This window comes from Podarcis cretensis (genome assembly GCF_951804945.1).
Source record: "Podarcis cretensis genome assembly, chromosome: 8".
Classification (NCBI taxonomy): domain Eukaryota; kingdom Metazoa; phylum Chordata; class Lepidosauria; order Squamata; family Lacertidae; genus Podarcis; species Podarcis cretensis.
In genome coordinates this window covers 26,306,448-26,378,536 of record NC_137177.1, presented here as the reverse complement: position 1 = coordinate 26,378,536, position 72,089 = coordinate 26,306,448, and the positions used below count along the sequence as shown (strand labels likewise).

The 72,089-nt window shown below is 44.1% G+C and overlaps 1 protein-coding gene across 1 annotated transcript; it reads right to left on the bottom strand.

Moving 5' to 3' along the window:
- Positions 1-15,955: 15,955 nt before the first annotated feature.
- Positions 15,956-54,760, bottom strand: OPRD1 (opioid receptor delta 1). Its single transcript, XM_079986218.1, has 3 exons — positions 54,193-54,760; positions 20,804-21,153; positions 15,956-19,045 (listed from the first exon to the last, which is right to left on the bottom strand). Exons 1-3 carry the CDS (start codon positions 54,417-54,419, stop codon positions 18,513-18,515), a joined length of 1,110 nt encoding a protein of 369 aa, XP_079842344.1. The 5' UTR covers positions 54,420-54,760; the 3' UTR covers positions 15,956-18,512.
- Positions 54,761-72,089: the final 17,329 nt, after the last annotated feature.

Genomic DNA, 72,089 nt, shown 5'->3' with positions numbered 1-72,089 from the left:
TGTGTAAAGAGGGTTCTGTATGTGAGATTAACTAATCCTATAAAATGTTCCCCTTAGTCAAAACTATAAAATGTTCCCCTTAGTCAAAACTTTAGAAACTAGTGCTGTGGGGACACTAAATCACATTTTTGTTTTATTTAATTTTTTTAATCAATGTATTTCGTTTTGAACATTGGGAGGATATAATCTTATTTTCCTTTGTGAGCTTGTCCATCATGTCGCTTGACAGTAATATATATTGACTGAAACCCCAGTTCTGTCTAATCTCATCACCTTTTGTATCCTTTGCATTCTTTAGAGAAAGGGGAGAGGGAACAGAAAGCTTTGATAAACTGAAATAGCAGAAGTAATAAATACTTAAATTCCAAAGACTTATTAAACTGAGAGTGAAAGTTCCTGGCTGATGCAGACTCTTCTGTTGTATTTTTTCAGAGCTTTCATTTGCATTTAAATTACTTTTTTTTTCTCCCAGCCTTAAATTGTCAGGGTATTAAACTAAAATTATATCACAGTGTTATGCTTTCCTGCTTTGCGTTTGCAAACGGATTCCTTGCAACCTTTATTCTTCAACCCACTGACAAGCACACATTCTCAAAGAACCTTGAAAAGAACTCCAAAGCTGTTTTCTCATTGTGGTGTAACCTGCACCCTCTCTTTTTTTTTTTGCCTGGGAGGCTCCCGTGCTTTTAACAAGCTAACATTGTTCATGCTGGCTGAGGCTGATGGGAGTTGTAGTCCAATAACACCTGGAGAGCACCGGGTTGGGGAAGGCTGTTTTATCTTGTGTTTCAAATGTTTTGTTTTTCTGCTTCGTGGGAAAACCAAACCTAGAGAACGTAATCCCGGACTGATCTCTGAGTGCAAGTAACCGAATAAAACTGACTGAACATATTTATTTCACACACATTTGCAATAATTTTAAAATGGTCCAAATTCTGTAACTGGTAGCTAATAAAAATGTACATTAATGGCTAAATGGTATTACGTGGCTTTACAATGTTTTAGTATGAGCATGGTGTGTAATCTCATGTAAATCTGTCCTAAATTCTAGCTATGCTGGCTAAATATGTTTTGTAGCTTCTGGATATATTACAGTAATAGGATACAAAGGTTTATTGCTCAGAGCCTTTGAAATCCAGAAGAAGGACCATGGTTGCAAAGGCTGCTGTGTTCTATAAGCTTTTCTAAAAGGTTTTCTGCAGTGGCATCTGTTTGAAAGGCATTTTCTTGTGAGTGGACGCAGATATTCCATTCATACAATATACCGTATTTTTCGCCCTATAGGACGCACTTTTTCCCCTCCAAAAATGAAGGGGAAATGTGTGTGCGTCCTATGGGGCGAATGCAGGCTTTCGCTGAAGCCTGGAGAGTGAGAGGGGTCGGTGAGTACCGACCCCTCTCACTCTTCAGGCTTCAGGAAGCTATCCACAAGCCTTGCAAGCCCGGCGGGAGGTCCCGTGGGCTCGCAAGGCTTGTGGGCAGCAGCCTGCAGCCCAAAAGCTCAGGGGACAGCAGGGAGGCGGAGCGCCGCCACCCCGCTATTCCCCGACCTGATCTAGAGACTGGCGGCGGGGGGGGGGGGAAGCAAGCTTGCTTCTCCCCATCGCCAGCCCTCAAGCTCGGGGGACAGCGGGGCAAGCCGCTGCCCCACGGAGGCTAGAGAGGCTGTCCCTGAAGGCAGAAGCGGGAGACGGAGCGCTCTGTCTCCCTCTTCTAGCTTGGGGATGGCTGCGCAAACCTGGGGGGGAAATAAAATTTTTTTCCTTGATTTCCCCCCAAAAAAACTAGGTGCGTCCTATGGGCCGGTGTGTCCTATAGGGCGAAAAATACGGTATACTGCTGCTGCAAGTTCAGCAATGCAGCAATATGCAGGCCCCCAAAAAACTCTTGATCTCCACTCCTATCATACAAATACACATTTGCTCTTATATACACAGGAAAGAAATACTTCACTCTTTTTAAAAATACATATATAATTTTTATTAACTTTTCTGTTTTACAATTTAAAATACTCATTTTACATCCTTAAAATATCAGTGATTTCCCTTCTTCTCTTTTCATAGTTCATTTTACATATCACAAATCCTTGAATATTGTACAAAACTATACTATTCAGTATTCCATTATTGCATCCATCAAAACTTATTTAAACTGTTGAATTTATCTTAATGCTGCCAGCATTTTCAGCTGTGCACAATTATTTCCCTTATATTCAATAAACGTTTTCCAATCTTCTTTAAACATATGCTCTTCTTGTTCTCTTATTCTTTATGTTAAGTCTGCAAGTTGTGCATACTCTGTCAACTTAAGTTGCCATTCTTCTTTGGTTGGGACCTTGCCCATTTTTGGGCTAACAAAACATGGGCCACAGTAGTAGGCATACATAAATAACCTCTTTTGACACCTGGGAATTTCAGTCTGAATTATCCCCAACAGAAAGGACTCTGATTTTTTTTTGGAAAGTGCTTACTTTAAAACATTTTTTTCAATTCATTATGGATCATTTCCCAATACAGTGGTGCCTCGCAAGACGAAATTAATCCGTTCCGTGAGGCTCTTCGTATAGCGGTTTTTTCGTCTTGCGAAGCAAGCCCATTGACAGCTTAGCGGATTAGCGCTATTAGCGGTTTAGCGGCTTTTAGCGATCAGCTGTTAAACGGCTTATCAGTGGATCAGCTGATAAGCGGCTTAGCGGCTTAGGAAAAGGGGGGGAAAGGGGGGGGGAACCCGCAGGAACTCGCAAGACATTTTCGTCTTGCGAAGCAAGCCCATAGGGAAATTTGTTTTGCGAAGCGCCTCCAAAACGGAAAACCCTTTCGTCTAGCGGGTTTTCCGTCTTGCGAGGCGTTCGTCTTGCGGGGCACCACTGTACTCTTTTACCCTTTTACAAGTCCACCACATGTGAAAGAACGTTCCCTCAACCTCTTTGCACCCCCAGCACTTTTTTGATTCAGTCTTATACCTCTTAGAAAGCCTACTTGGAGTTAAATACCATCTGTGAATCATTTTCAGGTAGTTCTCCTGAAATACTTCTCACTTTGTGTTATGCAGGAGTGGCTGACAACAACCTCCCCAGAGTGATATTGCTGCTGCTTACCAGGATTGTGTGGAGTCAGGCAGGACGGTGGTGGTCGAGACAGTGTGGGTACACCAGTGGATCATGTGGGAATGTTCAGGGATGCAGGAGAGGATATATTGTTTGATTATAGCCTTTCCAACTTGTGTTAACAGGTTTCACAATTTAGCAGAGTAACATTCCCCTTTTAAACTTACAGCAGATGCGTTTGCTCAGGCTCGCTAAAGCCTCAGTAATAACTATTCTGGTATTTTCCCCTTATTCCCTCATAAAAGAAAAGACACAACACAGTCTTCTATAAAAGTATAAAAAAGAGTTTACTCACATTCTGTTCACAGTCGGATCTCAGAAGGCAGACCTAGCTTAGAAAAGCAACATACACCTGGAAACTATCTCATAAGGAGACAGTCCCTTTGTCCTCTCTTGGCTGGAGGCCAAGAGAGCATCTTTGGCTAAGCAGATGTTGCTTCTTCAATGCATGTAGTCAAAGAGAGAGAGATGGCTGCCCTGCCCTGTGCTTTTGTCGTTACCTGCACAGGTGAGGCCACACCCACCTCTAGTCACATGCAGAGGAAGTCTGTCCCAGCCTAGAAGGAAACAGAAAGTTTACCTGCTGGCTGGACAAACATTCCTCCCCATGTGTAAACATGTTCACTCTAGGAATGTTGTACTTGACTGCTCTTGTGTTTCACATCCCACAGATACAAAGTCCCACCATAAGCCTAACCCAACCCTAACCCAGCAACTGTTATTCAGAGGTGGATCCGCTTTTAAAGCCATCCAAGTCATCGGTGTCTCCTGCAGAAGTGAGTGCCATAGTTTAACTAGGAACTGTGAAAAGAAATGTTTTTCTTTACCTGCCACAAATCTTCTAACATTCATCTCTGCCCATGAGTTCTAGCGTTACAAGAGAGGAAGGGGAAAAGCTTCTCTCTCCGCGCTCTCTGTGCCATGCATAATTCTATAAACTTTGACAAATGGAAAATGGCATCAAGCAATGTGTAGTGGTGATAGGGAAGAATCTTGAAGATGAGAAGACGAAGGTGAGAATATGAGCATGTCCTTGTACCTTGCAAGGTATGGCATCTGCAGTGTCTACCCTAAATTCTATAGGCAGCAGGTGCTCTAGGTGACTTAAAGCAGTAATGGCAAACCTGTGACCCTGCAGAAGATGCTGAACTGCAGCTGAGGCTGATGGGAGTTGTAGTCCACAGCATCCAGAAGGCAAAGGATTGGGGAAGGCTGGGATAGTGGTTCCCCCAGAAGATATGGGGCAGCTGCAAAGGAGGGAGCTAACCATTCTGGACTAGTTAAGGAAACCCATCCCCCGAAGGACTTCCCTTCCATCAATCTGAGATCAAGCCATCTAAATCCTTTTATCCATGCCGAACTATTGCAGGGAAGCTGTTGGCATTGCTGTGGGGAGCCACTACCTTCCTGCGCTGATGCTCTCTACATGTGCAGTGTGCAGGTCACATGTGAGCATTTGTTGCAGTTCAGCCTCACTGCATTTCACTCTCCTAATTCTTTTCCACCAGCTCAGATTACATTCACCCAAAACAGGGGCCCAGATTGAGTCCATGTTTCTTGCCCAATTGAAGACACATCTTAGCCAGCTAATACTGAGAGTTGTAATTAGAGCTGAGCCATTTTTTAAAAAGAAAACACCTACCTCTTCATCTTGGTGGTGTGTTCATTTGGATTAAGCCTTAGGTTGTAGACTGGTGTTTTGGGACTTCTTTGGCAACATCTGCTACTGTATAATTTGGCTTCATTTGCCTGGGAAGAACCCAGAAACAGAGAGTTGTCCTTTAGCCCTTGCCCCTTGGAATATTGGGAATGTCCAGAGTACAGCACGAGATCTGGACAAAATAGGTGTGGGGGCAGCTCTTCTACCTTACGGGGTTGAAAATCCATCAGTACTTTGGGTGCAAATTTCTCTCAACACATTTGGTTGCATCGTTCCCTAAGATACACATTTTGCTTTGCAAAACAATTCTTTCATCCACGCTCATTCAGAAATGCCTCTTTTAGTCCAGTCCCCATCTGCTCATTCGCAGCAACCAAGCTAGCCAAATTCATGACACCACATGATTTACCATATAGGTCACGGATCTGAGAGAGGGCAAGAAGGGAAGAGAGAGGGTGTGAGACGTCTCTTAGGTATGAGCTGTGCTGGATGCTAAGCCACCAGAGATCAAGCCTTGCCTTTCATTACTTTCCCATTACTGAGAACAATTACCTGGCAAAAAATCAAAATCAAAATTATGCTGAAGCAAATGCTTTGCTATGCCTGCAGGGTCCTGGACCACAGCTGGGGAAGAGGCAGGCTGGATGGTGGAGGAGGAGGATTATTATTAAAGCAAATGAATAAGCAGAGGGAATGTCATATCTTGCCCAGGGTTAGCTCTCTGGCCCATTTATAAGAGGCTGATGAGTAGTAGGGATGATGGCAGTCTTTGCAGTTGGCTTGTATTTATGGGATGCTCTTCTTTAGAAAGTAGGCACAGCCCCATCGCTGGTAACTTTTAAAAGAACTTAGGTAGAGCAACCCTATCTTATACTGGTGGGATAGGGGTGGTGGAAGAATTGGATTCAGTTCACATTTAGAAGAAGAAGAGTAGAAGAGTTTGGATTTGATATCCCGCTTTATCACTACCCGAAGGAGTCTCAAAACGGCTAACATTCTCCTTTCCCTTCCTCCCCCACAACAAACACTCTGTGAGGTGAGTGAGGCTGAGAGACTTCAAAGAAGTGTGACTGGCCCAAGGTCACGCAGCAGCTGCATGTGGAGGAGTGGAGACGCGAACCCGGTTCACCAGATTATGAGTCTATTGCTCTTAACCACTACACCACACTGGCAAGCATTTAATGGCAAGCCCACCTATTTTGCATTTTCTGAAACAATATGTCAACTGAAACATGGCCGCTTCAGGTTGAGTTTTTTTTCGGGTTACGGACCTCTGAAACCCGGAAGTACCAGAACAGGTTACTTCTGGGTTTCGGCTGTCGCACATCCACAGAAGTGCTAAATCACGCTTTGCGCATGTGCAGAAGCGCCGAATCGCAACCTGCGCGTGTGCAGACATGGGTTGCGAACGCTGCAGGTTGTGAACGTGCATCCCGCATGGATCACATCCGCAACCCAAGTGTCCACTGTACTTCCTAACAGTTTGCAAGGGTAGCTCCCTGGAGAAAATGTAGACAATATCAGAGGCTTTCAGAGCATGGATAACTGAAGCCAGATTATCCTGGGATTGTGAAGGAGGTTAGGAGGTGGCCTTTCTGCATCCACCCCCAGCATGCCTCATTTCTCCTGCTCGGCTGGCAAGACACCTATGCCAGCAAAGTTTTCTCAAAGCAGAACAGAGGACTTCCAAGGGCATGTGCATGGCATGTTGTCCTTCCAGCATTTGCACCATTTTCTGAATTTCCTGCACCAATAAAGAGAGGATTGCTTCTTTAAGATGTTTTGCCTTTAATTTGCTTTTTAACTGATTGACTCATTCTAAGGGGCTTCAATCTGGGTTTTAATTTTATTTGATACGGCTTTTATTATGCTCTACTGCTCATTGTAAGGGGTGTAATGTGGGCTTTAATTTGATGTTGCAAGTTTTTATGTTTATACAGTTTTATGTTTACTTTCAACAAGCCTTCTAAATGGATTTTCTTTTCTATCCCAGTTGGCATCTATAATGGATTTGAAATTGTTTTATTATATATATATGCAGTTGTTTTAAATATGCTTTTATTGGATTGTGAAATCACTTTGAGCGACTTCATGGGAAGCAATCCATAAATTAAATTGTTACTGTTATTAATTTACTCCTCCTTCTCCTCCTCCTAATAATAATGCTATGCAATTATTTTGCACACTGTCTTGTGAGGGCCAGCACTCTGAAATATAATGGTTCTGGTTAATACAGGTCTGGAAAAAGTAAGCTTACCGGGCAACCCTCATGATATCCACTCATTCGAGTGTACTATTGAATCCTATAGGTCTTACTCACAAGTAAGTGGGGTTAGAGTTGCAGGTTTGCATTGCATTGCAGCCAATGCTAGTCCTACTCAGAGTAGATCTATTGAAATGAATGAACATGCCTAAGGCTGCAAATCCCAACCACACTTACCTGAGAGTGAGTTGCATATCTGTGGACTCAAACTAGCTCCAGAAGCAATGCACCAAACAGCAGTATATTATAACAAAGTACAAGATATGTATGCATTTTGGATAATGTTGTGTGAACGTGGATTAAAAACCCAGCAGTGAAATTGCAGTGAGTGCACAGTAAACAGGAGTGTGAACACAGCCTGAGTCATTCACCTGGGAGAGTGTGAGGCAACTTGGGGGAGTGTGTGGATATCACATTGCTCCAAACGCCAGCTGTGATTGAAATGTAAAACTTGAAAAGGTTGCCTCTGCAAATATCAGGGTTTAGAAGGTACACAAACTCGAGCTGTCAACATGCAAATCGCCTACAGAATCTTCCTGGTGAGCAGCTGTTGTCACTGAGCCAATCATAATGCTAATTGGATTGGAGCGATTGAAGAGGGGTTAAAGAAAGTGAAAAGGAAACAATTTGTCTTTTCCTTGTTTGGTTAAGCTTTCAATATGTTTTTCCTTTCCCGCTTTCTTGAAAGGTCACTCCTGAATGCATTTCTTAAGTGAAATGAATAATATATTCGGCTTCTCAGATAAACATCCTCTTTCTAGGCCACTTTGCCTTTGGATATTCACACTAGGTATTAGAGGGGGGGTAGCCAATGTGTTACAAAGACTGCAGGGAATCTTTGGCCCTCCAGGTGTTGCTGAACTACAACTCCCATCACCCTGGCCATTGGCCATGCTTGCTTTGGTTGATGGGAGTTGTAGTTTCCCCACACATGCTGCGCATGTCCATTCCTAGGCAAATGTATACAGTGGTACCTCGGGTTACATACGCTTCAGGTTACAGACTCCGCTAACCCAGAAATAGTACCTCGGGTTAAGAACTTTGCTTCAGGGTGAGAACAGAAATCGTGCTTCAGCGGCGCGGCAGCAGCAGGAGGCCCCATTAGCTAAAGTGGTGCTTCAGGTTAAGAACAGTTTCAGGTTAAGAACAGATCTCCGGAACGAATTAAGTACTTAACCCGAGGTACCACTGTACAGCAAAAACAGCTGATGTGGCGCCTGTCAGATGATGCTGAATTTCACATCCTTCCCTCCCTGACCATTTGTCACACTGCCTGGGACTAATTGCCATTGCAGTCCAATACATTCAGAGAGCAACATGCATACCCACCCTCCACCATCAGCAAATGCGAAAACAGTCTAGATGTCAAGTGCCAGGATGTGTCTAGTTCCCTGGTGAAGCATTGCTCTGGAATGACATTAAGTCATGCCCCAGGGTCATGGTGGGAAATTACAATGGTGGATACCAGCCAGAACCATCCTGCTTCCATGGCTGGGCAAAGGAAAACTGGGGGGTCACCCAACGCTGAGAGCACTGCAAAGCCCAGGTGGCTCCAGTTGGCATTTGGGGTGGGACTCGCTGGGGGCCTAGGCTGGGATGGGAAAACTCTTTTTTAGCCACAAAGCCACCTTCCCTTCTGAATGACATTTCAAGAGCAACAAATGTGAATTTTACCTCTGTACAGTAGGCTAGATTCTACACATATCCACAGACTGCTCTCTGTCCTCCATCTGTCAGGCGGCAGTAAGCAAGTCCCACAGCGGGTTGCCAGGAATGTAGAAGACAAGGAAATGTTCTTACCATCTGCTTTTTACTCAATATTTACACAGAGAGGCCTGGAACACAGCCTCTTGGGATAATGGCGTTGTCCTGAGTTAATCTCCACAACCCCCCCATCTCTCCCACTTCCTCATTCGTCATGCTTATCACATCTACAGGTGCTGACAAGGGCCCTCTGCCTTTGAGCTCTTTGCTCTCCTACTTTCAAGGCTTGCCGGGTTCTGGGGGAGGGTGACCTGAAATGCTTTCTAAAGACACTGTGTCCATCAGTTGTGACTTCCCTGGTGCTCCCTCTTCCTCCTACTCCCCCATTATTGCCCAACTTTCCCCCTATCTGCCTCTGAGCTGTGACCTCCCTCAAACCCCTGTTGTAATTCTGAACTGTCTTCCTCTTCTCTAGAAGGGTCAGGCTGGGGAGGTTGTCTCCACCATCCCTCCTCTGCCCAGTCCCTGACACCATCCAAGCAAGCAAGGGACATTATCAGCATCCAAGCAGACATTCCTGTCAGACAGACACACCCAAGGAGAGTGTGAAGAAGGGCCTGTCAAGGGCGTGACCTATTGTAGTGGGTATGGCCTGTGGAGAATCCTGAGGAACTTGATAGAGAGGTTCCTCATCGCTGGTTTAGGCCATTGGGAATTGCCTGTTGATGTTGACCCCTGATGCCAGGCCTGCCATCGGCTTGGGTTACCCAAAACCTGGCTGCATCCCTACAGCCCTGACACATTGCGTAACTGATGATAGGCTTGGGAGTTGCCATGTGCAATAAACCGTCTCCCTGCTCTCATCTAGAAGCGTTTTGCAAATGATTAGTGCCTTCACAAATGCTGGATTTATTATTGCCTTGTTACTTCTCGTTTCTACTTGGTTACAATTAAGAGTTAGGGCCAAGGCTGCTTTACAGTTTTGTTTGATTAAAATCCCTGGCTTCCCATTCACATTATTAGAATAGAGGTAATAAAGTATGCCTTCGTTTTATGGGCACTTGTTCCTCCTTTGTGTAGGAATGGCAGAGAGACTCAAATCTAGCTCAGTCGTCAAAGTAAGGGCACATGTGGAAACGGTACGTCTCATTTGGGTCCTTGGCATTTCAGCCAAAGGAGAGGAACTGGTATCTCAGCCAGCAGAGGAACATAGGAAAAGTGCTTGTACTGAAGCCATATCCATGCTATACATTTAAAACACCATGATACCTCTTCCCCCAAAGAATTCTGGGAGCTGTAGTTTGCTAAGGGTGCTGAGGGTTGTTAGGAGACTCCTCTCCTAGGGTTACAATCCCCATAGTGGTTTAACAACCAATCCCAGGAAACTCTGGAAATTGTAGTTATGTGAGAGGAATAAGGGATCTCCTAACAATGCTCCCTTTGCAAGCTACCTGCTCCCAGAATTCTTTGTGGGCAGCCATTTTTAAAGTGGTATTATGGTATAATAATAATAATAATAATAATAATAATAATAATAATAATAATACGACACACAATAAAAGATCAAACATTAAAAACTTCCCTAAACAGGGCTGCTTTCGGATGTCTTCTAAAAGTCAGATAGTTGTTTATTTCCTTGACATCCGATGGGAGGGCATTCCACAGGGCGAGTGCCACCACCGAGAAGGCCCTCTGCCTGGTTCCCTGTAACCTCGCGTCTCACAGTGAGGGAACCGCCAGAAGGCCCTCAGCACTGGATGGTAGATGATTTTGCCTACCATAACCAACAACCTCTCCATCGACGCTGAGCTGGATGAGTGTATTGGCAAGGCAGCTACGGCAATGATTTGCCTCTCCAAAAGGGTATGGGGGAATGTGATGCTAATGTCTAATACAAAGATGAAGGTCTACTAGGCTTGCATGTTGAGCATGCTGCTTTATGGAAGTGAGTTGTGGGCAACTTACAACCACTAGGAGGGACACATAAGCACCTTCCACATGTGCTGCATCAGGAAGATTTCGGGCTATAGCCCTTTCAAAGGACCTTGTGTAATGCAGTGGAATCTACAAATACTCTGTTTACTATTCTAAAATAATTTGTGTTATATATGCATAATTGGGTGGAAGAAAAACAGAAAACAGGGTATGGTGAATGGAATGGAGTAGCCTGAAAAGCCCATGGCTAGCTGAGTGGCTGGAATCTTGAACATGAACAGTCTACACTCCCAACATTTTGGGGCAGGCCCTGCTTGTTCACGCTTAATTCTAGCTTCTCATGAAGGACAGAAATATAGGAATCTGTCTTATATCGAATCAGATTGTTGGTCCATTTAACTATGGGTAGCCTACACTGGCAGGCAGCAAATCTATACAGGTGCTGGGAATCAAAGTTGGGACCTTGTACACACAAAGCATGCTCTTATATACACAGGAAAGAAATACTTCACACTTACGGGTCTTCCTTTAAAATAGTGGAGGAGGGAACTTGGCATTCTGCATTTGTTTCTAAAAGTGCTGGGTGACAGAAGTGGTGAAAGAAAAGCTTTTATCTCTAAGAGCATCTGAAACAGCTTAGCGGCTGCATCTTTTGTGGGTTTTTATATGTACTGTTTTTTAAAAGCATCTTTTTGGAACAGAGATTCAACAACCCTGAGAAAAGAGCTTAGATATTAAAGAATGCATCAAGGAGGCTTGGTGTTTTGCTTTAGAGCTGGTGAAAATAAGAAAGTGGGCACAATCTGTTTGGAATACGCAATAAACCTTCCAGGGCAGAGAGACTTTGTTGTGTTAAACTGCATCAATTAAACTCTGCCAGTGGAGTTGTTGCAATTACCGTATTTTTCACTCCATAAGACACACCTAGTTTTTAGAGGAGGAAAACAAGAAAAAAAATATTCTGAACGAAACAGTGGATGTATGATTTTTGTGGTTCATGCTGTGGCCACAGACATGATATCTGATTTGATGGTGAGTTTGGGGTAGCCCAATGCAAAAATCCTGAGAATCCATGTAAATCCATGAATAAAGCACAACCTGCTTTTTGCCCCTAGACAATTCGGCTCCAGGGACAACGCAATCGCTCCATAAGACACACAGACATTTCCCCTTACTTTTTAGGAGGAAAAAAGTGTGTCTTACGGAGTGAAAAATACGGTACATTGGACTTCCAAAGGTTGTTTTTTTTTTTTTAATCAGATATAGAGTTGAGCAAAATTTTGTTCAACTAGAATTAAAAGGATTTGGGGGAAAGATTGCCTGACTTCATCCCCAGTGCTTTGGTGTGTGTGTGCTGCCACCACGATGTATTTTACAGTCCTGGCAATTACAGTGTTGATGTTCTTCAGAGGCTAAGTAGCTGGAGAACAGCACCATTTCCCCTCCCATCAGCCTCCTGATTTCTGTCTAGGGTTGGGAGAGAAAATTCAGCTTGGGATCTAATGCAAACCTGCAAAAAAATATTGCACTTCCTGAGCCAACACATGAACCGATTACACAACTCTCTTTCAAAATTCACACTTGTCTGAATTCTGCAATGCAGCCCTTCAACCAAATAATGTGCACAAAATGTCTAGATTAGTGAGAAGTGCATGCAAAAGTGAGTATCAGAGTGAAAATAATGTACAAACAGGACTTCAGCTAGAGAGAAATTTTTGCAAAAACGCATATGCCAAGCACTGTTATAAGGTATGAGGTTAATGGGAAGCCTCCCCAACAAAAATGAGCTCCCAAAAGTGTTGCTATCTTCATTTTCGCTCATTGAAAGTGAGGGGGGGGGAAATCTGAGCTCAATCTGTAGTCCAGCTTTAATTCTGCCACCTCAAATCTCTTCTAGCTCATTCTGCTGTGTTTGTAGGCCAGGCCTTTGATGAGCCTGTGCATGTGGACTATTGGGGGTGGGGAATCTGGGTCATGCATGCAACTCATCAGTGTAATGGAGCCCGTCAGTATAATGCTAGCAGGAAAACAGGCATGTGGGTTTCTCCAGGTTTTTGAGATGCTTAGGGCTTCTTCACGCATGCTTGCAGATCATTTGGTTTCTTTCCACTTGGTAGAGAGCTGAATGTATGAACAGACTCTACTGTAGAAGTGCTGCATCTGCTGTGCTTGGATGGCTCCATCTGTGGTGATGTGCCTGTGATGTCTCATTTACTCTTGCAAATTGTTTCCTGATGTTTCAGCCCTCAGTCATCAGCAAGATGCATCTGCTCTTGGGAATGCCAGCTTCTGTGAGTGGACTGAAGTGAACAACTATCCTTTCAGTGGAATCAGTGTGCTTTTGCAAATACAAGTTTCCTTTCTGCCTCTCAATCGGAAATGTTCTATGGAAGCAAGAGAAGAGATACCATGGAGAAAGTAGAGCAGGGACTCTTGAGACCACAGCTGGGGGGAGGTACAGAGACATCTTTGTGAAATGAATAAAATTGTTGGGAATCACAAAGGAAGAGAGTGATGTTGCTTGGAATGGAGGAGGAATCTGCAAATGCAGGATTCCAAAGCAGACCCACCTGATACGAATCAGATATGGATCACAACCCAGTTTGAATCATGAGTCCCCTTCAGAATCCACAACCCTGTGGATCCCTTTATGAGGTACCTGAGATCTGCAGTTCCCAAAACACTGAGCATAGGGCTGGCAATGCCCCCTGTGCTGTGGTTCCCAAGCACTCAAGAGCCCGTGGATATTGGGTGCATGAAAGTCTCCATGAAAGAGACTTTGATAGGTGGGCGGGTCAACCCCTGCCAATCATGCAACATCATAATGGCATCGTGTTGTTTACAGGTGAGTTGCCCTGCTGTACTGTATTCAAGGTGCATGGTGGAAGGGAGCCCTTCGTGTTAGTTGCTTGAGGCTCTTGACAGCTGGGTGACCTGCTCAGCAGCTTTTGAAAAAATGTTGCTATACAAAGGCAGTTTTTTTAGCCCTTGAACCACATTGTAAGCACTTTTTTTAAAAAAACAAAAACCTTAATATTTCTACACATTCATATTTCTTCCCACTTTAAAATCAGCAGAGAAATGGAATGCTACATTCCCAGGCAGAACAAGGACAGACCAGACTTTAATGGGTCCATCTGACCCTAGCTGTTGCATTCAGGTCCTGCTTTCAGACATCTGGTTGGCCACTGTGAGGACAGGATGCTGGGCTAGTGTCAGGCTTCAGGGAATCGGCTTCTTCCCTTGTGGCAGTAGATAAGCAGAACAAAGGAAAATGAGTCTTCTTACCAGTTAGAAACTTTAATAACCACAGCAAGAAAACAAAGAACACATCTCCTAGAAATGGCAGTGCTCCCAATTAAGGAATCCATCCCCTGTCGTCCCTATTAATCTACGTCACCTTTATGTCTTGTAATCTGAGTTTATAACCTTTGTGCTTTCTGTTTTGCCATTTTCTGAGCTCTCCTTGATTTTGGAGAAGGGGTGAGTGTGTGAATGCTGTCCAGAGACTATGAACCTGTTAACCCTCTGTCTCCCAGTGTTCCTTCTCCTAGCTGATCCTCATCCAGAATATCCCAGCTTCTGCCTTCAGAACTATGTCCCTCTGCAAACCACTGTTCCTAATCTATACTGTCCTCCTGCTCCTGGGAAGATTCAGGATCTGGACCAGGAGCAAGGGGAGGCAGAGGCTCCCACCATTTCTCCTCAGTGCAGCCCTCCTCCTCATGGTCCCTGACAGCTCGTTAGACTTGTGGCTTTTATTTTTGCAGCACTGTTGCAGACTGCAATGCATCTGGCCCAGACACCACCTGCTTCTGGATGAACAAATGGACTATTTGAGTACAGAGCTGGTGTTCCCACAAGGTGATTTTTAGGTAGCACAGCATTGTCTAGAGAGAGAATAATGTTTGCTATAGCAGCTTTCTCTCCCAGTGTGACTTGGTGGTGACTCCTACACTTTGGTGACTGCATCAGGCAAGTCTCTAGGGAAAGGTCAAGGGGACAGCAGCCAATCTGAGCATTAGTGAGAGATTGTGGGCAAGTAATCCCAGACATTGAAGATGTAAGCATTTGGTTGGGTGACCTTTTTTTAGGATTTTACCCCAGGAAATAAACTGCCACAGGGGCTGGATTAAAACAACCGGCGGGCCAAAATGCACTTTGGACATGCCTGCTTTAAGGAGTCCAATGTGCTTTAAAACTGAACAAGCCTTGTGTGTCATCTTAAGCCCTCAGCCTTTTCCAGCTCGTTGTGGTGTCCCTCTCTCCTCATATTGTTTAATGAAAGAAGCATCCTCAGCCATCCAAGACTCACTGGGAGCTCTCCGAGGTGCTGATCAGGCTGCCTGGATTTGTAAGTTTTTTGTGCCTGTATCTGCCCTGACTACTGGACATGTCAAGTACTGTAGAGTCAGGCTACTGTGACTATACCTAAGGGGTGGAGAGCCTCTGAACATGAGGCTGGATGCCACCTGCATGTCCCCAGGCCCTCTGAATCCCCTCAGGCACACCTACTGTTTAGAAGGGAGCAGCAGAAAGGGAAAGGGGACTTGGATGTTCTGCAAAGTGTGCAATTGTCTCCTTCCTCTGTGAGAAGATCTGCTTTGAGGAGATCAAAGCACGGGGGGAAGCTTCTCTATGCGGAGAGAAAATTTTGTTCCTAATAAATTTACAGAAAGCCATTAATCCATTTTGTAGTTGCATACTTGCAGGGGTTTTTGTTGTTGTTGTTTTTTTAAAGTGCAATTGCATTTTGAATCTTGAGGTTTGTGAATAACTGCAAGACAGGGTTTGCGGTTCAGCTGTGCATTGGTGTTATTTACATTCTTCTGCTGGGACTGCTGAGTCCCTTTTGTGCCTTTTGTGCAGTGAGGACCACTGAGAGGTTTGTTTGTTTTAAAATTTAGTCATTTATAAATGTTTTTAAATAAATAAAGTTTGCTGGAGATCATTTTTATTTCTTTATTTTACAAACTTTGAAAGGAAAATCTATGGCAAAAATGGGAGGTGACACTTGAGTGAAATGGCATGACACCGTTTCCATGGGAAACAGCTTTGGGTTCAGTCCTGCCCACGACTGGAGTGCTGCTCCCAACAGGTTTCCACAAGGTGAAAGTAGGACTTAGTCTGAAAAAGGTCCACTACCTTGCTGCACTTGCTGTGACTGTGCCTACCTAATAGGATGCAAAGTGATGAGCATTGCAAAACAGGATTCTGGGGTGCTGCACTAAATCCTTGAGGTACGGCAGATTGAAATAAATCAAAATAAATATCAAATACTTTGCAGTTCATTGACCCCTTTTATTGAGTCAGTTTTGTTTTCGAAATACAAATGTTCCTTGTCTAGATTTGTGTTTTGCCACCAACCCCCCCCCCCCCCACTCCAGATACTGTGACCTAGGTAGGTCAGATATCACACCGGAGAAGCTGAGGGGCCATCTGACTCGCATGGGGGTAAGGCAGTAGTAAACAACAATGCAGAAAGCGGTTGAACACCAGACACACCAAAATGACACACAGGCCTCAGTTGCTGATGTCCCAAAGCTTTTTCACGCAGGAACTGCCACCCAAGTAACGCTGGGGCATTCCTGGGACATTGATATGTACAATAAGGGGCAGTTCAATGTGTGCCTTTCTTCGCTGCTGGAGTTCCTGAGCGGATGTAGCAAGGCTTTAGCTGGCTCCCCAGGGTTCCAATGTCAGAACGGCGAGGAAAATACAAAAGAGAAGGGAGCCTTCACAATTGAAGGAAGGCTTTTGTGCTATTGGAGAATCCTGATTTGAACTTGCAGGCTTCCTTGGATTTGTGTTGCTTTGGCACAGTGGAGCAACGAGGGTAAAGAGTGACTCTCCCTGCAGTGGTGCAACTTGCTGTTGATTATGAGGAGGATCCAAAGGCCACCCATGCACGAGGTGCCACCAACTTTTCATTTCTGTCTCCCTGTCCAGAGTTCAATTGGGTGTATGGTCCTCTTCCCAGAGCTAGAAGGGCAGCTCATATTAGAGAAGCAAGTTAATGGGTTTACCAATTTTTGCTTATCACAGAGAGATAAAACTGTAATAACACAGATGAGCAGTGCATGAAAAACCACAACATTCCCATTTCTGTTGCTGAGCAGTACTGATTACTTTGTGATAAAGCTCTTACCAGCGGAGGTCTAGAGTCCTTTCCCAGTACTGTGGCATTCCCTTCTCCTCGCCTGGCAAGAGCTGGAATAAATTGACTATTTCAAATCTGCAAATCAAAATCAAATATCTGTTCCTCTGAATGAATAACTGAATTTAAATTTGGTAGCCAGTGGCATGTTCACTAAAAAACAAAAGGAAACAAAAACATTATCTTATGCAATGTGTTGTACTTCATCACTTCAATACTTCCATTATCTGCTAAAGTGGAGTCAAAACACTAAGGGTGTGCACTGGCCACAAGATTCAGTTTTTATCTGTAGCTTTGGGAAGCAGCAGTTTTGGAGCCACTCTGTAGTTTTCCAGTTTGACTCATAATTTGAGACAAAATTATATTTGTTGAGAATGAAGCTCCCCCATCTTCACTAAAACGAGGAATCTAAAAGAAAAGACTATCTATCTATATTTTTTCATATGAGTGGATGAAATTTGCAGGCACGTTAGTTCCTCCAGAGTGGATTAAGCCAGCAAAATGTTAGGAGATACAACTAGGGTTTAGTGTGTGTGTGAACGACACTTTTAAAGTTTGATTTAGAAAAGAAAGAAAATGTATTTTGTTTTCTGCCAACATGTGATGCAATTTGCAGGCATAGTCTGCCTTTATGATGGGATGAAGCACACCAAATTTCAGAATGATAGTTGAACTGGTTCCCCTGCAAGGGAAGCATTACCGTTTTGGAGTGGATACAGTAGTATGCATAGGGGGTGATAGGGGTGGGGAAAAGAGCAAGAATCTTCAGGAAATACTAGGATGGGGAAACTGCCAATGCACTCCAGCAAGAACCTTACTACCCCATGTGTTGTTGGACTTTTGCTCCCCTGCTGGATTTTTGGGGATACAACCCCTTCTGCCTCAGGGAGAGAGATATCACCACTGACGTATATAGAAGAAGGGGTGATGCAGCAGGTGGAACGGGACATGATCCATGTGAAGAACAAACTGTTTTAATATTTAGTCAACATTTCCGCTCCAAATCACTGTGAATGGAGTGTTCTGGGAAAATAATTGCCTCTACAGGGCATTTCCCTAGCCAGTTTCGTTTTGCTTTGATTAAAAAAGAAATGCAGTGTGTATTTTTGAGTGGGGACACAGAGTCCACAGAACAACTTGCAAGTTTAGAGAGTCAGTGATCTGACTTGAGATGTCTCTTCAACAGTGCAGTCTGGTAATCCAGGAAGTATACAGAGCCACCGTAGATCCCTACAAAATACTAGCAAATAATGAATGGAGGAACAGAATGAACACTGATGTGTTAATCAATGGCCCAACCATCTACAACATAACAAAGATATGTGCAGTGAACTTTTCAAAATTACTTAAAGCCGACACAGGATGATTAAGAAAACATCAACCCTGTAAAAGACATTGAATCAATGCCAGTCTTAAGAATTCACTTCAGAACCAAAGAAATTCACACCCAAATATCACTTGGCAGTTGATACCTCTCTTGTGGGTACTCTGTTCATGGTTGTAGGGGGGACTTAACATTTGCAACTACTTGCAAAAGTCCACAATGTTTGTGCACTGCTCCTTTCTCCCCCTTCTGGCCATTCCTACAGTTCAGTTAAAATTCTGTAGTTGTGACCTGGGTCACTTCTGACTGCAGTTCATCCACTCTGCGTCCACGGGAGCCCCTCTTATGGCTGTCCATGTCTAGTCATGCCGACTTATTGAGGACTTCAGAAGGAGTGCAAGTCGAGACACGCTCTCGTGTGGTGTTCCTGGCCCGGCTGAAGCTGCTCTGCTCCATGTGTGACCGGAAGGGGAGGCAGAATTCTCGGAAGCACCTCTTGAAGTTCTCATCCAAGAAAGCATAGAGGACAGGATTGAGGCTGCTGTTGGTGTAACCCAGGGCAATGCAAAAGTGGAGGCTGGCCATCACATAGGGGTTCTTCTTGTCGATGCCCACCAGGGTCCAAACAATGACAAAGATCTGGATGGGTGTCCAGCAGATGATGAAGGCAGCCACCACCACCAGCACCATGCGTGTGATACGGCGCAGGTTGCGGTCCTTCTCCTTGGAGCCTGAGAGGAGGCGGACGCTCTTCAGGCGGAGAATCATGAGCCCGTAGCAGATGGTGATGACCAAGATGGGAACCAAGAAGGCAAAGATGAAGACGCAGATCTTGGTGACTGTGTCCCAGTAGATCTGAGGTTCAGGAAACTGCAGGAGACACATCACGATGCCACCTGCAGCAAAAGGAGAGGAAGAGAGTGAGGTGACTTTCATTCAGCAGATGGAGATACAGAGATAGAGAGGTGTCCAGCTTGGACATTATTTCCCAAGGCTCCATCGGCACAGATGCTGATTTTCACTGCTGTCTGTTCATTGAAGCAAATGTAGGAATATCAGGACTTCCTGATATTGTAACTCCTAACTCATGCCAACATAATGGAGTATTCCTAAGAGTGTCTTCTTTATGACTCAATCAACTAACTGGAACTCACAAAGCGAATAAAGCAGATTTCATTTTTTAATACTAATACTAATATTAATAATACAAGTAATACTACTACTGATATTAATAGCAACAACAACAGCAGCAGCAGCAAGAACAATAATGCAAGTGGAAGCTCTTCTCCGTGAGTCTACAGGCTCTCTCCCTCACCACCCAAGCCTGCCTCCCTGTCATGATCTTTCAAAGACTTTCAGCCCTCTTCTGGTGTTCTGGCTGTGGCCAGCCAAGGAAGGAAGGGACATTTACCTCTCACTGCTCCAGCACACAAAAGGCAGGGTCAGTGCAAGACATTGCAGCTCCTGAAACTGCCTCCGCCACCTATCTTCCTGCTGCTTCCTCCAACCTAACTTGCCTGCTGGCCTGGTTGCTTGCTCACTGCTAGCAAAGAGGCTTTAAAGACTTAAGGTAAATGTTAAACAGTAACTCCAAGCAACTTCACCCACAGTGCCTCACCCATTTCTCAGAGCGAGGCACTGAGCACTCATGCCTTCGTTGGCAGCTACCATGAAGGTTGGAGGAAAGCAGCAGGGTGGGGCAGAAGTTGGTAGGGAGAAGTGGTGGCAGGGCTAGCGAGCTAACCAATCAACTGGCCAGCTAGCTGCCACTCCCAATTCGCCATCTCAGCCATGTGACTCATTGTGCCCTCCACATCCAGTAGGGGAATCTTCTCTGGCTCAGAATCAAAATCTGAGATGGAGAAGAATTTGGGACTTTCGACACGTGCTTTGTCTTTGAGGCGGAACAGTATAAGCCCATGAGACTTGCATTTCCCATTCCAGAAATAGGAGTCTCTGGAACCATGCTTTTATATAGCTCCTTTTCCTGGAGTTTAGACAAGGTGGTGGTATTTAGTGTCCTGTAGTTTAGAACTACCTTTTTTTTGCTTTGTTGTTCTTGGTGGTTCTTCAGATCCACCTCCTGATAACTAGATGGTTGAATATACTTTAAATGGGTGATATATGGTTTTAAATAGGCAACAAGGTTGGGGATATGGTGTGCAGGGAAGGGTTCTTTAACTTTTGAAAAACCAAACACTATTTTGTCCTCTGCCAAGGTCCCATAGGAACTATTTTGGGGAGGGAGAGATTTTCTATCTATTGCAGGAAAAAAGCTGCTATTTGTGGCAGAACAGTTTCAAAACTGCTCTGAGAAGTCTGAGGAGGTTCATGACTGACACAGGGACTAGCCAATTAGTATTGTGGTGTGGGGAGGTGGCCTCATGCTTGAAACAGTGCTGTGCTAATATGCCTTCCACTGAAAACAGAAAGATCCAATGTTCCCTAAGCTTAGTTCAAGTCAGAAAGTTCTACGTGTGTCCAAAATGTGGTGAGGAAACTTTTACAGCAGACTCACTGATAAAATAACACACATCTATGTATAGCCTTATGGGCATCTCTGGCTGTGGTTTAGAGAGCAGGAAAGTGGCGTCTCTGCCTTCCAAAGCCCACACAAAGGAGGATTGACTGGAATGTGGCAACAAGACACTTGCCTTGAGATCGGGTGACAGCCATGATCATGATGGGCACCCCAATGACAGACGAAAGAACCCAGATGCAAACATTGATTAACTTCGCTTTTGCTGGGGTCCGGAAATCCAGGGCCTTGACTGGATGGCAGACCGCTATGTACCGGTCCACGCTCATCATGGTGAGGGTGAAGATGCTCGTAAACATGTTGTAGTAGTCAATGGAGAGGACAACCTTGCAGAGCAGCTCCCCAAAAGGCCAGGTCTCCATCAGGTACTTAGCACTCTGGAAGGGCAGTGTGCTAGTGGCCAAGGCATCTGCCAAGGCCAAGTTGAAGATGTAGATATTGGTGGCTGTTTTCATCTTGGTGTATCTGCAGGGAGGAGACAAAGGGAAAGTCGTTCAACTGTAGATTATGCTTGCTCTCTGCCCAGGAAGCATGGGTGTTTCCTGGTTGAGATTAATAAAGGCCCCCAAGCTGTCAGATTTCTCGGCTTTGTTGTTGTACCCTTGTTTAGCTGATGTGAAAAAAGAGGCCTGCAATTAATGATACAGTTAATTCAAAATAGTATGTGAAATTCAGGCCTCCACCTCTGGGGATGGATTTATCATTCTTTCTCTGGTCTCAGTCAGTTTCAAATGCATTCATTTATACATCTGGTCCAATGGCATTAATCTGCTTTTCTAATAAAAAAATGCATGAAAATCCATATTTTTCCCACAAGTGCTGCATTGCTAAATCAGTACACATATGCGTCTCTTTACCTTTTAAAGCAAACAACTACATCACAAAGTTTGGAGAAGTTGCCAAATTATAAGGATAGCTCTGCATTTCATGCTCATTAGTTCAGGAGGTGTCAGCCAGGTCAGTTCATGCTGAACTTGGGAAAGAATTAATTCCATATGCATCCTCCCCTCCTAATCACTTTTGGTAGGACTTTGTAAGTCAATGCAAGGACCATGAACTTGGCTGGGTAGCAGGTGGGTAGCTGATGCAGCTGTTTTAACAATGCTGCTACACATTCTTAGCCAGAAACTCTCATCAGCAGTCTGGTCACTGCATTCTGCACCAGCTGGAGCTTCCAAACCAGACCCAAGGGCAGCCCCACACAGAGCACATTGCAGTAAACCAGCCTTGAAGTTACCAATACATGGACCACTGTGGTCAGTCTATGTTGTACCCCCACTGGTGGAGGCAGTTTGCTTCTGAATACCTGTTGCTGGAAATCACAGGACAGGAGGGTGATCTGGGGACCCAAGGTTGGGAAAAGCTGGACTAGCCTTTAGAATAAGGAGCCAGTGTGGTGTAGGGGTTAGAGTGTTGGACTAGGACTTGGGAGACCAGGGTTCAAATCCCCACTTGGTTATGAAGCTCACTGGGTGACCTTGAGCCAGTCACCTCTCAGCCTGACCTACTGTGGGGATAAAATGAGGAGAGGGAGAACTGTGCGCACCACTTTGAGCTCCTTGTACAAAAAAAGGTGGATATAAATGCAATAAAATAAATGCAATAAATAAATGTTAGCGCTGGAAGACCCTACTCCATGAAACCATCTGGAAGACCTGGAGACTGTTGCTGTTTATTAGCCCAAACTTATTCACAGGGCTGTCAGGAAAGATCCAGTGTCTGTGTGTGTGTGTGGGGGGGGAGGCCACTGAGCCCTTTGGAAGAAGGATGGAATGAAAATGCAATATATTTTTTATTGAAACATGGGGAAGGAGAGCGAAGAAATGACTATAGTTTCTCCTCAGCAGGCTCCTTATTGTTCTGCCTCCTTCCCTCATCTTTCGCCTTTATTCTTTCATTTCCTTCCTTCCCACATTAATCTCTCCTAGAGGGAATATATCTGACCAGAACTTTGATTTTCTTCTCTCTTTTTTACCACCAGGATCCATTTTCTTCATTTTACTGTCTTGATGAACAAGAACTTATCCATTAAATATGGATTTGAATGCTTAAATTATTCAAGGAAGCAAAGGGCTCAAACAAGTGCCAGTTTCCCTCCATCATTGCAGGGGAAAAGTTGAACATCTCAAAGATGCTGCTGCCAAACATGCCCAGTAGTTTCTACTGTCACATTGGAACCAGTGCTTTCTTTTATTATAGGCCAATATGCACACTTACGAGCCGCCTGAACCACTAAGACTTAAATGCCGGTAAGTATGTGCCCAAATCTGGGTGGGATTTTTAAGAGGGTTAGAAGGGATAGTTTTGCATTTCCAGCAAATCAGCTGGACTACTTAAAGTAAAGCATAGAATTACAAGAGAACTTAGAGGTCAACTAAGCCAACCCACTGTTTATTTTTGGAAGCTGGCTGCTGCAGCAATCTTGAAAGGTGGCCCTCAAGCTTCTGCTTGAGAAACTTCTAATGAGAAACATCGCTTTCCAGGCAATCTGTTTTACAATTTCATTGTGAAAACTGCCATTTTCATTAAACCTTGGAGGATTTTTATTTTTTAAAAAAGTTTTATATCTTTCATCAGTTATTCTTTTTCTTTCATTTGTCTAATTTTTCTGGCCCTGTTCCTTCTTCCCATGAATATTGTTAAGGGCCCATTAAATCCTGGATATCGGTTTTCAAAAGCATCGTCACCAGAGCAGTTAGAAAGCAAAGCAGAAAACCCAGGATTCAGTTGATTTTGGAAAGGCAGCATTTAGGATATACATATGAGAATGTTCCAGCATGTATCTCAGTTATTTACACAAAGAGGGGAGTGATAACAATATTGATCTCTCTGTACATTGTGACAAAATGACTAGGCTATCTTGATACACATGCACACCAGCCATCAGGGATACACTTTAGAACAGAAAAATAAATAAGTACTGTTCCACCATTCAAGCCCACTCATGCAGTCATCACATGCAGTCAACACAAGAAACACCACATTCCTTTTATGCCGCTCTACCTGTTGCATTATAGAACTGTAGCCTTTGGATAGCTATACTGCCATGCCATGCTGCATTTCAAACGGTTGGAAAGAGCTGTCTGTTGCGAGACTGCCCCCAAATTTCATCACGTGGAATTGCAAAATAAAATTTTCCGAGTTAACAGGGTTGCAAACTGATATTTCCTCCTCTAGAAACAATGATCACAGAAATGAGTGCTAAACTTCCAGTAGATTTCACCAGGCTTCCAGAAGCGGCTTTTCCATTATGTAAAAGATAACATAAAATGCAGAAGTGAACAGGGAAGGAAATGTCAGGGGAATGGAAGAAAGGGCCATCTGCATGCAGCCCCTTTCTATGCGTCGCTACAATTGCCCCAACGAAAAGCACCTTTTCTGTCCTTGGAGAGCCCTCAGTTTTTGCACAACTACACAAACAAGGGCCTCTATGCATGCTGCTGCTGTTGAAGAGGTGACTGCTGGTGAGGCCCACATGCCAGTGGTGTGCAAGAACAGAGGCCAAAGCAGCAGCAATATATGGTGTGTGTATGGTTTCTGCACACACTCACACAGCCCTCTCCACCCAGGCAAGCGAGAGGCACTCACAGAGTTCAAAGGCATATTCCAGCCAAGCAAAAACATTCAAAGAGGGTGAGAAACAGGGCAGTGAGGGGTGTGGCTGGGGAGGGTGTGTGACCTGAGGAGAGCCTCAAGAGCCAGGTAGAGAGGCTTGGGGGGGCTGCATCTGACCCCTGAGCCTGAGGTTCCCCATCCTTCCCTACACAAAAGCTACTTCAGCTCCAAGAAAGGTAAAAAGGTTAAAGACCCCTGAACGGTTAAGTCCAGTCAAAGGCGACTATGGGGTTGTGCGCTCATCTCACTTTTAGGTCAAGAGAGCCAGTGTTGGTCCACAGTTAGCTTTCCGGGTCATGTGGCCAGCATTACTAAACCGCTTCTGGTGCAACAGAACACTGTGATGGAAACCAGAGCGCATTGAAACACCATTTACCTTCCCAACACAGTGGTACCTATTTATCTACTTGCACTGGCATGCTTTCGAACAGCTAGGTTGGCAAGAGCTGGGACAGAGCAATGGGAGCTCACCCCATCACAGGGATTTGAACCACCAACCTTTTGATCAGCAAGCCCAAGAGGCCCGGTTGTTTAGACCACAGCACCACCCGCATCGAATAGCACTCCAATAGCACTATCTGTACAAGAAAGACTGATCCTTTTATAGGATTTTATGTTTAGGGGAGAGTAAAGGCTATTGTGTGAGAATTCATAAGGAAGAAGCATCAAAATTGCTTCAAGAGTTATCTCCCCTTCCCTCCGCCCCCACTTTCCTTTGGCAAAAAAGAAATCAATTTCCCTCTATCTTTGCAGCTGCAGCACCAGCCACACATTCCTCCTTCATACGGATTTTTGCTCTCCTTGTCTCTTCTTTTTAATCTAATTCCCCATGACTAAATAATTATGATCAATTGTTTTATTGTCTGCCAGGTTTGCTTTCAGAAATCTCTTTGGTAACCATGGGGAACTGATCGCCCGAAAATTTCCTGATTAACAATAATCGCTTGAAGTTTTACAGTTCTCTCCAACGATGTTACAAGTATTGCATAACGAAGCCCACAACATTCTGATTGTTTTGCCTGCAAGAAAGAACTAGGGGGGCAGGCAAGCAGACGGGTTTGGGGTGTGTGTGTGTGTGTTATTGCTGAATCTAGTAACAAAACCAGAAGGGACTTGTTCCTTCCAAATGCTCAGCTTCTAGTCTTTTAGTGTTTGCGTTTTAATCTAATCTGAACATGACTGTGCCACCGTACTTGTAAATGTTGCCAGGGCAGCTCACACAGCTAACAAATACAACCAAGACAGCACAAATAAGGGAGAGGTCCAAACCCCCTTTGTGATGGGATGTGGAGCAAGATGTGGGGGAGCAAGAGGTTGGATTGGGTGCTGGTTTCTTTCTGCCTGCCTCTGCTGGCCTCCAGCTGCCTGCAGAGCGATGCCAGGACCATTCTGTTAGGACAGAGTGTGCTCTTCCAGCCACCTAATAGTTGGAATGCAAGAAGTGCAGCTTGTGGGGTGCCCACCAGTTTGTCAGGGACTGGCTGGATGATGAGGATTAGTGGGAGGCTCTAGCTGGAGGAACCCCCGCCCCCGAAGCCTCAGAAGAGGAAGGATCAGAGCCAGAGCAGTGGTGGTGGGACATGGAAGACAGGTCAGAGGATGAAGTTGGGGGCAGAATGGTTGGATGCTGAGTGAGAGAGAGGATCCAGAGGCAGCAAGCACTGCACACAGAAACTCCAACACATTTAGTGAGAAGTGAAAAGGGAAGCAATGGGGCAGACCCATAGAGTTTTGCATATGCAGGACAGCCATCAGTAATGAAATACGACAGGCAGGCAGACATAGTCTTATACCGAGTCAGATCATTGGCCCATCTAGCTCAGTATTGTCTACACTGACTGGCAGATATTCCTGGAGATGTCAGGGAGGGAAGCTGGGACCTTCTGCATGCAAAGCAGGTGCTCTATCACAGCTATAACCATTTCCCACTTTGCCATCTCAGGCAGACATGCCATCTAACAATAAAGTTGTCAATGGAGGCAATTTATGCATTCCACTGCAAATCAATGTCACTGAGTGGCATTTTGGGAAACTCTCCTCTGGTGTCTTAGAAACATCTTGCTGACAAGCAATGCGGGGGGGGGGGGGACTCAACTGATCGTGGCTGGACTTCTTCCTTTAGGGATTATGTGTCAGCTTGATTTTTATCTACCGCTGCCTTCCACCCAAGGCCAGTAGAAGACATTAGTCCTGCTGGCTGAAATCCAGGCTGAAGGCTTTTGCTGGTGAGATATTATCAGACTAATACTATGAACAGTATCAGTCAATTGCCATGGAAGAGAAGAACTCCAGACACTTGGGACATGATCTACCTCTGAACTGTACCAAGAGAAGAGATCATAATTATATTATTGCGATCTTCTTTGTTCATCTTTACCTCTCTCCCCAGTCTCTTCTCTTTAACACTGAACGAATAATAAGCAAAGGGTGGAACTAGCACAAGGGGAGCCAACAGATGTTGTTGGATGGCAACAAGTCCCATCAAACTCAAGCCAGCACGGTCAAAGATCAGGGATGATGGAAATTGTCGTCCACAACATCTGGGAAGGGTACCATGTTGGATACCCCCGAATGAGAAATACTAGATGCCCAAGACATTTTTTTCTGCTTGAGGTGAAGGACAAGGTGGTCCCATCTCCCTGCTTTCCATGTACACAACCCAGCTGGACCATCACCTGCATTTTAATTCAACATTATCTCCACTGCTAGATGCAGTTTGCCTCTGAATCCCAGTTGCTGGTAATCACTAGTGGAGAGAGTTCAGGTTCTGCCAGCAGGATTCCCAGAAGCATCTCATTGGCCGCTGTGAGAACAAGATGCTGGACTAGATGGGTCTGATCCAGCAGGGCTTTTCTTAAGTTCTTACATAGCAGCATCAATTTTCCAGACCTGTCAGAGATGTCTAAACTTATGCTCACAAGCATACAGGTTTCAAAGGACCGAAGGTTGCTTTTCCTTTTGTCTAATATGCCAATCTTTCTAATTAATTTCCTGACTATTACCCACCATGTGCCACCGATAGGTAGAACTCCCTCCCTGACATTCCCTCCAACACAGGCAGCATTTAAAGTCTGCATCAAGGTTAAGTTCCAAACCACAGAGTTGAACTTGAGTCGCAATTAGTCTCTCCTGTAATGAAAAGGCTCAGAGCAATAAAGGCAGCAGCACCTCCTCCCGGTTTGACCTGATCGTCCTCCCTCCCTCCCACTGCTCAGAGTGAAACAAGTAGTGTAGAAACCAGAACCATTCAATTGCAATTTGAAGAAACAGCAGTTACAGGATGCAGAGATGAAAGTCTAGCGGTTCTTTTGTTTGCATGGCAGTAAAGATACCAGATGTCAGAGGGAGGCTTGATAGGTGCCTAACAGTGTGATCTCATAAATTGGGGGTGAGGAACCCATGATCATCCATATGCTGTGGGACTCCAGCTCCCATCAGCCTCTGTCAACATGGTCAGTGCTCAGGAGTGATGTAGCTCCACAGCATCTTGAAGGCCACAGATTCCCCATCCCAGCTACACAGAATTACTTAAAAACAAGCCCCATTGAATTGAACATGATTTACTTCTGATTAATTTGGTATGGCAGGATGGGGAACCTATAACTCTCCAGACCTAGTTGCACTACAACTCCCATCATCCCTGACCGTTGGCCATGCTCTCTGGAGATGATGGGAAGTGCAGGGCTGGCTAGGGCTGTGTGAGCTCCCTCACCCACACTTCACTTCAGGGTCCAATTAAACACTTTGGATGTGGCCTCTATGAATTCTGGATCACTCCTAGGGGGCCTTTGCCGACCCCTTGGCTCACCCCCCCCAAATCTGAAGCAATATTTGGAAAGCCTAAGCTTTGGTTCTCTGTTTAACTAACCTATGCCTTGGGTTAATTTCCTATTCCAAAGCTGGCGGCAGGCTTGCAGATTCTATGAAGTCTCACTGTGCCCAGCAGTGCCCAGTGGGCGCTGATCCATTAGGGCTTAGCCCAAGGGTCAACATTTTTTCAGGAGAGGACCAGTTCACTGTCCCTCAAGACTTGTGGGGGGCCAGGCTCAACTCTCCCAAAATCACCCCCTCCCGAAAGGACCCCCCCCCCGCCACTCATGCCGCAGCCGCCGATGCCGCCTCATCTTCGGCAGCACTGTCATCATCCTCTGCCTCTGCCAGGGGTCTGCAGGGCGCAGAGTCCATGCCGCTGGCCTGGGCAGCAGAGGCAGCCTCTCCACCGCTGACACTTCCTCCCGCTCAGCTATTGGTCATATACAGCCATCTCAGCGGGAAGGAAGAGGCGATGCCCAGAGGTGTCTGTAGCTTCGGATTGGTTTCAGGAGCTTCCTGCAGCCAATCTGAAGCCGCACCAGCATCGTGGAGGTCAGTCCCCATGCGGTGAGGCCTCCACGCCATGCCAGTTTAGCGTGGGGACTGACTGAGCGGGTGGGTTCGCAAGGTTCGCGGGCCAGATTAATGAGCCCAGTGGGCCGCATCTGGCCCCTGAGCCTTAGTTTGCTGGCCTCTGGCTTAGCCCTACTGAGAGAAATGTCAAGCTTTTTATTTAAGCCCCCATCCCTCGACAAATCTCACCACCATACTCTTTCCTGTTCTGTTCATCCTTCCATAATCAACCGGAATTTAGAGACTCCTCCGGGAGACATTTCCATCAATGGTCCTGTCAAATAAGATAGTTCACTTTCACAGTTGCCAAATTTCATATATGATGGAAATTTTCAAGTTTTACCCTTCTACTCATGAAAAACATTGCTTTTCATTTTTAAAACTTTGGTTTTTGATTTTTGGGTATATTTTCAGCTTGAAATAAACTGACAGCCTGTACTTAAATATTCCTGTTATGTTCAGAATCTCTCTCTCTTTCTCTGATTTTGAAAACACCTGTCTTAAAAGATTCCATTTGTACACTCCTTATTGGCTCCTGTCTGTGCTTCTTTGCTTAATAGGGACTCAGAGATGAAAGTATCTCTGCAAAAGGTGAAAATCCACCTGTAGACGTTAGCTAGAGACATTTTAGCTGTCAGACAGATGTGCCCAATTAACACCTGCAACTAGATTGGGAATGATTGTCTGACTTGACAGAGACGGAAAAATAAAAGATCCTACCATCAAGTTTCATAACTTATTTTTGAAGGATTTGTGGTCCAAATCTATTTTTAATTACTCATGTGAAAATGTTCATGTTAAATTGTTATGCTAAGGGAATATCAACCCTCCACCAAGAAAAGACACCTGGCTTGAGAGCAGTACATGTGAAAAGGATCTAGGAGTCTCGGTTGACCACAAACTTGACATGAGCCAACAGTGTGACGCGGCAGCTAAAAAAGCCAATGCAATTCTGGGCTGCATCAATAGGAGTATTGCATCTAGATCAAGGGAAGTAATAGTGCCACTGTATTCTGCTCTGGTCAGACCTCACCTGGAGTACTGTGTCCAGTTCTGGGCACTACAGTTCAAGAAGGACACTGACAAACTGGAACGTGTCCAGAGGAGGGCAACCAAAATGGTCAAAGGCCTGGAAACGATGCCTTATGAAGAACGGCTAAGGGAGCTGGGCATGTTTAGCCTGGAGAAGAGGAGGTTAAGGGGTGATATGATAGCCATGTTCAAATATATAAAAGGATGTCACATAGAGGAGGGAGAAAGGTTGTTTTCTGCTGCTCCAGAGAAGCGGACACGGAGCAATGGTTCCAAACTACAAGAAAGAAGATTCCACCTAAACATTAGGAAGAACTTCCTGACAGTAAGAGCTGTTCGACAGTGGAATTTGCTGCCAAGGAGTGTGGTGGAGTCTCCTTCTTTGGAGGTCTTTAAGCAGAGGCTTGACAACCATATGTCAGGAGTGCTCTGATGGTGTTTCCTGCTTGGCAGGGGGTTGGACTCGATGGCCCTTGTGGTCTCTTCCAACTCTATGATTCTATGATTCTATGAAAAGGTGCATTATATCATGTCACTCATATCGTTTTGCAACTATTTGGCTTCTTGTCTCACTTGTTCTACTTCTAGTTATGGAAAGTAGCAAAGACTTGTTCAAGACTTGTCTTCCTCATTAGTTTCTGCAGCTTCTGAAATGTCAACAAACATTTCCTCCTCACTTGCAAATCTGTCATTAATGAGGACTAGAATATTGCTTCCTAGGTCTGGGGAAGAATTCTAGCTTGGTTAGCATTCTAATGCAAACCTACGAAATTTCCCAAAGCAATATGTGAACTGAAACAGAGCTATCCTTCAGAACTCACCTTTCTCTGAATATCGTCATGCAGTTTTGCAGCAACATTTTTTGCATTCAAGCAATTTTATGATCGCACCACCACACCATGCAGGATTTCATATGGGAAGCAGAATTTTAATCTGGCATGCTAAGAACTGGAGTTTTGCTGCTGCTGATTTTAAAGGCAATTTCCTAGTTCTTAAGAATGCAATGAAAAATGTGCGTAGACGATGTTTGTTGAAAGTTTTTGTGACAGGGCTCAGGAGTTGACATCATCAGGCACCTGCCAAGGCCTGTGCTCCAGCAAGGGACCCACTGCTAACCTTAGAGCTCTCTTGCTCTGCTGTTCCTCCCTACAGATAGTTCTGCCTGCACATGTCTCCTCCATGGTGGAATGTGCAGTGACAGGAGCACAGAGAGCAGGCAGCTGTCTCTGTTCCGTCTTAGCCTTTGCCTCTGGGTGGCCAATCACATTAGACCCAAGAAGAAGAGGGCAAACGAATGATGGGCAGGGCTGGCTGTGGCAAGGAGGAGTGGGCAGGACACTTGCTCAATGGCCTCCATGAATATGGAATTGGCAGGGTACCTTTGAATGGTGCTCTTTCATCTGGCAACCCTCCCTAAAATTGCCGTGGCATGAGTCCAGCTGTGATGATGCTCTGAATGTGGGAAGAGCCATCATGTAGTGGCAGAGGGTCTGCTTTGTGTGCATAAGCTTCCAGGTTACATTTCTGGCATCTCCAGGCAGGGCTGGGAATATTCCTTATCTAAAACCCTGGAGAGCCACTGCCAGTCAGTGCAGACAATACAGAGTAAGATGGGATGAACCTGACTCGGCATGCAGCAGCTTCCTAAATTCCTAACGTGATCTGATTCAGTGGGATTTTTTTTTGGCTCAGGACTCCGTACCAGGCAGATCTCTGGCTTGAGCTAAACCCTGCTGATATCACAAACTTGTGGAGTAAGCAGAGGTAAGATTAGCAGGAGCACAGAGATTACAATCAGGCTGAGCCAGTTTCCTGCACGTAACTGCAAGATTATTTGCCAAATAACTCTTCTGGGCCACAGTGAGCAATGTTCAGTGCTGATGTGTGCATCAAAAAACAGATTGTGAGTTGGAGCTAATATCTTGGTACATGCACTGAATACATTTTCCACAATATTTTCCTGGATGAAAAGGATAGTTGGCAGCTGTTTGCAGTTCAGTGGCATTCTTATTCTAAGGCTATGGGCTCAAGCATAATAATAATAATAATAATAATAATAATAATAATAATAATAATATGAGCTAGACCTTGCAAAACCTTTGTCCGTGCACTGGAAAAGGTAAAGAATGGATACTTGAATATTTGGGGGAATCACAGCTAAAGAATCCCCAACAGATGGAGTCACATACTTTTATGTCTGGATTCATTGAGGGTGCCTTCTGGATTTGCACTTCTTGCCCTCTTGTGCAACAGACTTGTTTCTGTTTAAAAACAAAACAGCAGACTTTTGCAGAAAGGAAAGTGATGGGGGAAAAGGTGTGCTGGAAAACACCAAGTGCTTGATGTGGTATTGTGTTCCCTCCCTACAAACAAACCAAAATGGGATTTCCAATAAACAACCATCATCACAAAACCTCCCCACAGACTTTCTGCAAACAAATCAGGATAAACAGGTTGTCTGGAAGCGACTTGACTGGGGACCAGTATAAGCCTTGAAGCATATGTGCTTGGTTTCCTGCTAGAAGCGACGAGATGGGCTGCTATCCAGAGCTGCCTTGGAAACCTTCATGAGTTTTACTGTTGTTTTGGGTGTCAAGTCTATTTCCTGGCAGCTGAGAATTCTATACCAGCCAAGGACGATATGAAGGACAAGGCGGGCAGGAGATGAAAAGGCAGTTTCTATGATGGAAGACTTCGAGAACTGCCAAGCATATGGAGCCGCTCTGCCCTTGTAACTGGCGTGTCCCTGATGTATCATGATTTGTAGTGATTAAGCAGCTAGTTAAAGACACAATGAATTTAGAGACACATTTGGAAGGGATTTAAGATTTAAGGAGGCAGTGCAAGGATGAAGGAAGGCAATGATTTATTTATTTATTTATTTTTTAAGCAATGGTGGGGAAAATATGGCTCCAGAAGGTGTGGCCCAAAGTAGGTCCATCCAGCCCATACTCTTTCTTTCCCCCCACACTCTTGAATGCAGGGTTGCCAACTTGAATAAAATATGAGGTGGGGGGCAGGTAAGCCCGGCCCCACATAATCAATCACAAGATGCAGCACATGCGCACCATTTGAATGGTAATGCTCATTAACTTGGGAGGGTCTAGCCCCCTAAAAAAAATTATTGGGGGCACCAAAGGGACCTCCATACTTAGGAGTTGGCTCCTATGCTTATTATTTCATTTCATGCTGTGCAACTTTGTGCGAGGCTGTTAACATGGAAATAAAATGGAACAGAATTGCATCATTGCTGCTGTTGCTAATGATAAACACTGCAGAAGATAGTGAGAATTTCCCCCTTCTCCTCCTCCTCAAGTGTTGACGTTTCCTAACAAGGCTCTTGTGCCTTGAGCAGCTGCGTGGAAGACAGAGATGCCCCTTCTCTCCCATGCCCAGCTCATTCATCATGTTCTGATTGCACTATAACCGACGGAAATGACTTTTCTGGAAAACATGAAAGTTCTCAGCTAGCTAAGCAGGACCAAAAAGATAAGAAGAAATGGAAAGGACAGTTGAGTGCCTGTGCAGGGGTCTTGATATGATCAAAGGTTCCTAGACGGAAAGATCAACCACATTAGTAATGTAAAGAGAGAGAGAGAGAAAGTTGACATGCGTTCTTAGCTATTTGCAAATGGATCAGACATGGTGGCTATCGGATTGGATTTTATTTACTCTGACTGCTTCTCTTTCATTCATTCACTCTCTACAGATTCTCAGTAATTATGCAATACACAGACGAGTTACTTGCCCCGTGTCTTCACTCACAGAAGACAATGCGCCTTCGGTACCTCCAGATCAATGGATTGTTTTGTGGATGTATACCTCAACATGTCATTGACACAATAATAGTTCATTAGCGGTGGATTTATACTGGACCATCCACACATCATTCTGGTTGGTTAGCTGCTCTGCAGTGCTTCCCTAATGTCATTGTATTATTGCCGTTTAGTGGGGCGCCCTTGTGCTACAGCACAACAGAAGAGGGAGAGATAAAAAAAGATTTGGAACAATTGTGGCATGAAATATTTACAGAATTTCAGCGGGAAGCTATAGGCCCTGCCCTGCTTTGGAATGAAGCAGTGTGCCCACCTTTGGAGGGAAAAACAAAGAAGGGCATGATGTCTCCCCTTGCCCAGACATCCTGCACTTAGAAGGTCATGACTTAAAATTCGGCTGGCATGCATGCCTATGGGAAGGTGAAATTTTATAAAAGTTTTATGAACCATATTCTTAGGAAGAATCTGTATAGCGTTTGGGAGAAATATAAAAATCTGCTGGAAAGGAAAACACCTTTACGGCTATCTCCTATGAAGGCTATTACAATTAAGAGAGTTAATATGGATAGTCAGTGGGTGACTTACAGGGAATTGCTCCACTCTACTGGGGGGGGGGGAACCTAAACTGAAGTCAATGGAAAATGTCAGGAGCCATGTTAATGGATTGGTTACAATACCATCGGTTACATGAAATGTTTAAATTAGACAGAAAAAATGGTTTTTCAGACCAAAGCTCAAATTTGAAAACGAACTTCTACAAAACAAAGAGAAACTTTTGTCTAAAATGTATAATCTGTTATTAGACTGAGAAACAAAAGATGAGCTTGTTAAAACTCCAATGACACACTGGGCAATAGATATAGGACACAATATAGATTTTAACCTCTGGGGAAAACTCTCTGGAAAAGTGACTTGAGGTTTACAGCATGTTTTTCTTTGAAGGAGAACTACCTGAAAATGATTCACAGATGGTATTTAATTCCGAGCAGGCTTTCTAAGAGGTATAAGACTGAATCAGATAAGTGCTGGAGATGCAAAGAGGTGGAGGGAACGTTCTTTCATATGTGGTGGACTTGTAAAAGGGTAAAAGAGTATTGGGAAATGATCCATAATGAATTGAAAAAAAATGTTTACAAGTACTCCCCCCCAAAAAAAACCCCCAGATTCCTTTCTATTGGGGATAATTCAGACTGAAATTTCCAGGTGTCAAAAAAGGTTATTTATGTATGCTACTACTGCGGCCCATGTTTTGTTAGCCCCAAAATGGAAAACGAGCGAGGTACCAACCAAAGAAGAATGGCAACTTACCATATTTTTCTGTCTATAAGTCGCCCCCATGTATAAGATGGCCCCTATTTTGGGGAACTCAGATTTAAGAAAATGGGGGGAGATGGCCTTGTGCATAAGACACCCCCTAATTTTTGACATTATTTTTAAGGGGGGAAAACCTAATCTTATACACGGAAAAATACGGTAAGTTGACAGAATATGCACAACGTGCAGTCTTCATGGGCTGCTGAAGTGGAGGTGCATTTTGAGCATTTTTCAGGGGGGGAGTTCATAAATTTGATGAGGCTGGGGATTTTTCTGGTTGCTGTTGGTTCCTCCCCATCCCCTACCCCTATTGAAACTTTGCTGCTTGTGGCTACCTGTGAACTTTCATGTTCTCCACACTTTGTCTGGTTGAACACAAGAAGAACCCTGCTGAGTCTGGCCGAAAGCTCATCTAGCCCAGTACAGTGGTACCTTGGGTTACATATGCTTCAGGTTACAGACTCCGCTAACCCAGAAATATTACCTCGGGTTAAGATCTTTGCTTCAGGACGAGAACAGAAATCGTGCTCTGGCGGCGCGGAGGCAGCAGGAGGCCCCATTAGCTAAAGTGGTGCTTCAGGTTAAGAACAGTTTCAGGTTAAGAACGGACCTCCAGAATGAATTAAGTACTTAACCCGAGGTACCACTGTATTGTGTTCTCACAGTGGACCACCAGATACTTATGGGAAGCCGGGAAGCAGGAAGTGAGGGCTAACAGCACTCTCAAAGGAACAGATATTCAGAGGCATAATGCTGTGTAACAGTTTAGGGTTGTTCCAGAGATCCTGTGTGTGTTTGTGTGTGATATAGTAACGTTTTAATGCATCTAACCCAATGGCCTTTGCAAGACCACTATGGCCATACATTCGCAACAAACTAATGATTGACAGGAAACAATGACCGAGAATATAAGAAAAACATACATAAAATCTGTACCCACCATATTTGCTACTCCTATAAATCAATTCAGGTAAAATCGCTAACAGAATTCATTTTTTTAAAAAAACAACAACAACCATGTGCTGAGTTACTACACACTTGATCTTAGCCAAAAGGCCGAGAAGCGATGTGCTGAGTTGTTTCCTAGCAGCTGGTGCACATAAAACCATCCTATATATAATATAATCCTGGTTAAATATTAAAAATTCTGCCTATATATATCTTGGGGTGTTTTATTTATTTATTCCAGCACTGGGAAATTATATTTGCAAAGAATTTCCCCCTTGGCTCAGCATATAATGGTCAGAATAATAAATAGTGAATTATACATCCAATTCAATTGCATCCAAATAGTTTTATGCCTTTTCTCTCTCCCCTCCCCAGTGTGTGTGTGTACATGGCAGCGCTGCTTTGGGGGTGGTGGGTACCATTGGAATAGGCACTGTGGGAGAACATGGCGTCTATTTGGTAGTGGAAGAGTGATGATACTCATTTATTTGCATTGTTTATAGGCTGCCCTAGAACTTAAGAGTTCCAAAGAGAGAAGAAAAAGACAAATATATTTGTTTATTCTCCAAGGAGGTGTTTAACCTCCAACAGCAACCCTGTGAGATAGGTCAGGCAGAGAGGCAGGGTCTCCTGGGTCATAGTCTGACACTTTAACCACTACACCACACTCATAAATGAGGGGGTTGAACCTCAGGCCTGGGCACCCAAGTGCCACCATCCAGGCTATCAGAAATCTCCCTGGGCCACAACCACTATTCCACACCCCGGCCCTGATTTGCACCTTCCTCATGTGTCTTTGCCTGGCTGAAACATGTCATTGAACCATGACAATACTTCTTGCTTGCCTGGATGAAGAAAGAAAGAAAGAAAGAAAGAAAGAAAGAAAGAAAGAGAGAGAGAGAGAGAGAGAGAGAGAAAGAAAGAGGGGTGTGTGCAGAAACTAGTTCTGTGTACAAAGGTAAAACTTTACATTTGCTGCTCTGTCTGCTTTTATATCTGGTTCTGCCCCCCACTGGTATGTGGCCCTTGGAAGCTTACCCAGAAAGAATGTGGCCCTCCTGTTGGAAAAAAGTTTTCCATCCCTGCCCTAAAGAAACATCCATCTGCAGCTACCGCTTCTCCCTCCATAACATGACACAATCTTATTTTGTGGATTTCACTAAGCACAAATATAATCCCTATCATACATGTACTATGCATCTGTGTGGGAATTAGGGGCAGGGGTGAACATAATGCTACAGGTAATGTTCAGTATCATCCCCCTCCCCTCATGCCAGTGGTACAAACCCCTACGCTTAGCTCTCTCTCTGTCTCTGGACCATACCACATTTCAGGTGGTCAGTCCTGTGACTGGATGTTCCCCAATGCAAAGCATTCCTCACATACAGAAAACAAGATGCCAGGTGCAAGGGTTCAAAAGGGATATTGATAAACTGGAACGTGTGTAGAGGAGGGTGACCAACATGATAAAGGATCTGGAAACCAAGCCTTATGAGGAACGGTTGAGGGAGCTGGGTATGTGTAGCCTGGAGAAGAGAAGCCTAAGATGTGATATGACAGCCATCTTCAAATATCTGTAGGGCTGTGGAAGATGGACCTGAATCAATGGGTTCAAATTACAAGGAAGGAGATTCTGACTAAACATTAGCAAGAACTTTCTGACAGTAAGAGCTGTTCGGCAGTGGAATGGGCTACCTCAGAAGGTGGACTCTCCTTCTTTAGAGGCTTTTAAGCAGAGATTGAATGACCATATGCTAGGCATACTTCATCTGTGATCCCTTTGCACCCATTCCAACTCCACAGTTCTATGATTCAATGCTTCTCCTCCAGCCTTCTTCCTGAAACGCTAGCTTTACACATGCAGTGCTTTCTCCTAATTCTTCATGGGGGAGCATTCCATCATAACAGCAGCCCCCCCCGGGAGTCTGAAGTAATATAGCTCTGAGATAGATATGCCACTTCAATGAGTACCAGGCCTAAATAGATCTGGGGCAGCATTTCCATCTCTTCCAGACAGTGAAGTGCTAACAGAAGCATCATTAACACTTCCGTTTCAGATTTTGCAATTACAATTCTATTGACACCAGCTTCCACCAATACCCCCTGGAAACCAATTGGCAGCGGAGGAATTTTCACTCTGATTTGCCCGCCACTTAATGGTGCTATCAGAGATAATTGCCAAAGCCCGAATCCTAGCAACAAATTGAGTCCCACCAGAGCCAAACGCCTCTTGTACGATTGCCTGGTGCCCAGTTTGCCAATGCTTCAAAGATTTGCAAAGATAAAACTGAGCTACATTTTTTTTAAAAGCCCTTTGGCTCAAAGGTTATGTGATACAGCCCCACCCAGGCTAGAAAGAGCTTCAGTGGGGTGGGGAACATATGGATTTCCAGGCATGGTTGGACACCGAATCCCACCCTTCCTGATCATTGGTCATGCTTGCTGGGGCTGATGGGAGTTGGAGTCCCCCAGTCCTCTTTCTCCATTGGAAACAGGTTCAGGGGAGAAATGCAATTAAATCTGCATTGAAAAGCAAACCTACTAAATTAGCATTTTCTGAAACAATGTGCAAACTGGAAATTGGCACATTTCTGAATTTTGCAGAGTGGTTCCCCAGCCAAGTAAGGTGTACAAAAATGAATAGACTAAAGGAAAGTGTGCACAAAAGTCCACATAACAGCGAAAATGACACACCAAAACCACAGGAAAAATTGTTGCATATGTAAGGCAAAATTGCAAAAAAAGAAAAAAGAAAAAAAAGAAAGGAATGTGAGAGGGGAATGTGCACTAAAATGCTGCCTCCTATCCAGGAGAATATGGAAAAACAAAATTTCTGGAGAAATGTGGAGAAATGAATTTAAGACTGGGGGGAGGGTGGAATTAGAGAGTGAGAGAACAGAAATTGATAGAGCCAGCCACACCTAGTTGAAGATCAGAGCTATGTGTGATAAGTGCAGGTCAGAACAGAGGTGTGTGGGCCAATTGGCATGGGCCAATGATTTTGAGGGGCCTACTCTGAGCCCCCCTGTTAGAGGTGAAGAAATTAGCCTGCTCCCTCAAGTGCCCATTGCCAGGGTTCAAGTAAGATTCAGTTGCCCCCTGCCCAGTCAGTTTTTCCTCAAGGAGTGGTGATGGAGCACCTTCTTTTCCTTTGCTTCCAGTAGCAAAATGTGGAGCCAGTGTGGTGTAACGGTTAGAGTGTTGAACTATGAACTAGAGGACCAGGGTCCAAATAACTACTCAGCCATGAAGCTCACTGAGGGGGCCTTGGGCCAGTACCTGCCTCTCACCCTAAACTATCTCACAGGGTAGTTTTGAGGATAAAATTACGGGAGCAAGGGGAAAACGATGTGCTCCATTTTGAGCTCCTTAGAGAAAAAGGTGGCATATAAGTGCATCAGTAATAACTTTAAAAAATGGATTGGTGAAAAAAAACCAGATTGGTGGGAAAAAATTCCTGTTACAAACCAACATAAATAAATTTGATATGTGAAATAATTTTATGGGATCCAAGGGCACTTAAACACAAACACTGAATATCTACTTATTTCCACAGCAAAGTAATTCAAAAATGAACAGTCTGTGCTGACACAACATCAGCAGTGGGAACAACTACAGCTCACAAAGCATCAGAGAACCCAACTGCATTTCAGCCTTGGTCTTCCTCAGTGGACTCTGAGGACCACGGCAGATGTGGCTTGACAAATAAGACCATCTATATATACACAGAACACAAGTAACGCTGTCAGCTGGGGCTAGTAATAATAATATTTATCTAGCCTTTGAGCAGCTTACACAAATATATGAATACATTGCCCAGTCAAATAGGCTCTGAAAGAACTCGGTCTGTCCTTCCAAATGTAGCAAGTGTCTTAAACTGGTACAGCTAGCAAGCCATCAAATTGTACTGTACTCGCAGCCAACGGTATGACTTGTCACATATTTTTGTGCATGCCAAAGGTCACCTTAGGCTAGAGCCTGGACCAGCCTGGGGACTGAGGCAGCTGCCTCAGGTGGCAAAATCCCCCATCACCAGGCAAGTGAGGAGGACCAGTGGTGGCTCCCAGGTTCTGGTGAAATCTCAAAAGAGCCCTGCAAAGATCTCATGGGGCTCTCGTCAGATCTTGCTGGAACTTAAAAGCCCCCCTCCCTGCAGCTGCACAACCCTGGGAAGTGAGGTTTTGGTAGGAGCGCAGGTCAACACCTTCCCATTTTGCCTCAGGTGGCTTAATGGGATGGGCCACCCTGACTAGAGCAGTGTTGAGAGTGATATGTGCTGGGTCCCTCAAGGCAGCTTCTGTAAGTTCTCCATTTGGAGAACTGGTAAATAGTAGGGCTGGTAAATAAAAGCCAGTGACCTCTCTCAGCTGCGTGAGTCTTATAGAAGCTTTAACAATGGCAGATTTTCACCCTGAGGTTCTTGTGGTAATAGGAAGCCGTCTTATACCTGTTGGAGTTTGATAAATGCATTGTGGTGCCTGCAGAAAGAAATGGTCTGCAAATGTGCAGGGGGGAAATATGCACATTTGCATAATTTATGTTTATTTTGCATAATTTATTCCGGTTTTGCTGGTAATGAGGAAGGGCAAGGAGGCACGCACGACACTGAAGCTCTCTGGCTTCCGTGGTTTCAAAAAGCATCATTCATCATAAGGGCTAGAAATGAGCCGTTTCAAAAATGAAACCTGAGGTTCCAGATGAATTCTGCTGTCAATACCATATTCTTTGCTTTCTCTCCTCCCACAGATATATGAGATGCACATGAAATGTACTGAAATGTACTGGAGGATAAACCTTAAATAATAATCAATATTGGGATAGGAATTCACTTCAAACTCTGATACGTGTTTATATATTCATGGAGTGAATCAGGGCTGGAAGTCCACAACCTTGGCAAGAACAGTGACATTTGATTGGTCTCTCTTGGCAAATCCTAGGGCCTGTTAAATCCTGGGAATTGTAGTTTGTTAGGGACGTGGGTGGCGCTGTGGGTAAAACCTCAGCGCCTAGGACTTGCCGATCGCATGGTTGGTGGTTCGAATCCCTGCAGCGAGGTGAGCTCCCATCATTCAGTCCCAGCTCCGGCCCACCTAGCAGTTCGAAAGCACCCTTAAGTGCAAGTAGATAAATAGGTACCGCTTTATAGCGGGAAGGTAAATGGCGTTCCGTGTGCTGCTCTGGTGCCGGTTCGCCACGTGACCCGGAAGTGTCTCCGGACAGCGCTGGCTCCTGGCCTCTAGAGTGAGATGAGCGCACAACCCTAGAGTCTGTCAAGACTGGCCCGTATGGGCAGAGGTACCTTTACCTTTACCTTTAAGGGTGCTGAGAGTGGTTAGGAGACCCCTATTCCCTGCACAGAGCTATGATTTCCAGAGTTCTTTAACAACTGGTCCTTCTTCCCAGGGGAATCTAGAACTTGTAACCCTGTGAGGCGAGTTGGAGCTCCTGACAACTCTCAACAGCCTTAACAAACTACAGTTCCCAGAGTTCTTTGGGGGGAGTCATGGCTGTTAAGGTAGCCTAAAGCACTTGAAAAGTATGGCGCAAGTGTGACCTGGGGGAAATGATTATAGGAACAATAGCATGGTTGATTATCTTTGATGGTATAGATTTCAGAGCTTCATAGAGAAACACAGTGAAAGACGCAGTAGTTCCACTCTGTAGTTTCCCAGTGTGATTGCCACAGTCTCTATAGTTCCTTCCACTACTATCTAGGCAGATGTAAAGACTTCTGCCCACATTCTCCAACTTTGTGGCATGTTTACAAACCACAAAGGAGACAGAATAGGCATCAAGAAGCAGTAGAACACATCCGTTGCATGCAGAAGGAAGACCCCACCTTCATTGTCTGCATCGTAAAAGGATTGGGTAGCAGGGAAAGGCCTCTGGCTGAGAGCTCAAAGAGTTGCTGCCAGTCAGAGTAAACAATACTCTGAGTAACAATAGGTAATCCCATGGTCTGATGCTGAATAAGGCAGCTTGGCAAATTCATTAACCTTCTAAGAGACTAGCCATTATTTTCATACTGAACCACATGGTTGGAAGTCTGTCAGCCTGAATTAGCAGTCTCTGAAGATTTTTAATTGAATTTATATCCCAACCTTCCCGCAGAAGGAACCCAGGATGGCAAACACATACACTTTTTAAAAAGCCTTCTAAAACATCTGAAAACAGTTAAAACATCTTTAGGTAAACTAGCCATAACAATTCAATTACATCTCTTTTAAATCTATTTAACATTCCATTTGTAGTCGACTTTTGCTCCAAAAAGCTCAAGATGGCATACATGGTTCTCCCTGATTTTATCCTCACAAAAATCCTGTGAGGTTGGTTAGGCTGAGTCAGAGACTGGTCCAAGGTCACCCAGTGAGCTTTATGGCCAAGTGGAAATTCGACTTCTGACCTCCCAGCTCCTACTGTGACACTTTAACCAGTATACCACACTGGCTCCCATCTTGGTGTTACTGAGAACAGTTTTTTCTGCAGCATAACTTTAGTATTCCAAGTGGTTTTCATCTGCACTCTATTCAGTGAGGCAAATTATTGATAACCCCATTTTACAGATATGGATCTGAAGGATAAAAGGTATTGCCATTTTGCCAAGCCCATTTCAAGAAGCCACATTTGATCATGGATTTTCCCATCCCTAGTGATGCATCCAGAAGATCACACAAGCCCATCTTTAAAAGGCCTCCTTCTGAGGCCATGTTTATCTCGAAGATAAAGAAAACAAGCTACAAACATTCCATCAGAGCAAATCTGTTGAAGGAGGTATACTGGCCATGTGGGGAACCAAAGCAAGTGGTGTGTGGGAGAAGTCCAATTCCATTCTTATTTGAAGGTGGGCCTGCTAATTGATACTTTCCTAAACAACACACAAACCCAAACATAGCCATTATTTGCAACCCACGCTGCCTGAATTTTGCAGTGCAGTATATCAGCCAAATAATGTATACAAAATGCATATTCTAACGTAAAATGTGCACCAAAATACATTAGTTTAGAGGAAAACACTTCACATAAATATGAATATTAAACCAAATTGCTTACAAAAAAGGGAGATGTTTGCATAAATCTGCTGAAGAATTCTCATGAAGTCTTTTAATTATAACAACAACAACAACAACAACAACAACAACAACAACAACAACAACAACAAACTGGTGTGAAAATCTGGAGAACTGAACTTATGAGTGGAAAAATGAGAAAATGAGAGAAACAAAAACTGACGGATTTGCTGATCTTTAGCTGGGCCACCTGCTTTTCTCTTTTCCCCCCATCCCCCATCCGCCCCTCTCTCTCCTTTTCCTCCACAATTACCAAACTACTGGGGGGGGGAGGTCTGACCCAGTCACTTCTAGAGGGCTGTTGTTACGAGGGCCACATAAAAAGTGACTGAGGGCCACAGGTTGACTGCCCTTTGTTACAGTACATAAACCTGATGTGCTTAGAAGAGCCATATCTTTTGAGAAGTAGTAAAACACAAACCTGTAACCTTGGTAAATAAAGGCAGACTCCCATTGCACCTGGCCACTGTGCCATACATAGTACCTGCAAGATTAATCTTTCCTAATAAAACTCTGGCCCTGGATGTTAGTCCCCTTTGGGAGCTAGACCAGAGAGAAGGTTAATAAGTGCTCAACCACCAAGCAGGCAAGGTTGTTTACAGCCTCAATAGAGGCAGCATTTTATAGGGTGGGTTTTATTTTCCTCTGGTGAGTCACTGCCGATTTCGTTCTCAGCCAAAGCCAAGCCAGAACGACCTTGCAATGTGGCTGCTATGTTCTAAGTGTGATAGCAAAAGAAGAAAAGGAGGAAAGAAGGAAGATTGGAAAGGTGAATAAAGAGAATTGGGACAGGCTAAAATGTAAAATTCAGCTGTGCTGGCTAAATTTTCCCTATCCTGTGGGTTGTGCTGTGCATACCTAAACACAGGGCTTAGGGCTCATCCATACTCCCACTTGTCCATGCCTAGGGAGCAAGGATCTGAGCAGTTTCCTGCTTGCCCATCTCCTGTCCCAGGGAAAAACCCACTCTTTAGTGCTAAATTGGAGCAAATGTCAAACTGGAGAAACCCCAAATTGCCGTTTGCTCTGATTGAGTGCTAAAGAGCCATTTTCCCTGGAGGAAAACAGCAGGACGAGAGGACTTGTGGATTGCCCTTTAGTGTACCACCCTGCCTAGACTTAGACTAACATTTGTCATATTTTGGGCCTTCCTGGAAAGCAACGATTCCGGAGCAGCCTCTAAGAGGTAACTGTTTTGGTCATTAACCTCAGTTCACTTCATAGATGTGCACTTCATTCTTCATTTATCAGTGAATATGGGTGCTCTGGACAGAATGGGTGGTAGTGGGAGGGGAGCGGTTTTCTTTGGGGGTCTTTCTTGACTTCTCACAAACCGTTTCTAATGGTTTGCAGCTGAGTCGGGGAACAACCAGAAGATGTGTTCTGAACTGACTGCGGTACCTGAGCCATTTTCAAAGGCAGCCCCATGAAGATCCCATTGCAGTAGTCCAACATCAAGTTCCTCAGGGCATAGATAATTGTGACCAAACTCTTTCTGCCCTGGTATGCAGACTTCTTGGAAGGAAATTTGACATAGACTCTGGCAATGGCTCGCTGAGTCCAGTGGGGTTCTTCATTTAAATATCTGGGATTGATTTATTCAGAAACGGCATCTTGGAATACACAGCTATCCAATATTAAATTGCAAGCCTTTAAATCAGCAAAAGCCATTCTGAAATTCGCTGCCTGTAAAGGTGGAAATCTGGTCAACCCAGCTCTATCTGTGTATAAAGCAAAAACAATGGCCCAGATTTTATATGGTGCAGGAGTTTGGGGTACCTCAAAGGTCTCCGGTCTGGAACCCCCGCAGAATTATTTTTTAAGAGTTCTTTTAGGTTTACCCAAAGACGTGGAATCTGCCATGGTCAGGTTGGAAACTCGCATGTTGAGCTTAGAGAGCCAAATAGATAAAAGAATTCTCTGTTACTGGTTTAGAGTTCAACAGATGGACAACACTAGGCTACCAAAAAAATGCCCGATTGAGCTCTCAAATGGATTACCCCTTAAAAACTGGGTACATCATGCTGCCCAACTGATGGGCAAATATGACCTCTCAGTGACTGAGATTAAAGAACTCTCCTTATATTCACAGAAATATATTTTTAAACGAACCATAAGGGCAGTGGCAACTAAAAACGATCTAAACTCTATGTGCACATCTACATGCGCCCCATTGTATTTTAAACTTAGAGAGGTCAATGAACACATATCTTATTTTAATGAATTGACTTTTGGACAGTTTCGAAAAGCTTTTATAGAGCTATATAAGCTCTGCTTATAGAGATGGGAGACATAGAGGCATACCAAAAAACGAACATGTTTGCATTAGGGGATGTTCTGAAGTAGAGGACCTTATGCATTATATCTTGCACTGTCCGTTATATAATGATGCAAGAAAAAGATTTTTGGTACCTATAATGACAGGGTCCCCTGGCCAGAACCCCCTTGACATGATTTTATATCTCCTTTCAGACACAGATAAGTATGGGACCTGGCGGGTAGCACTTTTTGCAACTGCTGCTAGGAAAATTAGAGCAAATTATATAGCCAAGGTAGCCAATAACTGTAAAGGAGATGAATTTATTTGATCCTATCTATCTGCCTCAGGCTATGCTCTATCTTTGTCACCAAACTCTGAGTATAAATTGCACACTGTATTAATTGATATTGTTTTTAACATTAGTGACCATGTGATGATTTTAGCTTATGAATTTTATTGTTTAATGTTTTTATTTGTACATTGGGGTACTTTTATAGCTCTGTTTAGAGTACATAATGTTTTAATAATATAAATGTTTTAAGTCTTTTTTTATCAATTCAGTATATTTTCTTTTAATTGTCAAATAATTCTGTGTACATTGCGGCAGCCTTTGGCTATGTGCAATAAAACTGACTGAGACTGAGACAGTGGGGCTCTTTCCCATGTAAACAGGCCTAAAATCACAGACTTAGGAAGGAGGGGAGATTCAGGAACACTCTTCTATACAACTAAAGTGTGGAGCCTTGTCTTCTTTTGCATCTGGCTACCGGAGAAAATAGGTGTTGGGCCTCATGCAAAGCAACACACTGAAAGTCTACTCAGAAGCAAGTTCCTGAGGATATAATCTCACAGCCTTTGTCTATGATCTTTGAGAACTCTTGGAGAACAGGCGAGGTCCTTGCAGACTGGAGGGGAGCAAATGTCCCCATCTTCCCAAAAAAAGGTGTGTGTGTGAGAAGACCCAGGTAACTATCAACCAGTGAGCTTGACATGGATGGTAGGTGGGAAGCAAGATGATGGCAAAGAGCTTGGCCATGCCCTGGAGGAGAGCCATGGCTCAGTGAGCACAGCACACTCTTGTTTTGCATGCAAGAAATCCCTGGTTCAATCCTTGGCATTTCCAAGAAGCGGTAGAAAAGAGTTTCCTTTTAACAGCACCCTTAACAAACTACAGTTCCCAGAATTCTTTGGGGAAAGCCATGGTTGTTTAAAGCGGGATGATACTGCTTTAAATGTTTAGTACCAATGAGCTCTCTCTTTCTCTCTCTCTCTCCTTTGCCTCCTTCCACTTACACAGGGTTTCTCTTCTTACTTCCATTGCCCTCTGTTTGGGGCTCCAAAGGTTACAAGTGTCCCACAGCAGGTGGGTCTGACCCAGTATATGGCCACTTCCTATGTCCCTATCCCTTTCTGCAATGATCACCAGAAATGGTTTGCCTGGAGGGGTAGAACCTATGCTGGCAGGGAGCTTGCTGTATGATAATCATGGTACTTAACTAGAAGGAAAAGCCATTACATAGACAATGGAACTGGTTTGTCAAGCTTGCTCATATATCACACACACACACACACACACACACACACACACACACACACACACACACTAACAGGTTTTGGGAAGAACACTGGGTATCATCCAGACGGAAACCCCTCCATCTCATAACAGTGTACTATTTTTTGCAAACAATTTCCCCTAATATAATGCATTTTATGTGCCGTTTCCACTAATTCCCCCATGATAATTTTGTTTCCGTTCACATATTGCTTTAAAATGTGTGAAAGAGGTAGTTTGTCATTCAAATGCAAGCAAAAATCAAATTTCTCCCCCCATTTGTAGTTCTGCGATATCGCAGATGTTTCTCTCCCATGATCCTGCACATAGGTCAAGGAAGCACTTACAGACCTATTTCCTTTTATCCCCAGGTTAACACTGGGAGCTGGTAAGTTGCACAGGCCACCCAGTGAGCTTCATGTCTTATCAAGGATTTGAACCCAGATCCTATAGATAGGATCCTATAGATAGGATTCTCCTTTTATACATATAGGGAAACTAGGACACAGAGTAGTCAAGCTAGCAGGATGAGTGTGCATGCAGTACGTGGCAGATCTGGGTTCAAATCCTTGATAAGACATGAAGCTCACTGGGTGGCCTGTGCAACTTACCAGCTCCCAGTGTTAACCTGGGGATAAAAGGATATGACGTGCTTTGAAATCAGAAGCGCAGACATTATGTGCTAAACATTAGTCAGCTAGCCTAAGGGGTGGGAAAAGATAACAGCTGGCACAATTTAGAACCACTGAGACTGTAAATGTGTGAAATTGGCATTTCAAAGGATAGAACTGGCACTTGGGAAGAACTGAAGAAAATGACCCTGAAAGAGCAGAGGCATCAGGAAAGGAGCAGGAAGCAAGATCCGGGGCAGTTATATAATTCCTGTCCTTAAAAAAGCAAAGCAAAACATTTCACCCCATCCTAGACATCAGGGGTTGGGGAACGTGAGGCTCTACAGACGTTGTTGGATTCTAGCTCCCATCAGCCCCAGCCAGCATGGCCAGCAGCGAGGGATGATGGGAGTTGTAGTCCAACAGCTTCTGGAGGGTCTCCAGTTCCTTATCCCTGTGTTAAAGGTAGAAAGAACTGGTTTCTGTGCTGGGCTCCAGAGGCTCACAGATTTCCCCTGCTAAAGTGTGTTGATTGGAAAGTCCCACTGATTTCAGTGCAGGGATGGAATTTGTAGGGTGGTGGAAGAAACCGACCTATGCAGATATCTTAAAGAGATGATTCTAGCTGGCTCCTGGAAGGAAAACAGCTGGCGGTCAATGCTATTCCCCGAAATGGATGGAAGTAAGAAGGCAGGCAGGTGGAGCTGACGAAGGGCAGAAAGGGATTGGTGGGACAGTGTCCCCATTTGTCCTGACAGGCCAGCCTCTACTGGTAAATGGACACCTGGGAACCTTGACTGATCAAGGCTCTTGGACAGCTGTCCCCCCCCCCCTGTTTCCGTGGAATAAACCCCCTTCAAATAATACTGTGTGTTTGTTCACTGAAGGATAAAGTGGTGAGAACACTTCTCTCTCCCTCTCTTAAAACATAGGCTACTGTTTATATTTATCAAAGAGACCATCAGAGTAATTCCCAGGAGATGACAGAAGCTTTGGCTGACCAGGCTGCCAGGGAAAGTTTTCAGCTTAATGCGCTGCAACTGTGAAAAAGGAAAATGTCACTCTGTTGGGAAAAGAACTTAAAAGAAAACAGCAGGCCTTGCAGCTCCATTATAGAGTCTAAGAGTGTTTGCAGAACACTCTGTGCTGTTGGAATTACCGCATTTTTAAAATGTTCTGAGAGAGTCACAGAAGATGCGCACACGCAAAATGCCCAGCAAAAAGGATCACATCTTGCTTACAGGGAATGACCAGCATCTTCCTTACAAAGAAAGGCTTAAGCCAGACGTGGGGAACCTTCAGCCCTCCAGATGTTGCTGAACTACAACTCTTATAAACCCTGGCCATTGTCTGTGCTTACTTGGGCTGATGGGAGTTGTAGTTCTGGGCCAAAGTTTCCCCACGCCTGCATTAAGCAGCTGCCAATGTTTCACTTGGGAAAGAAGCAAGCTGGGCATGCCAGGGCAGAGAGCTGTGAAAATTGTGAATGATGTGGAGATTGCAAAGGGAAGTAAATGTCAACATATTGTAATCCAATGATTTTGACTTGCTGTTAATCAGTGCTATTGTCTGACAAGTTTGCAAAATCAAAAACTCCAAGAAATGCACAAGTTACCTGTGGGATTCATTGCTATAGGCCAGGGGTGAAGAATGCTTTGTCTTGTTGAAGGCTGCATTCCCTTGGGCAAAACCTTCTTAATTTATGTTTCCACCTCTATCCCGCCTGTCCTTTGAGAAGTTTAAGGTGGCCTTATCCTTCCAGGGTCAATCTATACCACTGCCCAAAGAAAGAGAGAGCAGATGCTCATCCTCTCATTCCACATAGGAGAAGGGCCATAGCTCAGTGGTAGATCATCTACTTTGCATGCAGAATGACCCAGGTTCAATCCCTAACATCTGTAGAGCTAGGAATGTCCCCTGCCTGAAGACCTGGAGAGCCACTCAGTGTAGACAGTAGAGATACTGATGGACCAATGATTTGATTCAGCATAATGCAGCTTCTTATGTTCTGGTAACTGCTCACATGTTTGGAGAGAGCATATAAACAGGCAGTGACATCAAGGAGGTGGAGTGCCAGGGAACTCTTGGGATTGACTAGTGGTCTTCTACTGGGATGTGGGCCTCAGCAGATGCCTCACATTGCTGACTCCAAGTACTGGATCCAATTGTAAGTCATGACCCATTGCTGGTTGAAAAACAGGGAGCCTATGGGATAAAGCCACCAGACACTATCCGTAGCTCCCAATTAACCCTCGTAGTTACTAGGCAACTCTAAATGCGTGCAGCATTTTAAAACTCAAACTCAATTAAAAATATTATGTCTGAAGAGTATATATAATCCTTTCTGGTTGTCTCCCTGGTGGTTTTTAAAAGAAATCATTTGTGCTCCTCTGCAGCAACTGGGATCTCTGTCATTCTGCTGCTGTTGAGAAAGCTGACTCCGCAGGAGGGGATTTGTTACAATTCTCAACATGCTCAGGATTACATTTGCCAGTTCTGATCATCATATACAGCTTAACCATAGCTTTCCGACTTGTGCAGCTTTTCCAGCAGGGGTTTCAATGAGAGCAGAGCCAAATTGTCACAGGGTACTTTGCCCTTCCCTACCCTACACCTGAGAAATTTTCCACGATTTTCTCTTTCATCCAGGAAAAGAAAGGCAATTTGCAGAATTCCACCCCCCAACCCGAATACTCTCTGCCATTCATTGGGGGTGGGGGAAGAGGGAGGTTAGTTGCTTCCATTCCACCAACTGTTCCACCCAGCACTACCCTATGGAACAATACTCGGCCTGGGCCATAGTGCAGGATGCAGGATGGTGGCAGTGCTGCCAAGCCCACAGCTGAGTGGTTGCGCATCTGCTTTACATGCAGAAGGTTCAGTCCTCAGCATCTCCAGCAGAGCTGGGAATGTTTGCTGCCTGAAACCCCTGAGATTGGCTGCCACTCAGTGTTGGCAATACTGAGTTAGATGGGCAGGTGGTGTAGGCAGCATCCTCTATTCCTAAAGCTGTTGCTGGTACTTGCAGCAGAAAAAAAATTATGCTGCTACTACTAATGGTGAGCTCCGTCCCCAAGGAACAGTTGGAGAATTTCCACACCCTCTGGAGAAATTCACTGGAATTTCTCTGTCTTCAAATAAAGGTAGAGAATGCAAAGAGTTCTGGAATGCTGTGTGTATAGCTCTGGTAGTCACACTTCAAGATATATATTTATAGACTGCCTCTCACATCAAGCACCCACTTATACCTCAATTGCCAGAATTTGTTTCATTTTTTTAAATAAAAAAGTCTGAATAATTATATGCCAAAGAAGTATATTATACTTACAACAATAAAGAGCCAAGAGTTATGTGATTCTATTCTTTTGCACCATCATTTTTCAAGTATTACTGCATGAACATTTTTATACATCTGTACGCTTTGCTGTTTGTATCTGTTTATGTGCTAGTTACTTTAGGAAACCTGGAGTGTAGATGAGCATCATATTGCCTGCATAAGAAAGTGAGAATTGTTCTCTCTCTTTTTTCTTTTTTTCTTTTTGCAGAACCAGTAAAGAAACATCTTCCTTCACATGGAGAGCAAAGAGTCATATGGGAATTAAAGAAAATCCATGCAGACCAGCTTGACATTTAGATGTCCAGAAAATCCCATGAAATTCACCTAGTCCAACCCCTGCTCCACACTGGATCTGCAGTACAGTCTGCAACCAGTGGTGGCCTGTGCCCATTGGGACTGGTAGTGCTGAAGGCAGGGAGACCAACAGCATATGGAGTCAGAGCCAAGGACAGGCAGGGCCAAACCGCTGTAGTGCTGCTCCACATCCTCCTCTCTGCTGAATTCTACAAGGGCAACACTGAGCCACAGCCACCCCTGGACTGTTGAAGGCAAGAAGTGGGGGTTGGCTGAGGTTGGTGGAGCAGTGCCCCATTTGTCCTGATGAGCCAGCCTCCCCTGACTGCAATGACAGCATCCCTGACAGATGCCTGCCCAGCTTCTGCTTAAATTCCATCAGTGAAGAAGAACTCACCGCTTCTGTTTCACTGCAAAACAACTCTTAACATTAGGAAGTGTCTCCTAATGTCTAGCTAGAAGATGTGTCCCTGCAATTTCCACCCACTGGTTCTTAAGCTGCACCTCTGTCCCATCCCAAAGCAACATTCTTGGAATGGGAAAGCCAGTAAACCTAAACAGGAGTAGGGGAACTTTGGCCCTTCAGCTCCCCACCCCTCTTGTAAGGGCTCCAAGTTGCTGTACTTGTTCCACTGATACTCTGCTATCTCACCTCAATAACCACCACTGGTCACACATTGCCAGGCAATTTTGAGAGTTTGGGGGAAGAAAACCAGGAGACACATATGCAACATCCCCCCCCCCAAAAAAAATTAATTTCCTAAGTAGAATTTGCATTTTCTAACCACAAAATTTGATGACCTTGTTATGCAAAGTTAGAATCTTCTGACTCCAGGAATCTTGTAGCCTTGCCAGAGCTTCCACTTTTGCCAAATACAGAGGGAGGATGTGAATCTAAGGATGACTCTTCTCTCTCTTTTAGATTGTTGTATGCATGAGTACAGATCACTTCTGCCTACAATCTTGGATATTCTACACAAAGCATGACTCAGAAAAAAACATAGAAAAACAGCAAAGGTATAGCATGCAGATCAAGGGAAGTAATAGTACTGCTCTAGTCTGTCTTGGTCAGACCACACCTGCAATGCTGTATGTAGTTCTGGGTGCCACAATTTAAGAAGGACATTGACAAGCTGGAACATGTGCAGAGGAAGGCGACCAAGATGACCAAGGGTCTGCAAACCAAGCCTTAAGAGGAATGGCTGAAGGAGTAGGATATGTTTAGCCTGGAAAAGAGGGGACTGAGAGGAGATATGATAGCCATCTTTAAATATCTGTAGGGCTGTTACATAGAAAAGGGAACAAGCTTGTTTTCTCTTGCTCCACAGGGTAGGACCAATAGATTCAAGTTACAAGAAAAGAGATTCTGACTAAGCATCAGGAAGAACTTTCTGATGGTAAGGGTTGTTCAACAGTAGAATAGACTCCCTTGGGAGATGCTGGACTCTCCTTGCTTGGTGGTTTTTAAAGCAGAGGTTGGATGGCCATCTGTCATGTATCATCTAGTTGAGATTCCTGTGTTGCAAAGAGTTGAGCTAGATAACCCTCAGTGTCCCCTCCAACTCTACAATTCCATGACTCTATGAACATTAGAATGAGCAATCTTCACTGCAAACCTCCCCTCCAAATGTGTGAATGGTAACAGCCTCCCAACGAACCATGATTTTCATGGGATGCGGGTCTGTGCAGATGTACACATGTGTTGCAAAACAAGTACCTCAAAATAAAAAGCCACTATGAGTCACTCTCTTGTTTGCCCAAACCCCTTAACACCTGCGGAACTTGCTTTATGGAGGCTACATATGAGAACAAGTGATGCTAGAAAACAGTTAATGCAAAATACAATTTTGAGAGCGAAGCTCTCACCATAACCCTAAGCATGAGAGTAAAATCATTGCTTGTGCTCCCCTAATTACCTCCACTCAAGATTAAAATACTGGGCTGGATGGAAAAATGATTTGCTTTTGTATACAAGACAGTTTCCTATTTTTATTAGACAGGAAGCATTTTGATGGCACAGAGTAAGCATTTAAGGAAGGAGCAGAATTCATTCTGTTGATCCAGTGGCAGAATTTATTACATAAGATTGTGATTTCATGGATAGTCCTGCTGAGTATGGTTACCCCTGCCACTTCAACAAGAGGCACCTGCTGCTGTAAATGTCTCCCTACAATAAAAAGACTGCATTGCTTATTCATTTCATTTATGAATCGCTTCCCTTAAAGCATCCCAAAGTGATTTAACCATAAAAACGCATAGAAAAAACACTTCCAATTTCATTTATTATGAACCAATCCAAGAGTCAAAGGAACATGCCATGTTCAAGATAAGCAGGTGCTTATACATGCACGATACACACATTGTGTATGTACAGTATACTCACACTGCAATGAAATCAGAGTTGGCACTCTTGCATGCAGGCACATGTGGTCAATGTGAAAGAACTAAATCATGTTCCCCCACGCCCAGTTCATAAACACTCAGATCAATATATCTTGTATTCATTGTGCAGCTGGTCTCTCGGATTAGAAGCTACTCCATTAGAAAGGCAATACATTTCCTGTTATGAAATGCCCCCCCTCCACTCAAATGCACCCACATATAACATCCACAGAATGGACAGAATCATAGAGCCCATACATAAAATCAAAGTCCCATGCAATGAACTGCAATTGCCTGTCCCAACCCCCATAATAACATATGGTCCTCTTGTTGTTTTGCATTCACAAGTGCACACATTAAGCCTGCGATCCTATGCTTAGTATGCAAGCCCCACTGAATTCAGCTTCTAAGTTGACGTGCCTAGGATCGCGCTGGAAGACAAAACTGTCTCCTGAAGCTGAAAGGAATCCCCGCGTTCTAATATCCTGCTGCTCTGCCCCCTTCCATATAGTAATATATTGCTTAACGCAGAGGCAAGGTAGGGTCCTCAGCCAATCCGAAAATATCTGGATTTCTTAGGTGAGAGGTTATTTGATGCAACATGCTACATTCTTTCCCAGACACAATCTGCATTATCCCATACATTCTCTCTCCGCCCACTTATCTTTATGATTGTATTACACACCGTTCAGTGAACATGCACGTGATGTCTTTCTTCCCCAGACACGCACACATGCACACACTTTTCTCTCCAAGTTAGTGCCACATACACTTCTACCGATCATCCTACACAATACACAGCATAGCCTCTTGCTATCCTCGCTGCCTCTATATTCCTTGGGGCGCCCACCCAAGGGGAGACGTGCATAGGACTTTCCCGTGGAAGCATCTAGGGATAAGCCCCTTAGATCCCGGCTATCCTGCCCTTACCTGACAATGCCGTACATGACCAGGATGTTCCCCAAAAGCCCCACAACGCAGACGACTGAATACAGGGCAGTGATGGCGATGGCGATGATGATTGAAGTCGTGTTCTTGATCGGGGACTGACTCGTGGCGTTGGACGTCGTGAGAGAAGTCGACCCGAAGTCTTGAAAGGTGCTGTTGTAGGGGAAATCGGGGTAGGGTTCAGCACCGGGAAAGGTGGACGGCTCCATCTCTGCCGAGAGCTTCTGGATCCCACCCCGAGGTCGGGCAGACGGGGAATACTACAGGCTTCCTGGGAGCTGTCCCGTCCTGGTGGTGCTGAAATAAGCGAAGTGCATCGAAATAAATCCAAAACTTAACCAGGGGGTGAGGTGGGGAGTTGCCTACCAAGGTAACGACGGGTTCTCTCAGTAGCAACTATGCTAGCCAGAAAGGTCTGACATCTCCTCTAGTCTTTCTGCAAATACTGTTACAGACACAGCACTGCCCTCCCTCCCTTCCTGGTCTGCTGCTGAGCATCTGAGCACGAGAAACTGTGAATCTGCAAGCTCTCCTAATGGTTGTGATTTCTTTCTCTCTTTCCCCCCTTCTTTTTTTAAAAAAGGAGGGGATATCTGACATCTCTCTTGGACGTCGGGAACGACGTACGGGGCTGCAGATTAAAGGGAAAGGGCTGCCCATCAAAACCCTTTAAGGACTGGTGGGGAGAGCAATTTTACACATTGCTCTCAGCTGCCTTGGAAATGCGGTGCCCTTGCCTAACGCGTGTTTCTTAGGGAGATACTGATATCATTAGAGATCTCTAATAGATGTTAACAATGGAGGCATTTATTAGAGATGTTTAACTGCATTTGAATGGGGGGGGGAAGGGTTGGAGAAGGTTTCCAGTGAATTTATCGTGGAACATCCAAGCAAAACAGCCACTTTATTTTCTTTCTTTTTAAGGCTAATTATAGATGGAAGAAACAGCCACTATGTTCCACCAGAAGCGGTGGAATTGGTTAGCATTAAGCACACAACGTCGGAATAGCAAAAGCACCCAGATAGGCATTGTCCACGGCAGCCCTCGAGTTTTAGAATTCTTTCCCCCTTATTACAGCTCAGTTGTATAGAGCAGTGTTTCCCAACCTTTGGTCTCCAGCTGTTTCAGACTACAATTCCCATCATGCCTGACCACTGGTCTTGCTAGCTAGGGATGATGGGAGTTGTAGTCCAAAAACAGCTGGAGACCAAAGGTTGGGAAACACTGGTATAGAGCACATGCAATGTGGGCAGAAGGTTCAGTCCCTGGCGTCTCCCAGTAGGGCTGGAGAAGAAAGACTCTTGTCTGCAAGCCTGGTTAGCAGTTGCCAGCGAGTGCAGCCATCACTGAGTCAGCTGGATCAATGGTCTGACTCGAGATAAGTAGGCTTCCTACACAGGATAATTTAGCATATTTTAAACAGTCACTTTGGCATGGGGTGTCTATCAGTCCAAATAATAATAATAATAATAATTGCTCCAAACAACAACTTTAAACACTGGCCAGCTCAATAGCTTTGTGCCTGAACAGAGTCCATCTATAGAGGTTTTAAAAGCACCAGATAGACCTTATCTTCCAATAGTTACAAAGAAAGAGGAGGCTTGCGTGCTTTCCATTAAAAAAAAAAAGGCAGTCATTTTATCTGTGAACATATTTCCACTCCTTAATTGCCTTAGTGCTTTCTCTTTGCATAAAATATGGGTTTGTTGCCTTCCTTCCTGAGCACCCTCTTTTTATTCTCAGCTCCCCTTCTACATGTTTTTTTTAAAAAAACCAAAACCAAAATCCTTACATCTATATGATTTAAATAATAAGAATAATTTTAAAAACCCTACACTTCATCCAAATAGCTCAGGGCAGCATACATAGTTCTCCCCCCACCCAACTGTATCCTCATAACAACCCTAGAGTTAGGCTGAGAGACAGGGATAGGTCCAATAACACTTTGTAAGCTTTGCAACTGGGTGGGAATTTGAACCCAGATCTTCTTGATGCATTGTTAGTTGGACACCCTGGTCTCTCAAAACATTGCCTGTCTCCTTCTCCAAATCAGTCCTATTGATAACTGGGTAATATTTTAATCAAGGAGAGCCCTTAGATCTTGCACAGCAAGAGTTCTGTTTTATAATTCCCAGCAAGTTATGTAACTGAATCCATATCCTCATATATGGAGAATATGAAATATCTGTGTGTATTAGATTAGAGACCACCTCTTCAACGTTAAACAAGATAAAACCAGGGAGCAGATGGGAAGAAGGGTGCTTGATTCCCAACCCTCCTCCCACCCTTGCAGTTTAGAAAAGAAGCAGTTTAGGTCTCCAGATATTCTACCAAGGGATGAAAATTGGAACCCAGAACTTCAAAGCAGATTTATGCCATGCAACTGATTGCACCTTAAAGTCTTCCACTATGATACCCAACTGCTTGTTTTTTATTTTTTTTATTAAATCCTGTTATAATTCTTCTTGTTGTTCTCTCTCTCTCTCTCTCTCTCTCTCTCTCTCTCACACACACACACACACACACACACCTCCCCACCTTTCTATTTCTTGCCAAGCTACATCTGTTTGCTTAAGTACCATGTCAGGCCTATGCTCCACCATGCCACAGGGGGCTCCCAAGATGCGTCAGGGTTGATCACCCAGCTCCCCTCCATTAACACCCACATTCAGGAAAAAAGAAATGGTCTGAATGAGGAAGATGAGGAAATGGAATCAAACTTTTGTCAATGTTTATCTCTTGACAGAGGCTGTGTACACATGTCCATTTACTCTGCATCCAGTGCACTCCCACCACTGGTTTGGTAAGCAGTGTGCATGTTAACCACAATCCATATCTATCCTGCTGTTTCTTATGAAATACTGCATTTTGGTGCATTTTCCTTCAAGTCAGCATCAAACTGAATTGAGAAAAAGAAGAACCTAGCAACGTTTTAAGCTGATAATGTGTACACAGGCAGAGCATTTTGAGGAAGACTTCTTTTACATTTGGAGTTTAGTAATTCACTTAAAAAATGTATTATTATTTTTAAAAATCCCTTATTACCAAAATCCTCTCTTCTACTTTCTCTGTCTGTCTGTCTATCTGCCTGTCTGTCAGCAGCAATCATGTCTATACACTTGCCTCTCAAGCATCTTGCCATCCCATAATTTAGGAATAAGGAAACTGAGACCATCTAGCTTTTGCTGTACTGCAACTCCCATCATCCCTGGTCATGGGCCATGCTGGCTACGACTAATGGGAGCTGGACTCTCACCACAACTGGAGGGCCGCATGTCTCTCAACCCTGCCATAATTAAAGCAGCAATTCTAAAGGCACATAGGGGGAAAGCCACTTGAGTTTGATGTGACGTACTTCTGAGGAAACAGGCTTACAATCACACAGCCCAAGAGAAATAAAAAATAGTATACATTTGGGGTTTTCCTGTTCATTGTTTTGTTTTTCACATTGTTGCTGCTGTTTGCATGCATGCAAGATTGCATCTGCAATCTATCACAAACGGGATTTGCAACAAAATGATGCAGCGTGGAATGCAGTTTTTCAGGGTTCTAGACACTTCAATCCACTGTCCCCCAGTTTTCCTCGCCCCTCGAGAATAAGCTGGCATTCCATGCCCGCCGAGCATGCACATTGGGCTATGGGGGGTGCTTTCTTTCTCTTCCTTAGATTTCCCCCCTCTTAAATCCTTTTGCTCTTTCTGCAAATCTTGGGTCTCCCTGAAGTCTGCTTATACTTGTGAATGGATAATGCCATGTTGGCTACAACAGCGCTCACAGCCCAGATATTGGAAATGCAGGGAAAGGTGGAGTAGTAGCATCTGGACTTCACCTAAAGCTGGCTTTTCTCTCCCGAAGAAGAGTTCTGTCCCACTCAAAAGCTTGCTGCACAGCTGGATGATTTATTTGTCTTGTCCCCCCCCCCCAAAGCATCACTTTGCCTTTTTCCAGTTCTAAGTAGTGAGAAGTTCCAGGGGTAGCACTAAAGAATTTTGTGTTTTCAGTGGTTGCTGCTGCAGCCAATGGCAATAAGACCGACAGTAGGTGGAGCCCAAGCCACTGACACTCGCAGCCAACTAATTCTAGGTTTCTGATGAGTTCTACAAAGGCAGTTGAGAACTAAGGAGGAGGAATTTGGCAAACAGTGCCACCCCCAGGACTGGATCTAAGCAAGGAGACAGGCAGATAAGGGTAGGCTGGCGGTAAACTGAGCTTGGTGGGGCAGTGTCCTATTTGCCCAAATCAGGCATAGGCAAACTCGGCCCTCCAGATGTTTTGGGACTACAACTCCCATCATCCCTAGCTAACAGGACCAGTGGTCAGGGATGATGGGAGTTGTAGTCCCCAAATATCTGGAGGGCTGAGTTTGCCTATGCCTGGCCCAAATGGACCAGCCTCCACCATTCGTTTCATTTGGCTGGGAGAGAAATAATGATTTATGCTGCCTCTGTGATATCTGCTTTACTGACAAGCATGTAAGCAGGGGTCAGTGGAGGCATATACACCGCCATCAGCGGATTGCACAGCTGCTAACCCTGCACCAGCTCCTCAAAGACAATACCAAGGATGCTTCAGCTCACCTCGTTCACATCTTCACCTGATTTTCTTCCTCAGCCAAACTGGGCATTTCACAAACACACAAACTTCTGCAAAAACACTGGTCTCAGACCCCATCACTGACAATACTAGGAAAAAAATAGATATGGGGGATGGGAGTCAGGTAAAGTGCCCTAGCCAGGAGGTATTATTATCACATATTCAGTTTCTGAAAAACAATTAATGGTAAATTTCACATTGGTGCTCTTATCTGAAGCATTCGCTCCCCCCACCCAAAAAAAAATGTATCAGAGAGTCTTGTGACACCTTAAACAAGGGTGGTGAACCTCAGGCATTTCTCTATACCCTTCTTGAGTACTTTTGCCTGGTTCAAGAGTTTCCTTCTGCTATGGTTGTAGTTCTTGCTTGGCTAGATGGAGGATTGAGAGGTGTCTGTGTGTGTATGATAAAACATCTGATTTTTGCATGGCTGGAGTGTAGCCTACTGAATAAGACTCATATCCGTTGCCCCACTTAATTTTGCCTTCTTCCTTCCCAACCCGGCATGTGGCAAGTGGAAGGTTGCCCACAAGTCGATGTTCCTCTTGGGCTTAAAAAGATCCACCACCCTCCTCCAGCACACATGCATACTATGCTCTAAAGATGAAGGTGTTTATTGTGGCACAAGGTTTTGGGGACCGTAGTCCACTTCATCAGATCCACAAAGTGTAATTCTGAATTGGCAGGTGTATATGGCCAAAGGGTGTTGGAAGGGTGCAACACAGCTTCCTGAGAGCATTTTGCATGGGTTAAGATGGATAGATGAAGGGACTTCCAGACTACCCCTCTACCTTTATCACTATGCTGACTTCTCTCTTTCTCTTTGATGTTTAGATGGTTTACATCTTAAGTTGCAGCCTGTTTACAACTTCCTGGCCCTCCCCACTTTCTTTTTTTTTTTTAAATAAAATTTTTATTAATTTCCAAATTTTTTAACATAAACAAAAACAACATAAAAACAAACGTAAAAAATCATATTTTCTTAACCTTATTTCCATAACCCTCTTTTCCCGGACTTCCCCATACCTTTCCCTTTTTGCATCCTTAATTATAAGCCATTATTCAGCAACCCTTCTTAACCAGATAAATATAAATTCATTCTCTTTTTCAATTCCACCCTAAAATTAAACACAATTTCCCGCTGCAATTCTACATCTTCTTTTCCCTCAGCATTTTAGCACTCCTCAATTTTATAATAGTTCTTAAGATACATCTTAAATTTCTTCCAATCTTCTTCCACAGTCTCTTTCTCTTGGTCACGGATTCTGCCGGTCATTTCTGCCAATCCCATAAAGTCAATCACTTTCGCCTGCCATTCCTCCAGCGTGGGTAGCTCTTGTGTCTTCCAATACTTTGCTAGAAGAATCCTTGCTGCCGTAGTAGCATACAAAAAGAAATTCTTATCCTTCTTCGGCACCAACTGGCCGACCATACCCAAGAGAAATGCCTCTGGTTTCTTGTTAAAGGTGCACTTAAGCACTTTCTTAATTTCATTATAAATCATTTCCCAGAAGGCCTTAATCTTTGGGCAGGTCCACCAAAGGTGGAAAAAGGTACCTTCAGTCTCTTTACATTTCCAACAATTGTTATTGGGCAAATGATAAATCTTCGCAAGCTTGACTGGGGTCATGTACCACCTATAAATCATTTTCATAATGTTTTCTCGTAAGGCATTACATGCCGTGAATTTAATACCTGTGGTCCATAACTGCTCCCAGTCAGCAAACATAATGTCATGACCTATGTCCTGTGCCCATTTAACCATAGCAGACTTCACTGTCTCCTCTAATGTATTCCACTTCAACAGCAAGTTATACATTCTTGATAAATTCTTAGTATTGGGTTCTAACAGTTCTGTTTCTAGTTTCGATTTCTCCACCTGGAAACCAATTTTCCTGTCTTGTTTGTAGGCCTCCATTATTTGAAAATAATGGAGCCAATCTCGTACCTTGGACTTTATTTTCTCATAACTTTGTAATTTAAGTTCACCACCTTCTTGTTCTAAAATTTCAGAATATTTCGGCCAATTAGTTCTCATATTAAGTTTCTTTACCTCCTTGGCCTCCATAGGTGAAAGCCACCTGGGAGTTTTATTTTCCAATAAATCTTTGTACCGTATCCAAACATTATATAACGCTTTCCTGACAATGTGATTTTTAAAACCCTTGTACACTTTAACCTTGTCATACCAGATATATGCATGCCAACCAAAGTTATTATCAAATCCTTCCAAATCTAGAATATCTGCGTTCTCAAGAAGTAGCCAATCTTTTAACCAGCAAAAAGCTGCCGATTCATAGTACAGTCTTAAGTCCGGCAGGGCAAACCCCCCTCTTTCTTTAGAATCGGTAAGTATCTTAAACTTAATTCTGGGCTTTTTGCCCTGCCAGACAAATTTAGATATATCTTTCTGCCACTTCTTGAAACAGTCCAGTTTATCCACTATTTGTAGTGTCTGAAACAAAAATAACATTCTAGGCAATACATTCATTTTGATTACTGCAATTCGACCTAACAAGGAAAGCTTCAAGTTTGACCATATTTCTAAATCTTTCTTTATCTCAGTCCAACACTTATGTCATGTTAATCCCCAGGTATTTTACACTCTTTGCCACCACTAACCCAGTTTCCTCTTGGAATCTCTCTCTTTCAACATTTGTTAAGTTTTTTTCCAGTACCTTGGTTTTTTGTTTATTCAACTTAAATCCTGCGACCTGGCCGAATACTTGAATTAGTTCTAAAGCTCTTTTGGTACTAGTGTCTGGCTCTTGCAAGGTCAATACTAAGTCATCTGCAAAGGCCTTCAATTTGTAATGTCTAGCTCCGACCTGAATCCCTTTTACCAGCTGGTCCCCCCTAATCATGTTTAACAAAACTTCCAGGACCGATATAAAAAGTAATGGGGATATTGGGCACCCCTGACGTGTCCCTTTTTCTATAGGTAATTCATCCATGACCACATTATTTACAATTAACTTTGCCTTTTGCTCAGAGTAAATTGCACTTATACCATTTTCAAACCTTTGGCCTACCCCCATCCCATGGAGATTCTTTTTCATAAATTTCCAGGATATATTGTCAAAGGCTTTCTCCGCGTCCACAAAAATTAATACTGCCTTTGTATTAATGTTCACTGTCAACATTTCTATAATGTCAATTATATTCCTTACATTGGTAGATATATGCCTACCCGGGAGAAAGCCTGCCTGATCTTTATGGATCTCCTCCACCAGCACTTTCTTTAATCTTTTTGCCAAAATGTCTGCAAAAATTTTATAATCCACATTAAGTAATGATATAGGGCGATAGTTCTTGATCTGTTTTTTATCAACCTCAGTCTTTGGTATAAGTGTGATGAAGGCTTCTTTCCACGTCTCAGGTGCCCTTTTCCCCTCTAGTATCTCATTGCAAACCTCCTTAAGCGGCTGTATTATCCAGTCTTTCAAAGCTTTGTAGTATCTGGAGGTTAATCCATCTGGCCCTGGAGATTTCCCCAATTGCATATTTTGAATGGCACCCTCAATTTCTTGTTCAGTTATTTTCTCATTTAAAAACAACATACTTTGTTGCGAAATTTTTTGTAATCCATATTTCTTGAGAAATTCTTCCATTTCTCTTTCGTTTTCCGGCCCTTGTGCGTAAAGTCTTCTGAAATAACTCTGAAAGCAATTGCTGATCTCATTTGGTTTAGAAATGTTCTTTCCGTCTACCTCCAAACTTGTAACTGTGTTCAATTTCTGTCTCTTCTTCAATTGCCATGATAGGAGTTTTCCACATTTATCTGCCGATTCGAATGTCTTTTGTCTCATTCGCTTAATTTTCCATTCAATCTCCTGGTTCATCAATTCCATATATTGCTTCTGATACAGTTTAATTTCTCTCAAGATCTCATGTGACTTTGGGTTAGATCTCAATTTCTTTTCACTGTCTTTTATCTTTTCCAAAATTTTATCTTTCTTCTCCTGCTGTTTCCTCCTTTTCAAGGAATTCTGCTGTATCAGGAAACCCCTCATCACGGCCCTCTCCATCCTTCCACTCTCCTGCTTCTGCTTCTGGACTTCTTTCTGCTACAGACTCTCCCAGCTTACCTTCCCAATCTTCTCCCTCTTCCCTCTCTGACCGCTCATTGTTGTCCTTGGGCTCTGAGCTGCCTTTTCTTGGTGGTTCCACAACTGGTTCCTGCCACTGCTTCTCTGAGTCCAACAAGTCAATGACAGCTGGAATATAGATTATTGTGCAAAGGTAAAAGTCGCAGCCAATACTCTACCCAGTTTTGCCCAAGGCCCTTCTCACCTCTTTCAAGTGCTCTCCCTAGAAGGTTGCCCATAAGAGAAAGCAATCCTTGGGGGAGGAAGATTCCCCACTCCTGAAGTAGACAGTTTCTGCCACAATAAACGTGTTTGTCTTTAAGATGACACAAGACCTTTCATTGTGTGTGTGTGTTTCAGATCTCCCTTCTAGAAAATATTTTCTCTGAAATAGGTTATTTTTATTTCAGTGGAGTGAACTTTCAGGTAAACAGACAGTCTCATTTTAACATCTACTCTATGATTCAGTTATAATTTGCAAGTGAAAAGTGCCTTTCTTTTATGTAACTACAGAAGTCCAGCTATGGGGATGGAAACAAATGGAAAATGAGGAAAACGGGAAGCAGGACAAACTCTGGCAAAGAGAGAGAGAGAGAGAGAGAGAGAGAGAGAGAGGCAAGCAAACAAGAATCTGAAGAGCACAAGGCTAAAAATATTAAACATGACAATTTATTTACATACATCAGAAGCAGACAAAGGAAGTAGCAGCAAAGGAATTAAAAGTATGCTAGAAGTCATGGTGAAGATTGAACATAGCAGCCTGCTTTATAGGAAGCCAGACCATTGGTCCATCTAGTTCAGTACTGCCTACACTGACTGACAGCAGCTCTACAGGATTTCAGGCAGAAGTCTCTCTCAGCCCTACCCAGAGATGTCAGGATCCGAATTTGGGACTTTTTGCATGCAAGGCAGATGCTCTGCCACTGAGCTACAGCCCAGACTGGAGATAAGCTGGATCATTTCTTTGCATCTGCCTTATTGGTGAAGGACAGTTACTGCACTAAGCCAACTTTTTCTGGGCATCTGAAAAACTGAGTAAAATAGATACGGCTAGTGCCAGGGCTTATCGACAAATTAAAACTGGACAGTTCACTGAACCAGCTGAGAATTCTGTAGGAAAGAACTTGGATCTGAAATTGCTGATCTTCTTACACAAGTGTGCATGTTGTCACTAAAACCAGCCTCTGAATAGAGGATTGGAAGGGAGTCTACATAATTTGATTTTTTTTTTATGCAAGGATCCGGGAAATGACAGGCCAAGGTGATATCCACACTATACATTTATAAAGAGCTTGGTTTCTTGCACAGAATCATGGGAACTGTTGTTTACCCCTCACAGAGCTACGTGCCCAGCACCCTTAACAAACTATGGCTCTCATGATTATTTGGTGAAAGCCATGTGCTTTTAAATGCATGTTAAATGAGCTTTAAATGAATGGTGTGGATGTGACTCAGTTAGCTTAATAGCTGTTCCTTCCTGAGAAGCTGGTGGAAAGTAGGATTAGAGATAGAACAGGTGGCTACTGCAACAAAATGTTGTACCGTGGAGGATTCCTATTCACTGTTTTGGTGTTCCCATTAGTTAGCCATGCACTCTTCCATTATAGTTCTACCCACACACCACAGCAGTTGGCATCCCATGGTCTATGAGAATATGCTTTGGGCTGTTGTTTTGCGGGTTCCCCTTCTAAGGCATTTTTCTCTCCTCATCTGGCTTTTCTTTTTTTACTTCACAAACCTCCCAGTGCTTGCTGGTCCCTTCCCTTTGCGCATGGGCAGAGCTATTTGTCCCTATACAGTGGTACCTTGGGTCACAGACGCTTCAGGTTACAGACGCTTCAGGTTACAGACTCCGCTAACCCAGAAATAGTATAGTGGTACCTTAGGTTACATACACTTCAGGTTACAGACTCCGCTAACCCAGAAATATTACCTTGGGTTAAGAACTTCACTTCAGGATGAGAACAGAAATCGTGCTCCGGTGGCGCGGCAGCAGTGGGAGGCCCCATTAGCTAAAGTGGTGCTTCAGGTTAAGAACAGTTTCAGATTAAGAATGGACCTCCAGAATGAATTAAGTACTTAATCCGAGGTACCACTGTATACACAAACACACTCATAATTGAATGCCTGAAATTAAGAGAATGATTATCAAGCATATAGAAGAATTGCTGAGAAGGAATCAGCATGGCTTCTGCAGAGGGAAATCTTGTCTCACCAAACTCGTGGACCTCTTCAACATTGTGAACAAGAATATGAATAGGGATCATCTGACAGACGTTGGATTCTTGGACTGTCCCCAAAGGGAAGGCTAAAGCTCTAGAACGTTAGTTTTGGGGTGGGGGTGAGGAGAGATGTCAAAAGGTTTAGAACAAGGTTAGCCATTGTGCTGCCCTCCAGATGTCGTTGGACTCCAACTCCCATCAGCCTCAGACAGCACGGTCAAGGGTGATGGGAGTTGTAGTCTAGCCACATCCTGAGTGCAGCGCTTTGGCTACCCCCGGTTTAGAACATTAGCTTAGCAGGGAAATAAATATGTTGAAGGGTTTGGAAAATGATGCATGCCACTGTGGAGTACATGCATAAGGGAGACCTTTTCCTCCCTGCCTCATCAATCATTTGAGCTCCTTGCAGGGAAATTGATTGGCAGTAGAGTCAGGACAGAAAGAATAGCGTACAGCTTCACACAATGCACACATGATTTATGGAAATCAATGTGAAGAGGTGTGATGATGGGCCCTAGAACAAATGGCTTTAAAGAGGTAGGACTGGTATGTCAAGTGGTTTTAGTCAAGACAGCCAAGCTGAGCATCCGCGTGCAGAGGCAGCCTATTGCTGAATCCTCCTGAAGGGCCATAGCATAGCGACTATCTGCTTTGCATGCAGAGGGTCTGTGGTTTGATCCTCAGCATCTCCAGGTAAGGCTGGAAATGAATATTGTCTGAAACCCTGAGGAGCCAATGCCAGTCAGTGCAGACAGTAGTGAGCTAGATGGGGCAATGATTTGTCAACAGCCTTTATATGCAGCAGCAGAAGCTAACTTTAGTTAAATGAATCCTTGCTTGGAACAGCCCTTTAGCTGAAAGGTTTTCAGACCGTGATTTGGTATAAAACAAGCAAGATGAAGTACCGTCTTGATGGGAAAGAGTTTTATAGTCCTAGGTAACTAGTTGAAAAAATAGAGAAAACTATTGGTGTTTTGCAACTTTCTGACTTGTTGCAGGATCTTAGCCAGACCTAGCAGAGTAAACTCAGAGTCCACAAAAGCAATTGGCAACTTGGCTGCAGACAGGATGGACGAAGCAGGAACCAGGAACTTGTAGTTAGGTGTTTATTATATACAGTGGAGTATTTACAGGAACAAAACAGAACACGGATCTTAGCTAGCTCTCTCCTACACGACTCCCAACTCCTAGACTCAAACTCGTACTAACACATTCCAGTTAGTAGGCCATTACTCATTATTCCCGTGAGAGAGCTTGACCAATCATGGAGCTGTCTCCATGCCTCTGTATCACCAGGCAGACTTACTCCTTCACATTGCCTTGGCTGTCGGCCAAACCCTAATTGACTCTCTGTGTGTAGCTGCACATATTCAGATTCCCAACAGCTATGTTTGCTGCTGTGTCCTCAGAAGAGAGATCCAGAAGAAAGGCCTCTCACCTCAAGGTCCAGAAAAAAGTATGTGAAGAGGAACAGGAAGTTGTCATTGGGATGCAGCCTAAGAAATATCAATCTGGACATGAAAGAGATAAGCAGAAGTCAGCATGGAGATAAAGGTACAGGGATAGTCTAGAAAGCTCACTTACTCTAGGTGTCTTAATCCATGCAAATTCGTCTGAGCAGCCAAGTTGCACCTGAATTTCTAGTACAGTCTGATCCTTAGTAAGGCAGATTCCTTTGTTCATATGTTCCAGTCATTGGGATCAACAGTGAGAAAAGGTTGTTTTCTTCAAGCTCTGTTTGCAAGATTCCTGGAAGCATCTGGTTGGCCACTCTAAGAGGCAGGATGTTAAGCTAGGTGGGGTACCTGCTGGACTCAAGCTCTCCCCAGCCCCACCTAGCATGGGCAATGGTCAGCGATAAGTCCACTCACCTTCTATGGTGGGCAGTGTTGTGGCCAGGCCTCAGGCCATGCCAGGTGACCCGACGAATGGCAGGCTGGATCTGAGCCTTCGCTTCCATTGGTGACAGCCACCTTGGAGTTTTGTTTTCAAGCAAGTCCTTATATCTTATCCAGACATTAAACAGTGCTTTCCTGACAATATGGTTTTTAAACGCTTTATGTGCTTTGACCTTATCATACCACAAATATGCATGCCACCCAAATACATTATTAAAACCTTCTAAGTCCAGAATGTCAGTGTTTTCAAGAAGCAGCCATTCTCTCAGCCAACAAAACGCGGCTGATTCATAATAAAGCTTAAGGTCTGGCAGGGCAAATCCACCTCTTTCTTTAGCATCAGTTAATATCTTGAATTTTATTCGAGGCTTCTTGCCCTGCCAGACAAATCTAGAAATATCTCTCTGCCACTTCTTGAAACAATCCATTTTATCCAAAATTTGCAATGTTTGAAACAAAAACAGCATCCTTGGCAATACATTCATTTTTATCACAGCAATTCAGCCTAGCAATGATAACTTCAAATTTGACCATATTTCTAAATCCTTTTTCACTTCCATCCAGCATTTTTCATAATTGTCTTTAAATAAATTCACATTCTTGGCAGTCATATTAACCCCTAGGTATTTCACTTTCTTAACCAGTGTTAATCCTGTCTCCTACTGAAACCTCTCTCTCTCTCAATCACTGTTAGATTTTTCTCCTTCCTCAGCATTTTTCGTTGGATCTCCCCAGTCCCACCTAGCATGGGCGATGGTCAACCATAATGGGAGCTTGTATTCCAGCAACATCTGGGGAGCCACAGCTCCCCCATCCCTTGGGCCTGATCCAAAAAAGCTCTTCTTATGCATGGACCACAGAAAGTTCATTTTCACCTTTTCCACCCACCTCCCCTCCCCTCCCTCCCATTCCTTTGTACCTTCCACTGAATGAAGGGATGAAGTAATCAGTTTGCTTGGTCGGACACATGAGTGAAGATCACCAAACAGGATGTCAAATTGCTGCCTCATTGAGCACCATACCAGCTCACGATGTGTCAAAGCGCAAGATTGACAGATCTTGCGCAAGAGGGTTTCACAACAAAATCATTCTCTTGAGAAGGAAACATTGGTTCATTTGCAGGACAGGGAGAGGCTGTTAGGGATCAAGATGTTTGCACTACCGTATATCCATTTGCTTGTGTTTTCCCCTCACCTCTGCTCAAAGCTCCCTCCAGTTTATTTATAATTGAAAAGCTCTGGGGAGATTTCCCAGCAGCTCAGCTTGGCATCAGGCTAGCTGCTGCTTCTGCATTGGATAGTGCCATAAGGCGTCCGCTCTTTTCACACACCATTAGTGCCCTCCCCTTTCCTGCTTCCAAAGATGACACTCATTTTCCTTGCCAGCTTCGCTACCAAAAGGAATTGGACGGTGATCAAAGCAAGCCACTTGTGCCAATCTTGTGGGGCAATGGATGGGCGGCGGCAGAGGCGGGGGGCACAGATGTGTCACTTACCTTTGTACAATAATCTATATTCCAGCCATGTAGGAAACAGAGGTTTCTATGCAAACACGTCTCTATCCATTCATCCAAGCATGCAAGAGGCATTGTCATAGTGCTAGGACTCAAAGTTGGATCAGAGAAGGATTGAGGAGAGCTTGACTGGTTCGCCCACTCTGAGTGCCAAGCTGAGAGGGTGCTGCAACAGTGATGAACAATAGAAGGGGAGAGGTGGGGTGTGTGTGTGTGCTGAATTTTGGCGTTGCAGGGGGCGCCACTGAAAGCCCAAAGTCCACCACTGGTTGGGCAGGAACAGGGCGAGTGAGAAGTGTGGCCTGGAAGGGACCATTGCCTGCAGAGAGTCCTGAGGACAGTTGCAGTGGTCTGGAGAGTCACATTTGCCCACACCCCTAGGGCCCAAGGCTCCCCACCATTAGGCTAGTTAATTGGCCTTAAGGTTCAAATGCCTGGGTGGCCTGTTTGGACAAGCCACTTCCAGCAGCCTCAGCTCCCCAGCTGCAAAGAGGACAAAGTCATGACCTGCTTCTACAGATGCTGATGACATGAGCAAACAAGGGAGTCACAGTTTGGATTTTTCACTGCTTGGTGTCCCAGTATTTATTGCAAGTCTTAGGTGCCCTTTACCCCCGAACCCCCTGCCAGCTCTTATTCTGCTTGAAATTAATCAGGAATGTTTGAGATGATGTCCTGCTTTTTCTGCCTGTGTGGTCAGCAGCATTCATCAGACCAGGTTGACAAGGCGAGTAACTCCTGCTGTTGGCTCATTCCTAGAACGTGATTGCTTTTAACTCCTTACAAAGTCAGGGCTGAACACACTGGGCTGTGTTCAGTGCTAATCCTATTCAGAGTAGACCCATTCAAGTTAATGGATGTGCTTGTTGGGGCTAATAGGAGTTGGAGTCCACCCAATTCCTCCAATTCTTTTCCCTCCCAGCATTATTCTGGAGATTCTCCTGACTCCCCAGAGCAGATTTGGGGTGTGGGTGGGTGGCACATGGGGGAAAGAGAGAGTGGAAGTCCTGTTGTGCCTGTTGCCCTGGCTTCCCCTAGTGCACCAGATTGGTTGAATCTTCTGACCCATTGAGATTTAATGTTAGCTATGTGTTTAAGTAGGACTAACATTAGATGCAACTCTTTTGTTTGATGTTTGGAAGGTGGGAACATAGGAACCAACTCCTGGGGGCGAGGGGTCTTCAGTCCCCTCGTGTGCACTGCATCACGTGATCAATTATGCAGGGTGGGGCTTACCTCCCCCCCCCCCCCCAATATTTTATTCAAGTTGGCATCCCTGGGTGGGAGCAAGTTAACTTTACTGAGTGATGGAAAAGAATAATGCCAGAATAATTTCCCTTTTAATTCCAGGAATTAAAATATAAAATGTAAGCTATAAATTCTGAAATGGCTGTGGAATATCAGCCTTGCCGCACAGCTATAGCTCTGTTCTTCATCTCCCAGTGTACAAATTGTGTTGTCAAGAAGAGAGTATTCTTGGCTGAACTTAAAGGTCACTGTAAAGCACAGCCAAGATGGAGGTCTCTAATGAACATTAGGCCAAGGCATTTTGCAGTTTTATAGTTCAAAGCCAGTGCCTTGAACTATGTCCAGAAGGTAATAGGAAGACAATGCAGGTACAGATGTGTTGGCACCATATTTGGCCTGCAAGGGACATTAATCAAGAGAGGGCTGTTGAACGGTATAGTGATTAAAGTTTCAGAGCAGTGATCGTGGCCGATCCCACGTAGGGGTGGAGGAGAAATCTGACTGAGCTTGCATTTAAAAGCAATTTAAAAGCAATCCTAGAAAAACCCTCACTTTCTGAAACAATACATGAACCAAAACACAGCCATCTTTTCAGACTCTCATTTCTCTGAATTTTGCAATGTTGTTCTCCAGCCAAGTCACACAAATAAAGATGCATACACTGGGGTAAAATGTGCATTAAAATCCATGTATTAGTGAAAAGAACATGCATATGATTAGGGTGAGTTGTTTTGCAAAACTGTGTCCATTAGGCAGAATTTAATGCATTTTTAAATTAATAGGCCCTTCCTCTCAGTTTCTCAGAATCCGCTTTTTAAATCAATCCGGTACAATTTTCTATTTCGGTCTCAAGATCACTAGCTACAAACACACGCTCTGTACCAACCCAAAACAATCTGTTATCCTCATTTTCTTTTCATTTCCCATGGTTATAAATCTCAAATCCCAAGAAGACCTACTATTTTTTTTTACGAGTTTCTTTTTAAGACAGGGACTTGGGATGGATTTACTGCCACCTATTTCCACAATGAGTGCTTCTTATTTCCTTTAAAGCCATAGAAGGCTGAGGGCCAAGATGAATAAAGAACCACTTTCTCCCACAAGGGAAGGGCCATAACTCAATGTCAGAGCACATTCTTTGCATACAAATATCCCAGGTTCAATCCCTGGAATCTCCAGGTAGGGCTGGGGAGAACTCCTCTCCCTGAAGCCCTGGAGAGCTGCTGCCGATTAGTGTAGTTGTCAATACTGAGCTGGAGGAACCAATGAGTTGTCTCCTTGGAAGCTTCCTGTGTCCTGCAAAAATCAGCTGCCAAGCTGGGGTTTCTGCATGCCTGTAGGAGACAGCTTCCTGTGCTCCACTTAAATCTGTGCATCCTTTCACCACCAGCAGTATGGCTGTCAGGAACATGTGAGAACCTTCTCTGTTTCAGGGCTAACTGGATTTATCACAACTTTGTTTTCATATTGTCAGCCATCATTATACTTCAAGGGCAGAAGGACAAACACCCACTATCTCCTACCAGTGGTTTGAAGATCTCACTGCCCTCACTGAGGTCCTCCTCTGAGGGTCTTCTAGCAGTTCCCTCACTGCAAGAAGTGAAGTTACAGGGAACTGGACAGAGGGCCTTCTCGGCAGTGGCACCCTCCCTGTGGAATGCCCTCACATCCGATGTGAAGGAGATAAAGTACTACACAACTTTTAGAAGACATCTGAAGGCAGCCCTGCATTGGGAAGTTTTTAATGTTCGATGTTTTACTATGTTTTTATATGTACTGTAAGCCGCCCAGAGTGGCTGGGGAAACCCAGGCAGATGGGCAGGATAAAAATAATAAAATTATTATTATTACTATTATTACTAAATGCATGGCCTATAATTGTCAATTTCATTTAGGTACCTCTTTGGATATTTGGACTGCCTATATTAATTTCTTCTCGGCATAGTTCATAGCTTCTCTGAGTTATTGAAGCCCCTTCGTCACGGCAAGGCTTGTTCTTCTTGCAGTCCATGGGACTCTCAAGAGGCAAGGCAGTGATCCATGAAGGGGATCACTGCCTTGCCTCTTGAGAGTCCCATGGACTGCAAGAAGAACAAACCTATCCATTCTTAAGGAAATCAGCCCTGAGTGCTCACTGGAAGGACAGATCGTGAAGCTGAGACTCCAATACTTTGGCCACCTCATGAGAAGAGAAGACTCCCTGGAAAAGACCCTGATATTGGGAAAGATGGAGGGCACAAGGAGAAGGGGATGACAGAGGACGAGATGGTTGGACAGTGTTCTCGAAGCTACAAACATGAGTCTGACCAAACTGTG

What these genes read in the sequence shown, in the direction of transcription:
- OPRD1 (XM_079986218.1), bottom strand. Translation starts at nt 54,419, where the DNA reads ATGGAGCCGTCCACCTTTCCCGGTGCTGAACCCTACCCCGATTTCCCC. An exon ending in GTCATGTACGGCATTGTCAG is followed by an intron (nt 21,154 to 54,192) that starts GTAAGGGCAGGA and finishes TCCTCCCTGCAG; the next exon opens with ATACACCAAGATGAAAACAG. An exon ending in GGCTGTCACCCGATCTCAAG is followed by an intron (nt 19,046 to 20,803) that starts GCAAGTGTCTTG and finishes CTTTTGCTGCAG; the next exon opens with GTGGCATCGTGATGTGTCTC.